Source organism: Gopherus flavomarginatus (assembly GCF_025201925.1).
Source record: "Gopherus flavomarginatus isolate rGopFla2 chromosome 13 unlocalized genomic scaffold, rGopFla2.mat.asm SUPER_13_unloc_2, whole genome shotgun sequence".
Lineage (NCBI taxonomy): Eukaryota > Metazoa > Chordata > Testudines > Testudinidae > Gopherus > Gopherus flavomarginatus.
In genome coordinates this window covers 1,300,135-1,370,340 of record NW_026114610.1, presented here as the reverse complement: position 1 = coordinate 1,370,340, position 70,206 = coordinate 1,300,135, and the positions used below count along the sequence as shown (strand labels likewise).

General features: G+C 50.4%; 1 protein-coding gene and 3 non-coding genes across 8 annotated transcripts in view; 1 reads left to right on the top strand and 3 right to left on the bottom strand.

Annotated features, from left to right (window-relative positions):
- LOC127041359 (U2 spliceosomal RNA) overlaps window positions 1-116 on the top strand; it is a 184-nt gene extending 68 nt beyond the window's left edge. The window contains exon 1 of the small nuclear RNA XR_007771643.1: window positions 1-116. This exon is cut by the window's left edge and continues 68 nt beyond it. This is a non-coding gene — a small nuclear RNA (U2 spliceosomal RNA).
- An 18,068-nt stretch (window positions 117-18,184) lies between these two features.
- On the bottom strand, window positions 18,185-18,256 carry TRNAE-UUC (transfer RNA glutamic acid (anticodon UUC)). The gene has a single exon. It is a non-coding gene; the product is annotated as a tRNA-Glu (tRNA).
- Window positions 18,257-21,588: 3,332 nt separating this feature from the next.
- Window positions 21,589-21,670, bottom strand: TRNAS-AGA (transfer RNA serine (anticodon AGA)). The gene has a single exon. It is a non-coding gene; the product is annotated as a tRNA-Ser (tRNA).
- A 13,359-nt stretch (window positions 21,671-35,029) lies between these two features.
- LOC127041336 (zinc finger protein 286A-like) lies at window positions 35,030-52,491 on the bottom strand. 5 transcript variants are annotated; one of them, XM_050935571.1, is made up of 9 exons: window positions 52,155-52,491; window positions 50,353-50,574; window positions 49,693-49,715; window positions 48,249-48,361; window positions 47,917-47,949; window positions 46,949-47,053; window positions 43,483-43,571; window positions 42,632-42,758; window positions 35,030-35,991 (listed from the first exon to the last, which is right to left on the bottom strand). In XM_050935571.1, the coding sequence occupies exons 4-9, from the start codon at window positions 48,277-48,279 to the stop codon at window positions 35,030-35,032; spliced, it is 1,347 nt and encodes a 448-aa protein (XP_050791528.1). In that variant the 5' UTR covers window positions 48,280-48,361; window positions 49,693-49,715; window positions 50,353-50,574; window positions 52,155-52,491. The 5 variants fall into 5 exon arrangements, with proteins under 5 accessions (XP_050791528.1, XP_050791526.1, XP_050791527.1 ...); XM_050935569.1 differs by lacking the exons at window positions 49,693-49,715; window positions 50,353-50,574; window positions 52,155-52,491 and adding an exon at window positions 49,415-49,479; XM_050935570.1 differs by lacking the exons at window positions 49,693-49,715; window positions 50,353-50,574; window positions 52,155-52,491 and having other exon boundaries at window positions 35,030-35,559; window positions 35,644-35,991; window positions 48,249-48,718.
- Window positions 52,492-70,206: the final 17,715 nt, after the last annotated feature.

Sequence of the window (70,206 nt, the reverse complement as noted above, 5' to 3'; positions counted from 1 at the left end):
TTTGAAGACTGTATGTTCAATTGATTTTTGAAACAAGGGGATGGAAAAGGAGCTTCTTCTACTCACCCCATGCATTGACCTGGTATTGCAGTGTCTCCAGAACCAGTACCTCTCCTCTTGCGGAGAATGGTCTGGTTAGAAAGGCAGAGTTTCACTCTGAAGGTGCTGATTTGAGAAGATTTTTTTAAAGTAGTTGAAAAATCAGGCCTCTTTAGCACTTTGGTTTCTTCATGACAACATATTGTTACAATTTCTTGGGAGTGTTTTCTAAGTTTACAGATGTGAGTTTCTTTGTCTTGCTGAAGGATTGTTTTAAAAGCTGGGATTCTTCTGTTTGCTGTGAGTCTTTTCAACAACATGAGGGACGAATGCTTTCCGGACTGAGGGTCTGTTTGGGAGATGATTGGTTGGAGGGTTTTGGGGGGTGGGACACAGATTGGTAATATTTGAGGTCACATGTATATCAATAACTGCATGAGTTACATAGACTTCTCCCCACCCAGCCTACGTTCCATGTATCTTGACTGAGCCTGCCGCCCACCATCCCAGAGCAGAAGCCTGAAGCCCAAGCCCCAGGGCAGGTGGGAAGGTGGGGAACTCCCACTGGTTGCCTGCTCCTACAGTGTTTATGACTCAGGAAGGGGGTAGGGACCAGCCCCTGCAGGCAGCCCGTGGGGAAGAGCCACTGCTTTGCTGCCCCCGACTCCCCCTCAATTATAATCCAGGAGGCTGTAGCCGCAATACAAGCCCCTGGTGGCCACATTTGAGAAATGCTGGAGCCTCACAGTAAACAAATCCCAGCAGATTTGTCACACCCTGTCCCCCACCCTTTCCCCACCCTGGGGATTTCCTGCCCTCACCCACACAGACCAACCTTCCTGGAAGTTCCCACCCCCTATGTATTTACTGACCTTTCTCCTCGCAAAGGGAAACCACCAGCAACTCCCTGAAAATCCCTACCTCAACCGGCTCCACTGCAGCCATTTCCCTTCCCTGGCCCCTGGAAGGACGGAATGATCTGGAGCAAAACATTGATGTTGCGCTGCAGCGTGTTAGGGCAAAAAGGGCAATTGGGGACATGTCAGAACAGGAAATAAGTTCACAGCACAACTCCCCCCACGATCTTTCCCTGCACACAGATGTTCTAGATGGTCCTGCATGTGACAGAAAAATTCAAATCTAGGGCTGTCAATTGATCGCAGTTAATTTACACAATTAACTTAAAACAAATCATGATTAATCTCAGTTTTAATCGCACTGTTAAACAATAGTCCAATTGAAATTTATTTTTGATGTTTTTCTACATTTTCAAATATATTGATTTCTATTACAACATAGAATACGAAGTGTACAGTGCTCACTATAAATAGTTTTATTACAAATATTTACATTGTAAAACATAAAGTACTGTAGTGCAATCTCTTTATCATTAAAGTGCAAGTTGCATATGTAGATTTTTTTTGTTGCACTATTAGAGATGTCATCTCCCTGCCCTGCCACGCTCTGCACCAGCCCCTGCTTGTCACGGGCACTGGTGCCCCCCCCCCCGGCTCCCCGTGGGGAGGGGGCGGTGGCAGCGAAGCCTCGGGGCGAGGGAACCAGCCCCCCCCCCCGCGCCGAGTCTCTGTCCCGCGCTCTCTCCGCCAATCAGGGAGCGGGGAGGGGCGCGGCGAACTGATGAGCTACGGCCCCTCCTCCAAGAGAGGCCGCGTGTGAGAGGGAGAACTACGCTTCCCAGTGTGCACCGGGGTGGGGCGCGTTGCCTGAGCAACCTTGCGTCACTTCCGCTCTGAGACGAGCCAGGAACTACAACTCCCAGCCTGCCCCGGGGCGCTTCCGTCCTCTCGAGCCCAGGTGAGGGCGGGTCCCTGGGTCAACCTGACACCTCCTCCCCCACAACTCCGCCCCCTCCCCGCCCCCCAGAGAGCCCCGCCCCCCGTGCAGTGTGTTACCTGCTCCGCGTGGGAACGTGCCGCGCCGCTTCGCCCCTTTCACCCCCGCACAAAGCAGCTGATCGGGGCGGGGGCGGGAGCGCGGGGGGCGGAGGCCGAGGACCGGGGGGGGCAGGTCAGTGCTGGGTCTGTCTCTGCCCGGTGACTCGGTACATTTGTCTGCACCGCGGGGATGTTCCCAGCGCCCCTTGTTCGCTGGGGCTGTAACCCCCCGTCTGGGTGTGAGCTGGTTTCTGGGGGTGTCCGATGGGCCCTGGAACCGGCTCCTTGTCACTCCCCGAACTCCCGCTGTGCCCGGCCACCCAGCCCCGTCCTCCTCCCTCGGGTGAGCCCGGCTTTAACCCCCCTGCAGTGCCAGTGTCACCCGCAGACAAACCTGCCCCTGAACCGAATTAATCCTCCTCATTCCCCGAGCTCCGCCCTCCCCCCAAAGCCCTGCCCCTGCCCCCTCCTCCTGGGGTCCTGCCCCCACACTGCCCCTGCCCCCTCCTCCTGGGGTCCTGCCCCCACACTGCCCCTGCCCCCTCCTCCTGGGGTCCTGCCCCTACACTGCCCCTATCCCCGACGTCCTGGGGTCCTGCCCCCACACTGCCCCTGCCCCCTCCTCCTGGGGTCCTGCCCCCACACTGCCCCTGCCCCCTCCTCCTGGGGTCCTGCCCCCACACTGCCCCTACCCCCTCCTCCTGGGGTCCTGCCCCCACACTGCCCCTGCCCCCTCCTCCTGGGGTCCTGCCCCCACACTGCCCCTGCCCCCTCCTCCTGGGGTCCTGCCCCCACCCTGCCCCTGCTCCCTCCTCCTGGGGTCCTGCCCCCACACTGCCCCTATCCCCGACGTCCTGGGGTCCTGCCCCACACTGCCCCCTACCCCCTCCTCCTGGGGTCCCGCCCCCACACTGCCCCTGCCCCCTCCTCCTGGGGTCCTGCCCCCTCCCTGCCCCTGCCCCCTCCTCCTGGGGTCCTGCCCCCTCCCTGCCCCTGCCCCCTCCTCCTGGGGTCCTGCCCCTACACTGCCCCTGCCCCCTCCTCCTGGGGTCCTGCCCCCACACTGCCCCTGCCCCCTCCTCCTGGGGTCCTGCCCTTACACTGCCCCTGCCCCCTCCCCCTGGGGTCCTGCCCCCACCCTGCCCCCGCCCCCTCCCCCTGGGGTCCTGCCCCCACACTGCCCCCGCCCCCTCCTCCTGGGGTCCTGCCCTTACACTGCCCCTACCCCCTCCTCCTGGGGTCCTGCCCCCACCCTGCCCCTGCCCCCTCCTCCTGGGGTCCTGCCCCCACACTGCCTCTGCCCCCTCCTCCTGGGGTCCTGCCCCCACCCTGCCCCTACCCCCGACGTCCTGGCCTCACATCACCTGTTCCCCTAATCCCTGCCCCATTCCTCAAAGCCCTTCCCCTGCCCCTTCCTCCAAGGCACCACCTTCGCATTGCCCCTTTTCCCCAATAACCCACCCTAACTCTGCCCCTTCCCTCAGATCCACACGCCTGCATTGCCCCTCCCCAATACACCCCTCCCCTGCACCCTTTCCCCAAGGACCCACCCCCACCCTCACATTGTCCCTACCCTTTCCCCCCGAGAGCCTGACCCTGCACTGCCCCTTCCCCCTGAGACCCCTGCCCCTACAACACCCATTCACCCGGGACCCCGCCCTCACATTGCCCTGAGACCTTGCCCCTGCACCGCCCATTCACCTGGAACCCCACTCCCACATTGCCCCAAGCAAGGGCCGGCTCTAGCAATTTCTCCGCCCCAATCACAGCAGCACGCTGCGGGGGGCCTTCTGCCGCTCACCGGTCCCGCGGCTCTGGTGGACCTCCTGCAAGCATTCCTGTGGGAGGGTCCGGTGGTCCCGCAGCTCCGGTGGACCTCCCACAGGCATGCCTGCAGATGCTCCACCAGAGCCGAGGGACCAGCAGACCCTCCGCAGTCCACTGGAGCCGCCTGCCACCCTCCTGGCAACCGGCCGAGCGCCCCCTGTGGTGTGCCGCCCAAAGCACACGCTTGGCATGCTGTGCCCTGGAGCCGGCCATGGCCCCAAGACCCTGCCCCTGCACCACCCCTTCCCCCTGAGACCCCGTCCCTACACCACCCGTTCACCCGGGACTCCGCCCTCACGTTACCCCGAGATCCCGCCCCTGCACCACCCATTCACCTGGAACCCCGTCCTCACATTGCCCCGAGACTCCGCCCCTACACCACCCCTTAACCCTGAGACCCTGCCCCTACACCACCCATTCGCCCGAGACCCTGTGCTCGCATTGCCCTGAAACCCTGCTCCTGCACCACCCCTTACCCCTGAGACCCCGCCACTACACCACCCATTCACCCGGGACCGCGCCCTCACATTGCCCCGAGACCCTGCCCCTGCACTGCCCCTTCCCCCTGAGACCCCGCCCTTACACCACACATTCACCTGGGACCCCGCCCTCACATTCCCCCGAGGACCCCCCCCTCCCACTGCTCCTTCTCCTGGGACCCCGCCCCTGCACTACCCATTCACCTGAGACCCTGCCCTCACATTGCCTCGAGACCCCCCCTGCACCACCCATTCACCTGAGACCTTGCCCTCACATTGCCCCAAGACCTCGCCCTCCCACTGCTCCTTCTCCCGAGACCCCGCCCCTGCACTGCCCCTTCCCCGAGGACCCCCCTTGCACTGCCCCTTGCCCTGAGGCCCCACCCACGCACCATCCAGTGACTCAGGAGCAGGTCAGACCTGGGAGTGGGGAGGCAGAAACATGCTTTGCTCTGCCACAGACTTCCTGGGTGTCCTTGGCCACATCACTCAGCCTCTCTGGGCCTCAGTTCTCCCATCTGGGAAATGGGGCTGGTGGCGCTTCCTACCCTTGCATGAGCCTGGGAGGAGAATTACCCTGCGAATTAGGAAGATGCTTGGATCCTGGAGTAATGGGGGAGGAGCTCAGGGGGAGCATACCTCCTGACCCTGGCTGGGCGCCCCGGTCCCTCGTAGCAGGGGGCTGTGCAGGAGGGTCTCCTTGCAACCATGAGTGAGTGTCTGGTGGGTGCTGTCATCTCTGCCAGAGACCCCCTAGAATCTCACTAGCTTGCTCTGCATGCAGGGAGGGGCTCCCAGGGCCGCCCAGAGGGGGGGGCAAGAGGGGCAATTTGCCCCAGGCCCCGGGCTCCGCAGGGGCCCCCACGAGAGTTTTTCGGGGCCCCTGGAGCGGGGTCCTTCACTCGCTCGGGGGCCCCAGAAAACTCTTGAGGGGCCGGGCCCCGGAGCTTCTTCTCCTCCCGGTCTTCGCTGGCGGGGGAGTCCTTCCACTCCAGGGCAAAAGGACCCCCCGCCATCGCATTACCGCCGAAGCGGGACCTGCCACCGAAGTGCAACCCGGTCTTTGGCGGTAATTCGTCGGCGGGGGGCCCTTCCGCAGCGGGTCCCGCTTCGGTGGTAATTCGCCGGCGGGGGGCCCCCGCCGCGGGTCTTCGGGGCACTTCCATGACGGGTCCCAGAACGGAAGGGCCCCCCGCCGCCGAACAGGGCCGGCTCTAGACATTTCGCTGCGCGGGGGGCCCCCTGCCGCTTGCCGGTCCCACGGCTCCGGTGGACCTCCCGCAGGCATGGCTGCGAAGGGTCCGCTGGTCCTGTGGCTCCATTGGACCTCCCGCAGGCGTGCCTGTGGATGCTCCACCAGAGCCGCGGGACCAGCGGACCCTCCGCAGGCACGCCTGCGGGAGGTCCACCGGAGCCGCCTGCCGCCAATGGTCCCAGGCCCCCGAAATCCTCTGGGCGGCCTTGGGGGCTCCTACTTTCTGACTTGGGGGGGAGATTCTGTGATGTCAGAGCCCGTGGGGGGAGAGGTTTGAATCACGAATCTGGAGTGGCAGGGCAACCCCCTCCCCCAGTCAGATTCCACTAGGGGGCTGGGCTGGGACCTCTAGGGAAGGAGACCCAGGAAAAAACAGCCTCCACTATGGAACCCAGGAGTCCTGGCTCCCAGTCCCCTTGCTCTCACCTCTAGACTCACCTCTGCTCCCAGAGCCAGTGATAGAGCCCAACCCCCACCTGCTCTGACCATTAGACCCCACTCCCCTTTTAGGCTCACTGCCTCTTCTATCCACGCAGCCCACCTGTCCATCCCTTTGCTGCAGGTTTCTGGGGTGTCACCCCTGCTCTGCACTCCCTCAGTGCAACCCAAGGCCTTTCCTCCCACCAACCACATTTCCTCTCCCCCTTTGTGCTGGATCATCTGCTTGCCCCCCTGCCTCTTGCGGTGCGTTGTGCGGCATGGCTGGGGATTGTGCAATGGCCCAGCACCAGGCAAGGCAGAACGTAAACCACAGGCCCTGCCCTGCCCTGCCCCGCCCCACCCCACCGGATCTGCCTTCCAGGTGCATCAGAGCCCAGCGCCCTCCAGTCCCCACCGTGCTCTGCAGAGGGGAGAAAGGTCAAGCCAACCAGCCCATTTAGGATGGGGGAATCAACACCCTTTTTTCTGCAGAGCCACTGACCATCAGCAGGATTCCTCCTTCTCCTCCCTCCTGTGCCTCAGTGTGACTAAATCTCTGCACCTAGACAGCCGGTCCATCCGCTGCACCTCAATCCCCCATGCCTGAGCCTCCCTGCCAAAATCCTGTACCTGGTTCCATAGAATTAAGTCTCACATCTCGCTGGGAACTCGACTTCTTGTGCCCAGAGAGTCTCGGCCCCCGTCAGTAGATGACCTGAGTCTGAGAAACACAGTGTCCGTCTTCTCTAAAGAAGTACTTGGAGAGATTTTTTTCTTGTGTGACCATGTGGCCTAATGGATAAGGCGTCTGCCTTTGGATCAGGTGATTGAGAGTTCAAGTCCCTTCGTGCTTGTGCAGTTTTACCGTTGTGCTGAAAGTCCTGCTCCCTTCAGGGCTGGAACCTCTTCTTGGTCGCTCAGGCCAATGCTCTGGCCTTAGCAAGAGCCCTGGGAAGGAGTTGGGGGTTGGACAGCACAAAGGCTGGGGCATGAGCCCCAGGTGCTTCCAGTCTAGCCTTTGCTGTTCCTGACTTACCAAAGAAACTGGGCAGCTGCCCGGGGTGGCGTGTAGAGCAGTTTCCCTCTTCCAAATGTGCACCTGTCCCTGAACTTGAGGGGGCTTGGTAAATAGCACCTTGGGATCCTGGGTGTTTCTCTGCTTCTCGCCAGCTGGGGAAAAGCCTTTTGGGGTAAAATCTCCTGCCCCACTGCAAAAGTGAGCACCGTGAGTGGGAACAGACAGAGGCCACACCAGGGGGCTGGCCCTGCTTTTCTACCTTCTTCTGATGTTGGCCACAGAGCATCAGCAGCCGCCTCGCATGCTGGTCTGTGGGTGGCCTTCAGTGGTTGTTTGGCATGGCAGGGAGCAGGCTGGCCAGGGGTCTTTGTCGCTGTCTGCTGGCCACACATAGGCATGGTCCTCCCCTCTCCTGAACAGCCAGAGTTAGTCTGTGCTTGAAAGCAGGGACACAGGAGACTCCAGACAAGAGGGTGAGATAGACTGCGAAAGGACCTATGAAGACAGCACTCTCTACAGGGACACTGCCTGGTTAAGGGATGTGGAGACACCAAGTTGCCCCATTTTTCCTGGTGCCCTACGCAGCTGCGTACTGCTCCAGTGGCCAGCCCGATCCCCAGGCTGTCTGAGCCAGCCAGGAAAGCTGCCCCTGCTCCGCCTCTTCCACAAAGCCCCCACCCCTGCTCTGCCCACATGCTGCCTCTTCCCACCCCTGCTCCACTCCATTCCCCCCCCTACTCCGCCCCTTCCCCTGAGCTATATCCTGGTGGACTGCAGGAGGGATCAGGCTCATCCTGCACTCACCAGGCGGCGGGAAGAGGAACGACCTGGCCCCAGCCTGCTCTGCTCCACCAGCTCCCAGCTGCGGCGCTGGTGAGTGCTGGGGGGCGTTTCCCCCCACCGCCCAAGTTCCAAGGCTGGGAGCAGAGTGCAGCAGGCTGGGGCCAGATCATTCCACTTCCCGCCACCCGGTGAGCGTGGGGTCTGGCCTGCCCTGCAATTACCAGGCGGCGGGAAGGGGAGTGACCTGGCCCCAGACTGCTCCGCTCTGCCAGCTCGGGCTGGGGGACGGGGTGCTGTGTAGGGCACCAAAATGTCTAGGGACAACCCTGAATAGATCATTTTTCCACAGGGACTGATGGCTGTTAGAATAAAGATATTCAGGCTGCTTCTACAGGCCTAGACTTTAAGAACTTAGGTGCATTTTTATCACTCAGCTAGTGACAGGGGTATAAAACAAAGAACCAAAATCCCAGTCTGCCTGTGTCTGGGCCTTCTCTCCCTAGGAGAGTCTGAGCCCTTGTTCGTAGTTGTCATAAACAGATAGTTAAGGGTTAATGTCTCTTTTACCTGTAAAGGTTTAAGAATCTCCATAAAGCTGGCTGACACCTGACCAGAGGACCAATAGGGGGACAAGATACTTTCAAATCTTGGTGGAGGGAAGTCTTTGTTTGTGCTCTTTGTTTTGGGGGTTGTTCGCTCTTGGGACTAAGAGGGACCAGACGTCCATCCAGGCTCTCCAGATCTTTCTGAATCAATTTCTCACGTTTCAAACTTCTAAGTAATTAGCCAGGCAAGGCATGTTAGTCTTATTTTTGTTTTCTCAGCTTCTAAATGATCCTTGTTTGCTGAGAGGATTTTACCTCCGCTTGCTGTAACTTTGAACCTAAGGCTAGAGGGGTTTCCTCTGGGCTATATAAATCTGAGTACCCTGTAAAGTATTTTCCATCCTTATTTTACAGAGATGATTTTTACCTTTCTTCCTTTAAATAAAAGTTTTTTCTTTCAAGAACCTGATTGATTTTTCCTTGTTTTAAGATCCAAGGGGATTGGATCTGGACTCACCAGGGACTGGTGGAGAGAAAGGAGGGAGGATGATTAATTTCTCCTTGTTTTAAGATCCAAGGGGGTTGGATCTGTGTTCACTAGGGAATTGGTGAAGCCTCTCAAGACTGCCTAGGGAGGGGAATGTTTTGGGGGGACAGGAAGTGATCCAGACACTAACTTCTGGACGGTGGCAGTGTTACCAGATCTAAGCTAGTAATTAAGCTTACAAGGGTCCATGCAGGTCCCCCACGTCTGTACCCTAAAGTTCAGAGTGGGGAAAAAACCTTGACAGTAGGCTAAGGCCTTTGGCTAAGCAGCAGGGGCAGCCATACACTGGGAAGTGAACGGTCACATCCTCACCTCCCAAACCCGTCACACTGAACTAAGGTGCGGTTGGGCTGTTAAGAAGATGATCCTGTCCCAATAGTGCCCATCACCACCAGATAAAGAAACAGATCTTAAGGGAGCATCCAGTCTGGCAAGAAATCCCTTCTCAATGGTTGTGGTTGTGAAACTGTCATTTCTGTAGGGTTTATCTTTATGGCCCCCACTTTTCTATTGGCAATCTGTCTGGTCCTCTAACTGTTTCTGTCTGCTGCAGAATTAATTTTGCTGGGTGTAAGTTAATTAGGGGAGTGGGATGTAATTGGTTAGAGAATTCTGTTACAATGGGTTAGAAGTGGTTAATTACATTTCAGTAAAATGATTGGTTAAGGTCTCGCTGAGAATATTACTGTATAAACTGGGGTCAAACAGACAGTTGGCGGGGAAATTGAAATCATGCTTGCTAATGGGGGGGATGGGAATAGGGAACGGGGAACAGGGACACAGGCAAGGCTCTGCAGTGTCGGAGCTGGGAAGGGGGAAGTGGGATAAACACTCTGCAGTGTCAGAGCTCATAGACTCATAGACTTTAAGGTCAGAAGGGACCATTATGATCGTCTAGTCCAACCTCCTGCACAACGCAGGCCACAGACTCTCACCCACCCACTAGTGTAACAAACCATTGAACTATGTCTGAGCTATTGAAGTCCTCAACTCGTTGCTTAAAGACTTCAAGGTGCAGAGAATCCTCCAGCAAGTGACCTGTGCCCTACGCTGCAGAGAAAGGTGAAACCCGCACAGGGTCTCTGCCAATCTGCCCTGGAGGAAAATTCCTTCCTGACCCCAAATATGGTGATCTGCTAAACCTTGAGCATGTGGGCAAGACTCACCAGCCAGCACCCAGGAAAAAATTGTCTGTAGGGATGTGGGGTAAACGCTCTCTGGTGTCAGAGCTGGGAAGGGAACACTGGGGAACAGACTCTGTCAATGTATAGAGATAAGCCTGACTGGTGTGAAGGGCTTTGGAATCTGCTTGCTTGGAAACTAACCCCAGTAAACATCCCTTTGTCTGCACTTCGGACTTACGGTCTTTTGCTGCTTGCTGTCTGTGTGACGAGAGCCAGGGAAGGGGAAAGCCCTCTAACAATGGCTCCTTGCTCCTCTCCCTCCAGGCTCAGGGGTCAAGGATGGGCAGGACTCCAGGCTCTGCTTGAGGGATCCTGGCACAGGGGCTGGTGGGGGAGAAAGGATTGTAGATTCTGACCTGCACTCTGGAGAGGAGGTAATAAGTGAAGCAGGGCCGGTGCAACCATTTAGACGGACTAGGCGGTTGCCTAGGGTGCTGAGATTTGGGGGTGCCAAAAAGCGCTCCTAATTTTTTTTAAATGGTTGAGCAGCCGCTGCTGCTGGGACAGAGAGGGAGTCTGAGCTGCCGGCGGCAGCCAGAAACCCAGGGTGTTCCCTGGGTCAGGGCGCCGCCACGGCAGCCCGCAGTCCAGGGGGTCTCCTGGGTCAGGGTGTTCTGATGGGGCGGCAGGCAGCTCCCGTGGAGCTGCCGCAGTGGTGCCTGCGGGCGGTCCGGTGGTCTGCGGCTTGGGTGGAGCTGCCGGTTGCGCCTGCGGACAGTCAGCTACTCGCGCGGCTCTGGTGGACCGCCCACAGGCACAACTGCGGCAGCTCCACCAGAGCCGCGGGATGGCGAAGTTGCCGTCCGCCTAAGGTGCTCAAAATCCAAGCGCCAGTCCTGAAGTGAAGGGGGAATTTTTGATTCTACCCTGCTTCAATGTCCCCAGAGCTGGAATTCTACATTCCACAGGGCCAAATAAGGGGGTGAAGCCATTTGCCTAATGAAAACCAGTGCTTTAGGTGAGGCTTGAACTCATAACCTCAGCATAGCTCCTCTCAGCACTGCCCTATAAGTACTGCGCACTAACCAACTGTGCCACTGGAGCACCTGTTAATTGTTAGTTTCTCAGTCCCCTAGGTTGATAAAGGCAAGGAGTGACCCCAAAACATTCTCAGTGGGGTTGAGAGCAGGTGGCGACAAGCGTTGTACTTGATGGGGTGGATTCTTCTTAAGGCTTCCAGGCACCATTTGACCCTTTTGTTCTTCCCTGTGTAATAACAGAGCTGACTGAGACTCACTGTAGAGTCTTGCTGCAGACCAACAGATCTGAAATCACTGATCACCAGGTCTGAGCATTAGTCCTGCTTTGGGACAGTGTCTCTCATAAAAGAAACTGCCGAGTCTGCGCTAGCAGTGAGGCTCCCTCACTAACAGCTGAAATCAGGGAGAGCTGTGTGAAGTGCAGGGACCTAGGGGTGCCTGAACAGGGGGGGAACAACACCCCAGGACTTTTAAAAATGGGAGGGCTCTGCCCTACCACTTTGTAATGACCGTAAGGGTGAGTGAGGGTGGGGAGGAGGCCGAGAGCAGTGAGCGGGAGGAGGGGTCTTGGGGGAAGAGGCAGTGTAGGAGTGGAGGTGAGCTGGGGCAGGGGGCTGGGGGGTGCAGGGAGAGGGCTGCCCGCAGCAAGTAACTGGGGTGGGGGCATGCAGGGGAACTGCTCCCTGTCACAGCTCACCTCTGCTCTGTCTTCTCCCCTGAGCACGCTGCCCCCGCTCTAATTCTCCTCCCCTCCCAGGCTTGCGGCACTAAACAGCTGATTAGCACAGCAAGTCTGGGAGGCGGGAGAAGTGGAGCGGTGCCAGCATGCTCACGGGAGAAGGCAGAGTGGAGATGAGCTGAGGTGGGGAGCTGCTGCAGGGGGGGCTGCTTGGCTCTTTGCCATGGCCCCCACCCCTGCTCCACCCTAGCCCTGCCCCCCCGCCCCTGCACTCACTGCATGGTCCACTTCTCTGGCTCCCAGCCACGCTGCTGGCAAGTGCTGTGGGGCAGTTCCCCCCTCCCCACAAACTTGGGAGCCAGGGGAGCAGAGCAGGCTGAGGCCCCAGGCCTGTGTGGGGGGAAGCAGGGGGGCCTGGTCCCAGGCCTGTGTGGGGGACAGGGGGCTGGCTACTTCCTGCAGAAAGTAGAGTGACCCGGCCCCAGCCTGCTATTGCCCCACAGGAAGTGGAAGGCCATGGTGTTCAGTCTCAGCAGCACTCATGGAGCAGGGGGAAACACATGACTGAGGAAATTCCCCACAGCCAAAAGATAGGTCTTGAGCATCACAACTTTGTAGGCTAATGACAAGGTCCACTTATGCCACTGGCTGAGCCTTTCCTCACAGGCCAGCAACCGCTTCTCCCAGTTCGCATTCCCCACATCGTCCCCACCCGAATGGTAGAAGGCCCAGCTCATCAGCCTGCCCACTCTTGCAGCCCTCCTCTTCCACCCTGACTGATAGGGAGGAGTATTGAGCCTCCCTCCCTTAGGCCCTTCAGCATTCCTGGGGACACCAACACTGCACAAGTGACTTTGGGCCAGTAGGTGAACCAATAGGGCTGCCTCCTAGGCCAGGCTGCAGCCCAGCTTCAGGACTCAGAGGAAATGCAGCTCGCATCCCTACCTACAGGACTCCAGGCACAGCCAGACTTCTGGATCAAACATCCCCTCTTGTGCTCAAGTCACAACAGCTAGTGTGCAAAAGACAGACTTTCATGGCCTTTGAGAAGGCAAGACAGAGCCTTGGAAGACCCAGTAGGGTTAGGTGCCACAGGAATTGCTCTCAGATCCCACTGAGACTTCAACTCAGATAGCAGGATTCAAAATCCTGAGTGCTGGACCTTACACCATGGGACCAATACGGAACACCCAGACCTCTGCTGAGTTCTGATGAGGATGACCCTGTGTGGGCAACCCTGCATTTGCTCACCAAGTTGTCATGCAGCAGTTTGCTGCAGCTCCCAGAGGCCTTTCTTAATCCAGACTGAGAGGCCAGTGGGCATGTGATGAAGTTCCCCCTTCAGTCCTAGGCAATACATGGCCCTTCCTAGGAAAGGCCAAGTCCTGAAAAGGAGAAGCTGAAGTCAAGGAGCATCCTCGAGAGATGCCTTCTGAAGATCTTGGAAGATATTACAGGGAGAACTGTCTTTTTCACTGACCTGAACCGTAGACCCTCAGATTAAAAGCCTGATACTCTACCAACTGAACTAGCCAGGCTCACATGTACAAATGGCAAATTTCATGCAGAAGAGAAATTAGTCATGAAAATGAGGGCAGGAAAGAATATAGAAAACTTGCTACTCTTGCTTTCTTAGCAGTCCTAGCCCCAGCCTGCTCCTCCATCTGGCGCCCTGAGGCCTTATTCTTTCTTTAGTTAAATATCAAATCCAGGAGAAAACATATTTAAACAGAAATGTCATTGGAAATACAAAAATTAAAAAGGAAAATGCAATTCCCATCACTGTAGCGTATCTGGGCCATTCCTGTATCGAGAGCACCCACTAAGGTCCCTGTGTGCTTACAAGAAACCTGGAGCAACTCATACCACAGCCTGAACATGAAACTCAACTGCTCCCAGGTGCTGCAGTAAAACCTTTTCCCAGCTGTGAAGTTGCACTCCATAGGATTTTATGAAAATATGCTAATGAGTGTGAATATAAAGCAACTGAAATATGCTTCATGCAAAAGGTCTCTTGTAAGGTATCATTACAAAGCTTATAATCTACTGTGTGTGTTCATCCTATTTGTACGAACTGATAATTCCTGTATCTGAAACTAGAAATATGAAATATAACTCTGAGGTCCTCTTGTAATGATGCAAAGTGTGGGCCATTAATAGTGGTTTGGACTCTTGATGGCTCCCATTAACCAGGACAATTGACTGGAGGTGGCTCTGTCCTGCACCATCTGTGAGTAAGGCCAGGAAGAATGAAGGCTTGGGGTCTCCCAGGACATGTGACCATGTCACCTGGTACAGGAATCCATCTTAAACCTGGGGCTTTTCCCCAGGAGAGAGACAAAAGTTTCCTGCCTTGTAGCAAAGCTATATAAGGGATGGAACAGAAGAAAGGTGGGTGCAGTCATGAGAAATCCCCTAGCTACCTTGAGCTGGAACAAAGACTATACCTGGTGAAAAGATTGTGACCAGACAAGAAATAAGTCTAGTTTGCGAAAGAAGAGTATTGGAAGATCTCTGAGGGTGAGTCTTGATCTGTATTGAGTTTCATACTGTATTAGGCTTGGACTTGCCTGTTTTTGTTTTATTTTGCTCTATGGAGAATACAAATGGCACAGAGAAGGAAAAGATAATGCCATAGAAAAGTCTGTGTGCGTGTTAGATGGGTGGGAGGGTGTCTAGAAACCACTCGCCTCTAGTTTCTTTTCTATGATTTCCTTTGGAAAAACTGAAGCAGGGAACAGAAGCCATTGCTACTACCTGTGAGGCTTGAACTCATGACTTTTAGATTATGAGACTGACATGCTGTCAACTGCACTAAGAAGACTTGAAAAAGCTTTAGGCTCCGTGCATATAGGACCCTCCTACGTCGGTGACAGGGCAGGGAAGGAGCCAGGGGTGTGCTGGAAGAAGCAGGGAGCTCTGGTGCCCACAGACCTGTCCTGGCAGCTTTCTCAGCAGCAGAGAAATCAATTTGCCCTGCCAGTGAACAGCCTACTGGAACTAAAGGCAGCACAGGGGGGATGTTTCCAAGCTGTGCACCTACTGCCACATTTTGGAACTTACTCTCCTTTTCCCATTAGGGCACTTTCCATGGGAATTAGGCAAAGCAAACTACACAGGTAAGAGGAACAAGCTGGGGAAGGTACATGGGGAACAGAATCCAGGGCTCCAGATAAGGCCTGAATTTATAATCCCAGCAGCTTGCCCTTCTGCACTAACCAATTGCACCACTGCAGATGCTGTTTAAATGGATTTGGGAAGCAGGCAGTTCCCAGTCTCTGTGGTTCACACCTTTGACTATTAATTGAAAAGCAGCTGGTTCAAACCTAATTCAAGATGCGGCTTTTCAGTGATGAGACTCCAGTACGTTTTAACAGGAAGAAAATCTCCTCTATTCTGGTTTAGCCCCATTTGACTCCTTCTGCCCATCTTCTCCGCGCCCCCCAGTCTCTTTCCTTCCCACTGGGGCCATGCAGAGAGGAGCCGCAGTCAGTCTCTGTCACAGAGAGTCTGTATCCTACAAACGGAGGGAGGGGTCACTCTAAAACATTAGTAACGGGGAGGGGAGGAGTGTGCGTGGTTAGGGGGAGAAAGGATGGAGACCTAACAGTAGGGCCCAGAGAGATTCCTCCAAACAGGGGAGATCCCCTGCTGCCCCCCATCTGCGGGAAGAACAACTGTGTGTGGGGGGTCTCCACATGCTGTTCCCGCCCCAAGAGCCAACTGTGGCAATGGGAGCTGCAAGGCCGGAGTCTGTGGGCAGCAGTGCTCAGAGATGCCCCCAGCCCTCCTGCTTAGGGGCTGCTGCCAGAGGGGGGTGCAGGTTTCTTTCGAGAGCTGCCCGAGGTAAATGCTGCACCCTTCATCCTCTCCTGTACTCTCAACCCCCTGCCCCAACGCAGACCCCACACCTGCACCCAAACTCCTTCCAGGACCCTGCTCCTTGCACACTCTCCTGCACCTCAACCCCCTGACTGAGCCCAGACTCTGAACCCAAACTCTCTCCCAGATCCCAGCCCCTCTCCCTCCCACACCCAAACTCCCTCCCAGAGCCTTAGGCAAGTGTGGGGAGGTGGGGCAGGACTTGGTCCCATTCTGGGCACCACCAAAAATTATACAAACCTGCCGCCTCTGTCCAGCCCAACCTTCTGCTGATACACCTCAGCCCACACCCGTGCAGGGTTTGAAGCTTCCATTGCTTAAATTCCAGGACACTGAGGGATTTCAGCTCCACTTTGCCCAGAAGGAATCTTCACCCCACTAACAACCAGGTTCTTGTCCATGGGATCACTGTTAGGGGGACTGGGTCCCTCGGTGTCTTTTCTCTCTCTATGACAGGCCAGGGTGCAATAACCGGGGCATCAGAGCACCCAGGACCTTCTGTGGGGCTGCCATTCCCCTTCCCCTTCTGTGGTCTCATCTGTCATTGACTCCAGCCTTTTCTCTATCCATCGTCAGCACCTCCCAAGCAAGCTGCACTCACCTCAAAAAGACATAAAGTCCTGTGGCACCTTATAGACTAACAGACGTATTGGAGCATAAGCTTTCGCAGGTGAATACCTGCTTCGTCAGATGAACGTGGCGGAAATTTGCAGGAGCAGCTATAAATATGCAGGTAAGAATCAGTCTAGAGATAAGGAGGTTAGTTCAATCAGGGAGGATGAGGCCCTCTTCTAGCAGCTGAGGTGTGAACGCCAAGGGAGGAGAAATTGCTTTTGTAGTTGGCTCGCCAGGCACAGAATTCCCACTACATTCATCCGATGAAGTGGGGATTCACCCCTCAAAGCTTATGCTCCTGTACATCTGTTAGTCTATAAGGTGCCACAGGACTCCCGCTTTTTAAAAATCCTGGTTAACGCAGCTACCCCTGTGATACTCAAAAAGACAGTGTCCCCTGTTGGGTGTACATAACTGACCTCTCTCCTTTCAAAGCACTGACTGCCCCTCTGTTTCCTTGCCTCTCAGTCTGAGCAGATGGGACCTTTCCCTCCAGTGCTGGAGGATTCGCCCTTCTCATCTACCCTTGTCCCAAGCAGCACAGTGAGAGGGAATCTTAAATGTACCAAGGTGACTTTGGAGCAGAAACCCCCCAGACCTTCCATGCAATTGGCACTTGCCCCTCACTGAGCAGGACTGAAACTGGTGGGCCACATCCCCTCTGGGCATGAGCAAAGCATCAAGGTGAAAAAATGAACCTGGATATGCTGGGGAGTGAACCCAGGGTCTCATACATGCAAAGCATGTGCTCTACCACTAAGCTACATCCCCAGATGGGCTGTGTTTGCTATGGGTTATACTCAAAGCCTTCCTGTCCTCACTGCATCCAGTGACCTATAAGCTTCACAAGAAGCCCATTCCCCTCTCTGAGGACCTGGCCTGCTCTCCTGGAGGTTACTTGTTCATAGGAGTCACTTTGCAGCAGGGCAAGATTCTATGTGTGGGGCAGAGAGAGTTTGTGCCCTGGACTCAGGGGGCAGAGATACAGTCAGCCCTCTCCCCTGCATTGGGTGGTGGGGGTGCTGCAATCCCCTGCTGTAAGATCATTGTGGGGTATGCTGTGAGCAGCTCAACACCTCACCCTGGTGGCAGAAGTGGGGTGGGGAGTTCTAGGTGTTTCCACCTGCCTGTGAAGTCCAGCTTTCCCCAGCACATTCACTGCGGTGCAATTGGGTCACTGTTTCCATGGCTGAACAGCAAAGAATCACTCCCAGTTTCCCTTCTAGCCGCAGCAGGATTAGCCTGTGTCAGTGGTTAATGAGGTGGATCTGGTTGTAGATTGTTATTCATTCCTCACCTTGACAATTCACATAGTCCCTTTCCTAATCAAATCCCCAGCACCTCAGTGATCCTGGTAGCAGGGGTTGGGTCCTGAGACTTTGAGGATCCTTTTTTCCCTTCACCTGGAGTGAACTCAGCTTTTCCCCCATCCCAGACAATCCATTAAATAACAACAGGGGCATAAAGAAAGAGGGGAGGGAACATCTCACTGCCAGGGCTGGATGTGCCCAGGGCCCCAACTCATCCATTGTCTCCATGGAATTTGGCCCCCTGCTTTGCACAAGGGACAGAGAAAGATCTTGCTGTTCCTGTGGCTGTGCAAGGAAAATTGTGCTTCTGTATGAAAGAGAGGAGGGAAATGGCCCCATGATGGGATAATATCCTCAGGATTAAGACCTAAGGACTCAGGCTGAGAACTGATAGAACTCCACTCATCTGGGATTTAACAAATTGTCTTCCATGGAGCAGGGCCAGATCCAGCATTTTTGCCACCCCAGGAGAAAAAAAAAATAAAAAAGCTGGAATCAGCAGCAGCTCTACCTCTTCCACTTTTGGCAGTGAGTCTTTCCCTCCAAGGGGGACTGAGAGGACCCAATAGCCACAGAAGCCTCCCCATTCCATTGGTCATCTCTAGGTGCCTGGAGCCAGCCCTGCCATGGAGACACTGGGAAGATGGAGAAATCAGGAAACAGCCACAGATTTATTTACATTGCAAGTGAAAAATAACTGAAGCGTTTTTTTAATTGAAGTCACTTTTCCCTGACTGGGAATTGAACCCACGCCTTGGCAGTGAAAGTGCCAAATCCTAACCACTAGACCACCAGGGAGCTGATAATGTTGCTTTTTTTCTCACTTATGCTACACTTTCTTAGGCTACTTTCTATCCACTTTCTGACAGTACTCCATTGTCCACTCCCTGAGGGGTTAAGAACAGAGAGTACAGGAACCCCTGTACTCAGGGTCACAACCTCAGCCCAACACAAGCCACTGAAATAAACTCTAAGGATGCTTCCTCCAGCAGGATCACAGAGCCACGCAAAAAAAAACCCAGGAGGAACAATCCTCCTCTGTCTTCATTTACCCCATCGCAACCCTCTCAGGAGCCGACTCTTGCAGGAAGGACACTCAGATGATAGGTGCTCTGGCATAGAGACCAAGGGAGGGGTGTTGCTTCCTCTCACTGTGAGCTGATCGCAGTCTGACTCCGTGCAACAGGGCTCTGAACTTTGTCATCTTGTGTGTTCTGAGAGCAGAGATCCCTGGACCCTTCTGCTGAGAGCATGGTGATTGCACAACAGCTGCAAGGCCTTTTTCCCTCTCCTTGTCCTCCTTGGCTTCCCCAGACTTTCCTCACAAATGGTTCTATAAGGTGCTGAAGGGATCTAAGGACCTGCAGGTTTCCCTCACCCATCTCTTAAAGCAAACAGTGATTCCCTTCTCTGACACTCCTGGGTCTGGGCTTCTTTTGAGTTTTTCCCAAGGGGGGGCCTGATTCCCTGTGAAAATGTGTGTGTGGCACCAGCTTGTCTGCCCCCTCTCTGGGAACCAAGAAACTTTTTCAGACTCTCCCCCACTAGATGAGTCCAACAGCACCTCCCTTGGTGGGAGAATCCTAAATTCTGACCTCCAGCCCTGGTTGCTCTGACCAGCTGATGGCGGCAGCATGTTAAATCAACCCCAGCTCACTGGGCTAGAAAGCAGCATCTAACCAGCCTAGTGACAGCTTTGGTTTGCTCGCTGGAGACATAACAAACCAGGAAAGAAGGCAAATGTCAGGCTACGTCTACTCTACAGGATAAATTCGAATTAGCTTAAACTGATTTTATAAAACAGATATTATAAAGTGGATTGTGCGCGTCCACACTAGGAACATTAATTCAGTGGTGTGCATCCATGGTCCGAGGCTAGCGTCGATTTCTGGAGCAGTGCACTGTGGGTAGTTACTGTAAAATAATGACGCCAATAACGTCGATTTGCGTCCACACTAACCCTAATCCGATATAGTAATATCGATTTTAGCGTTACTCCTCTCGTTTTGTAGGAGTACAGAAATTGATTTAAAGAGCCCTTTAAATCAATTTAAAGAGCCCTTTAAATCGATATAAAGAGCAGTGTAGTGTGGACGGGTGCAGCGTTAAATCGATTTAACGCTGTTAAAATCGGTTTAACAGCATATTGTAGACCAGGCCTCAGACAGGGAACCTCAGTTCACAAATAAACACCTTCAGGGCACCTTCTACACTGCGACTGGGCAGTTGACTGACTTTAAATCTAGTTAGCTCTGTTGGTAGAGCATGATACTCTTAATCCCACCGTCATAAATTCAAGCCCCATGGTGGGTGGTCGCAACAAACCTTAGGTGTCACTCTTCTGCTAATACTCACAGATCAAAATGAAACAAACTCTCTGTTCTCTTCGGCAGGTCATGTTTCTTCCTCTCTCTTAGCTTCAGTAAAACATGAAGAGAGACCAAACTGACATTTGCATCCTATGTTAAGAGAGTATTTTCTCCTCTTCCATTGTACCCTAGGCAAGAAGAGAGGATAGTAACCATATAACGGATGATTGCAGAGGGAAAAGTTTGGTCTTTATAAATAGGACAATGATCAATTGGTCTCTATGTCCACTGATGGTAGGACAAGAAGTAATGGGCTTAATCTGCAGCCAGGGAGATTCACGTTAGATGTTAGGAACAGTTTTCTAACTCTGAGGGTAGTTAAGCTCTGGAATAGGCTCACAAGGGTGTCTGTGGAGTCTCTGTCCTCGGAGGTTTTTAAGAACAGGTTGAACAAACCTCTGTCAAGGATACTCTGCATATACTTGGTCCCATAGACAACCTGCTCTGGCTCTGGTTCCCTCCTTCTGCTCCCTGCCTGGGCCGACTGCTGTGGGCACTTGACCCCACATGGCCCCAATGCATCGTCTCTGCTTGGCTCTGCTTCAGCAGAGAGGGCTGGATTTCATGACCTCTCCAGGGCCCTTGCAGCCGTGCAGCTCTATAATTCGATGCCATCGCAATACAATACAAACAACAACAAAAGTGGAAACACCCCAATCTAACATCTAACAATTCAGCGTGAACTGACATTCCACAGCACAAAGTGACAACACGTAGGAGTGCAAAGCCCGACAATTCAGCACCATGAAAATGAACATCCCCATGGGGCAAAATGACGCACTGCAAAAGAGCTCAGCTCAAACCCATTCAACACAAGCCAGTGCAAAAACCATACAACACGAAACAATGCATCAGAGTGCAAAGTGACACTGTGCAAAACAGCTCAGCGTGGAACAACGACACAGCACAAACCCACACAACAGAATCACATAGAAAGGTAGGGCAGGGAGGGACCCTGAGAGTCAGGACCAAGTCTCCCTAGGCCACCCCGACAGGTGTTTGAAGAACAGGGAAACAAAGGGCACCACACACTTATGTTTTTTGGATGAGTCAAGAAAAGGGAGCAGCATTGTCCCCCTCGGGTAGCCCCTGTTCAATTCCAGATCAGAAAACAAAACTCTTCTGCAAGAATATCCAAAAAATGTTGTGTTTCACTTCACTTCATAAGTACAGTTGTGTGGCAATTAAATGATGACTCTAAAGTTTCATAGAAGTGTGGGAAATACGGATGTATCAGAAAATGGCTTGGAATGAAGGAAGACAAAAACTGATGGGTCGAGAGAACAGGCCCTGTTTCCCCCTGGTTTGGAGCTTCTCTCACAGCTACTGGAATAGAAAAGCTAAGCAAATGGTGTTCTATTGTTGCAAAGGAGATTGAAGTGAGGCCATTTTCTCCGGATAGAATTAATGGTAATATCAGGAGTGGGATGTGAAATCACATCTCTATGCACAGACCAGAACAGCCAAGGGATTGGAAAAAAAATTTTTTATAACTAGCACTTTAGACCAGTCCATCATCCTTATACCATAGTTATACTATAGTTATCTAACCATAGTTAGATAGTGCTAAATGAAAGGAAAGATTGTTTTGTCAATGTCGCTATTACAGGGATGGAAAACCCATCCAGTCACTGTAGCAACTGTCTAATCTGTAGTGCTAGAGCAGTGTCACAGCAGCATTTTAAGTACAGACAGCCTCAGAGTGAGACCAGATCTGGCTCCAGCATTAAAACAACAGTACTGACAACCCACTAATGCCACCATAGTTAGCAGGATTCAAACCTGCGTGGGAAGACCCCAATTGATTTCTAGTCCATCACCTTAACCACTCGGCTACAACTACTTGATGTACAGCTACTGCACTACACAATGATTCTGTTCTCACAGACTTGTCGCTTCAAATGGCTCAGACCAGCTTCCCCAGCACACTCACGGCTGTGCATTAGTGTAAGTGTGTCCATGGTGAACAGCAAGAGTTCCTGCCCATTTCCCTTCCAGCTGGAACATGATTAGTGTGTTTGTGGCTAACGACATTGCTATAGATTGTTGTTCATTCCCCACACTGACAATTCAGACAGTCCCTTTCCTATTCAAATCTCCACCATATCATTCCAATAGCCGGGGGCAGGATTTCTCTGGGGCACTGAAATGTTTCAGGGGTTGGTGTGTGAGCTCAGCCTTGCATTCCATCCCTGATGTTTCATGGACTAACAACAGCAGCAGAAAGAAAGAGCCGAGCCAATATCTCCCTGGCAGGGATGCAGGTGACCATGTCCCCTCTGTCTGACCATTGCCATTGCAGGAGAGAAGGGTTCACTGGAATTGAATGCCCTGGCTCAGACAAGAGACACAGGGAGGTTTTACTGTTATTGGATCTGTGCAAAGGAAATTGTGCCTCTGTGTGAAATTGAGGAGGGACATGAAACGTCCACATGGTGGCCCAGTGCCTTAAGGAATTTGGGCGATGGACTCTGCCTGAGAAATGATTTAACAGGAATTTGTATCAATGTATTGCCCTGATTAAAAGCTATGGCTGTACGGTGCCACTGTTGTTAGTACTTGAACCTGCGTGGAGACACCCGAGTGGGTGTCAAGTCCATTATCTTAATGAGGGCTAGTTGATTGTTTTGTCAAGATCCAAATTTCTTGGTCAAGATCTAGTCAATTTCTAGATGACAGAGAAAATAATACACTGATGATAATAAGAAGAATTTAGAAATATTTACAGTTGCTATGGGCATAACTATGATGATTGTTTCATGTTTCACTCTTTATATCTGACACCACCATCACCTTTCCCTTTTGCCTTGTAGTTTACCAAGGGTAAAACTAAACATCTCTTCAGATACAAGGGAGTGTTTGTGTTCATTCCTGCTAGCTACACAGCGGTTTGATGTAGCTGCTTTCAGTCCTCCGGCTCTGCCCTGATAAGTAACATTTCAGGGTGTCAGTGAACTGAAGGAGGGAAATCATTTTTTGACACATTACGCCTCCTCTTAAAGGTGTTTGTCTGGCTGGCAGCCCTGGTTCCCAGGTCTCTCCTGAGGGAAGAAAGTTTCTGTGCAAAATACTAAAACTTTTAACAGAGAGGAGGGAAAGGCGACGACCACATGATGGGGCCAGTATGTACCACAACATGGTTCTTTTATGTGGGATGACTCTGAACATTGACTGATCTCCACTCCCTTGGATTTGAAGAGATGTTTAGTTGTGCACTTAGGAACCTATAAGGCTGAAGCAATTTTATGGGTGGTGACACTACGATTGAAGGGTTTTTTAATGTTGTAGAAATTGTTAAAAACACTAAGCTTAAACTGGAACTGCCTGTTATTAAAGGCTGGTTTCCCCACGTCAGTTCCATAAGCTCTCCTAGAAACACCCTGGGTTCTCTCCTGCCTCGGTGGGAACTAGAGGGAATCGTCCCCGGCTGCCCTTGGCTCTAGGCTGATTTTTCTGGGGAGGGGACGTGGAATTGATTTGTTCGCTGTTGAGAAGGGAGCCGGGCCAGTTCTCAGGGAACCAGAACTCCCAGCATCTTCCCAGCCCAACCCAGGCTGCTGCCCCGTCCCAGTCTCTGTTCCTCTGGGAGCCCTCCATGTTTGACTCTAGAGCAGGCTGGGAGCAGCAGCTGAGGCAGAGGACAGCCTGGGCCAGGCAGATAAGGAGTTTAGCAAGCAAAAAATGTAAAACGGCAGTGGATTATTACCTTGGACTTGATGGCATTTCTCCATTGGTCTGTCTGCCTTGGGGCAGGGACAATAACACGTCCTGCTGCATTCGTTATTTCAAGAGGCAGTTTAGGATTTTCATTCTCACACAGTGCACAAAGCAGGACTCAACCTTTGGCATAAACTAAACAAGCTGCTCACAGATTCTGACAGCCACAATGAGCATTCAGGTGAGAGCTCAGACCTGCCCCTGTCCCAGAGGGAGAGTGTCATCTGTGTGGGGACTGGAGCACCGACCTACCCGCTGCTAACTCCCAAACTTTCAGTAACTCTATTATCAGTGCCTGTGAGTGTTATTTAAACCATAAGAAAAACCACACTGGGCTAGACCAAAGGCCCATCTAGCTCTGAATCCTCTCTTCTGACAGTAGCCAATAGCAGGTGCCCCAACAACCAGTCAGCAAGGCATCACCAGGAGTTGAACCTAGGATCTCCTGTTTACAAAACAGATGCTTTAGGCAGCTAACCCATGGGTGGCTAAAACACAGTGCTTGCCCACACCTGACTCCCTGCCATCACCACTGGGGCCTGACAAGCTTTGCTTGTATTTGAATTCTGCAAAGCAGAGGAGCAGGTGATGTTTTCCTTACAAGTTGTTTGTGAGTGAATCTTTGGCCAGGTCTGCACTACAAAGTTGTTTCAGCAGAATTATGTTGCTCAGGTGTGTGAAAAACACACAACACTACCTCAGTCGGCAGCTTGTGGCTGGTGCACACACTGCAATGCCACATCTGGCGACAAAACTGCCCTGTTTTGCTGACAAAATAAAACAACTTCGATGAAAGGTCTAGAGCTTTTTGAAGCAAACTTGAAGTGACAGAGTAGACGCTGCTGTTCATTATATCACCATAACTGGCCTCCTCCAGTATCCCACAATGCCCGCCGTGAACTCGCCTGTCCTGCATTCCTGCTACAGAGCCATGGGCCCCGCCCCATTCATTGCTCTGGGAAGTTCTGACAGCTGAGCCTGCTGCTCTGCTCTGGCAGCCAGGAGCAAATCACTGCCGTGGAATGCTGCTCTCTCCCGCACCGCGAACACAGAGCAGGGTGGCGGGAACTTCGTTACAGTGTGGGGGGCCACTGGCATCCAAACTGTGACACGCCCAGGACACCCCTTCCCTCGAGGAGGCTCTTACCTTCTAAACAGGGATGGCTGTTTTCTAGTAAAATCAGGAAAAGGGAAGGAGAAAACTCGAAAGAAGTTCCTCCTGGCACTCACATACGTGAACCCGAATACTTTCTCAGTCCTCAAAGAGAGACCTCGAGAAGGAGACTTGCTGAAGCAAAGCCACAGGGGTCTCTGAGGTTTCCTTGGCTCCTCGGCCCTGTCCTGCCCGGCTGATGTCAGCATCTCTCTGTGAGGTCATCACCTCCCCACCACCTCTGACTAATAGTCTGAGGTCCTGCAAAAGGCCTTTGTGATGTCACTGCCACACCCCTCCCTTGCTGTGCTAATGTCCTGCCCCTGCCCAGGCACTTTAGAGGTTTGAGCTACTCCCTAGGCAGGGTGATGACACTGGGTGATCGGCTGTTTGGGAAAACAAGAGTCTGTCTTTTTGCCAGGGAAAGGAGAAACTTGGCCAGCAGCAGGGGGTGCAGAACATCACCCTAGCGTGGGGGTGACAGCGCCTCTGGGATCCTGAAATCCCAGCACTTTACACACCTTCATGGAGCCTCCCAACCCCCCTGGGCTGTTGGAACTGCGACCCCAACCCTACTGATGAGAAACAGGCCTGGGGTGGGGAAGCTACTGGCTCAGGATCACACCAAGTGTCAGAAGGATGGATGGGACCCAGCAGTCCTTCTTTCCAGGCCCCTTTGCTAACCACTGCTGCACACTCCCTCTCACAGCTGGCAATTACAAGCAGGCCCTCATGGCCGCTCCCCCTGCCTTTGAGAGGGAGTGTGCTATGCTGGAGTTAATGGAGCGGTGAGTTTCATTGATGGGGATTTCATACTTTCTCGCTATTGGAAATTTCTGGGAGAATCCCCCAGCCAAAGCTGCTCTGACAGTGCTAAGCAACATCTGACCATTCAAGGGCGAGCGCACTGTCCAGGAAGAGGAGTGTTTGGCTCTGGGGTTTCACTTTATCCCAGTCTAGAGAGAGGGGCCCAGCTATGGAGTTTGGCTCAAGAAGACCAATTCTCCAATTTGTTAAAGGCATTTTGAATTCCAGTCCTGTGCTCCAAAGTGCTTGGTGTCATTTGCAAATTTTAGAAGCATGCTCTCCACTCCATTTTCCAAATCAGTAATGAAAATATTGAATAGTACCAGACCCCGGACTGATCCCTGCCGGACCCACTAGGTACACCCTCTCTGTTGGACAGCCAGACATGGAGAAGGGCTCTTGGAATCTAGGCTTTCAACAGCTCTGCACCCACATCACACTGATTGCATCTAGACCACATTTCCCTCGTTTACTTGTGAGAATGTCCTACGGGACTCTGTCAAAAGCCTTAATAACACCGAGCTAGATCCCATCTACTGTTTACCGGCCTCCACTAGGCCCGGAGCCCTGCCAAAGAAGGAAAGAGGATTGGTTTGGAATGATTTGTTCTTGACAAATCCACGCTCACTAATCCTAAGAACCAAAGTATCCTGTAGATGCTACTGACAAACTGATTGTTTAAGAATGTATTCCAGTATCTCTCAAGCTATGGAAGTAAGGCTAGCTAGTCTGTAAGTCTCAGGGGTCTCTTTGTTCCCCTTTCTAAGATAGGTCCTGTCCCGTTCATGGATGGGAAGATGTTCTTTTTCAGGTATCTCAGAGGAGACCTGGGGCACAACACCTGGTTTGTTTAGGCCACAAAAACAGAGGCAGGAACCTCTTCTGTCCTGCTGGCAAGGAACCCCAGGTACCTAAGAGACAGGGACTCACATCCCTGAATGGACTTAAAAAAGGTAGTGGTTAAAAAGTTTGGTCCCGACCATTTCTTGTTTCCACAGACTAGACATTTTAGCAAACTTCAGAATTCCTTGGTGCTAAACACCGTGAAACTCCCCTTTCTCCTTCACAGAGGGTTTTAACGCCCCTTATCTCACTCAAGCTCATGACTGCCCAGAGTTTGAGAATTGTCCCTGTTCCCATTGGACAGATGGGGAGGAGCCTGAGATACAGAGAAGGGAAGTGACCTACCCAAGGGCCTACACAGCAAGGCGGTGGCAGAGCCAGAAAGAGAAGCCACCAGTCCTGACTCCTGTTCTAACAAACAGCAAACCCCCCCAGAGGCAGGGATAGAGCCCAGGAATCGAGATGGTGGGGAAATTTCATTGAAACCATTTTTGTCAGAAAATCCCCTTCAGACTAAACCAGTTTGTTTCTCGAAATCAAAACAAGTGGGATGAAAGTTCTTTGCAAAAATATTTTGTTGCAAAACAAAAGCATCTCCTGTTTGTCAGAGTGTGTTAAATTGTCTCGTCGCACACAAAGAGGAGACACTTAGATCACAAACATTAGCTAAGATGCTTCGATCTGAGCTAAGTAGTTGATGCTCTTAATAATTTCAAAATAAAAAAATACAAATATAATAGACTATTTCAGCTAGTCTATTATGTCATAATCTGCTCTGAGTAAATGTGATACGATACCTCATATTATGCACTAGAAGGTGCTAGGACAGCAGGAATTAAAAAGTTGAGGACAATGCCTTATCACCCACAAGGTGGACCTCAACCCGAAAGGTTCAACCAAATCCTATTAGATATGTTAGGGACTTTGCGGCCAGAGCAGAAGGCAACCGGAAGACAACATGTCGCATTTCTGGTGCACGCCTACAACGCCACAAAGAACGATGCTATGGGAGTCACCCCATATCTCTTGATGTTTGGGCGAGAAGCAAGATTACCCATATACCTGTGCTTTGGTGTATCAGAGGATGGCGACAGCTATGAAACTCATCAGCAATATGTATCCCGACTACGAGAAAAGCTGTGGGATGCTTATCACTTAGCTATATCTGCAGCCTGGAAGAACAGAGACTGCAACAAACATCAACATGATGCTAGGGTGTGTCTGCAAGATGGAAGGCAATACCTTACTTGCTGATGGAAAAGCTAGACCTGCCGGTCTACAAGATCAAACCTGAAGAGGGTCCAGAGCAGACAAAGACCGTTCATAGAAACCTTTTGCTCCCTGTGGGGGAATTGGTAGGCACCCCTTATGAGATGGGCCACAAGAGGGCAACTGGGCAGAACGAAGGTGCTGTACCAAAGCCGCCTTCCAATGTGACAGATGGCCACCTGCAGCTAACCTACACCTACTCAGCACATCTGAGAGTGAGTCTGAGGAGGAAGACACAACAGTGGTGTAACCTGGGATGAAGACAAGATTTCAGTCTCGATAAGCTGAATCAAAAGAGAGCACCTCCTCTTTCACCCTAAACCCCATGGCAGAAGTATTTAGGCCCATTCCTGACACTCCTGAGCCACTGGTGGGACCCCCGTGTGATGACATACACAGGTTATTGGACAGTGGCGACATACAGATGGAGCATGTCCTGAGCACCTTTGACCCTCCACTGTTAGAACTAGAAATGCAGGGGCCTATGTCAGTATCTGAGGGGACCTCACGGGAAACCTCTCCATCCGTCACTCAAGAGGGTGTCCCCCCTATCACATCAACAGGGATTCTCAATAGGCGAGACAGGGTAATAAGACCAGTGAAACGGTTAACTTACGATGCACCTGGGGTGACTAGTGAAGAGCCAATACATTTAGCACACAGGTTTGTGAAAGCTAAAGTGGGCTATCTGAGGCCCTTTGGAGGGGACCAGTGAGTTGGTATATTAGGGAATGTGATTTGTCGGGACGACAAATTCTCGACTGGGGGGAGGAAGTGAGCAGAGTCAGGATGAGATCTACCCTGACATCTGGTGGTGAACTATGGGGAGTGTGGAAAGGAATTTCAGGGGTTTGCATTGGCACACCCACCCTGCCTAGCATAGCCCATGGCAGCCTGAGATGGTTATTTTGACAGCTCTAAGATCCCCAATTTCTTCATTACTGGGGCAGGAGGAATAAAGTGCTGTCACCCTGATTACGTGAATGAGGAACTATGAGACTGCTTTATGACAGAAAGTCTCAACATCAATTAAGTAGCACTCGCTAGACAAGGGACATGGATGCCAAAACCCAGTGAATTGAGAGAGGTTGGGGATAGGTATGTGTACCTGATGGTATGGGGCACCTTTGAGTGCCTGGCATACCAATTGCACCTCCTTTCTGGAACCTAGCTAGAGGCTGCTGAGCTGAATTCACTTTGCACCAGCACTGGGGCTCCACTACTACAAGCTGAAATCAGTAAGAGCTGAGATCACTGAGTGCTGTGTTAACTAGTGGGGGAACTTAAGAGATATATTGCTAAGTGGCTGGCAGAGCAGTTTGCAGGATGGTTGGAGTGGCCTAGTGCAGCAGAGAAGAACTGAGCAATGTGTAGGGCCAGCTGGAGTAGTTCATGGGACGGCTGGTGGAGCGTAGCATATGGTGGAGCGGAGTAGTGTGTGGAACGGTTGGAGCGGCTTGTTGAACAGCAAGTGGAGCAGAGCAGTTTGCAGGATGGTTGGAGTGGCCTAGTGCAGCAGAGAAGAACTGAGCAATGTGTAGGGCCAGCTGGAGTAGTTCATGGGACGGCTGGTGGAGTGGAGCATATGGTGGAGCAGCTTGTGGAACAGCAAGTGGAGCAGAGCAGTTTGCGGGGATGGCTGGAGGAGCAGAGCAGAGCTGATCGTGGTGAAGGCTGCAGCAGATCTCCACGGAGAGGCGGGGCAGTCGGCCTCGGCCCACGTAAGGTGCCCCTTTTACACCCTGTGTGCCCCCCCCATTTCCACCCAGGCTGGGGGTGGGGCAGAACCCTGCAGATGAACTTTTGAACTCTGAGGTGATATGGATTTTAGACACTGCCAAATGTACTTCGAGGTGGGGTTTTTTGCTCATGGTTTGTGTTATCCTGTTTGTGGTGTTTCTCCAATGGGATGTTGCATTGTTTCTCTCCTTTATTAAAAGGATTTTGCTACACTCGGACTCCGTGCTTGCGAGTGGGGAAGTATTGCCTCCTAGAGGAACCCAGGGGGGGTGGTATGTAATTGTCCCAGGTCACTGGGTGGGGGCTCGAGCCGGTTATTCATTGTGTTATTGAAACTGAACCCCTGGATACTGAACCCGGCCCTTGTTGCTGCCAACTCAGAGGGGCAGAAGGGTTACACTAGTGACACTCTCCAATGGATCCCCGCATTTCACCCACCGTGAGGTAGGTAGGAGCGGATCATTATTATCCCTACTTGAAAGAGGGAGAAGCTAAGGCTGAGAAAGGAGAATTGACTTGTCTTAGATCACACAGCCAGTCACTGGCAGAGTTAGGAATAGGACCCAAGAGGGACTAGGACCCCTGATTCACAAACAAACCATCGGATCTTGAATTTCAGACATTGAACAACCTGAATAAAGTGTTCTCGAATGAGCTGCATACCAACAACAGTGCATACTAATTATTCAGCAAGTATTTTAGGAGAACTGCAATGTTAGAGAGAATCATGAACTGCTCAGAGACCATTAATGCAGAGAAGCAGCAAAATTCATCAAACATATAAGTGGTTATGACTTATTTACTTGGTCTTAAAAGAGAACAACAAGGACTTGAGTCTCCTCCCTGTCAATAACCCCCTGCTCAGCCAGTCAGGGTAGAGACTGAGGACGGGAGGCCGAGGGTTCTCACCAGAGAGCCCAAAGGATGGCCCAGGTCACCGGTGGGGATCACTGCCCGAGCACTATTTCAGCCCCCACATTTTTGGGTGGACGTCCCACAGTGGGAGCTGCAGAGCACTCCCCCGCAACACACAAACACACACACACACCCCTCACTCTTGGTGTTGGGAGGGGAACAGGTGAAAGGACACTAGAAGCAAGAGACAAAGAGAAAGGAGGAAGGCATGGATGGAGAAAAAGGTGAAACAAAAAGGACAAACCCTAATGTCCCCAGTGATTCTGAGGGACAAAATCCCAGGTACAGAATAAAATTCTGCCTCCTTAAGCTCGTGTTTTCCATGCCTAGAATTCAACTGTCACCTAATGGATCAGACTGAACAGGTTTCAAACCTTGAGGAAGCTCTTACCTTCTAAACAGGGACGGTTGTTTTCTAGTAAAATCACTAAAAGGTGTCATAAACAGATAGTTAAGGGTTAATAGAACAGGAGTACTTCATGTCTCTTTTGCCTGTAAAGGGTTAACAAGCTCAGTGAGCCTGGCTGTCACCTGACCAGAAGACCAATCAGGGGACAGGACACTTTCAAATCTTGATGGAGGGAAGTCTTTGTATGTGCTGTTAGTGTTTGGTTGTTGTTCACTCTGAGGGCTCAGAGGGACCAGACGTGCAACCAGGTTTCTCTCCAATCTCTCTGATACAGGCTCTTCTGGTCAATTTAGTAAGTACCAGTTAGAAAGACGGTTTAGTATTTTGTTTTCTTTATTTGCAAATGTGTATTTTGCTGAAAGGATTGTATCTCTGTTTGCTGCAACTTGTATTTGTGCTGGGGGAAGGGTTCTCTCTGGTGTCTATAAGCTGAGAGACCCTGTAACATTTTCCATCTTGATTTTACAGAGATAAGTTTTACTTTTTTTCTTTCTTTAATTAAAAGTTTTTCCCTTTTTAAGAACCTGATTGTTTTTTCTATTCTTGTGTGAGACCCCAGAGGACGGGGTCTGGACTCACCAGGGAATTGGTGGGAGAAAGGAGAGAAGGTGGGAGGAAAAGCCTGATTTCTCTCTGTGTTAGGATCGCTGTCTCTCTCTCAGGGAGAGTCTGGGAGGGGGAGAGAAGGGGGGGAAGGTGAATTTCCTCTCTGTTTTTGGATTCAAGGAGTTTGAATCACAGTGATCTCCCAGTGTAACCCAGGGAGGGGTGAATCTGGGAAGAAGAAAGGAGGGAATTGGTTTATTTCCCTTTGTTTTGAGATCCAAGGGGTTTGGGGTCTTGGGGTCCCCAGGGAAGGGTTTGGGGGCCAGAAAGTGTCCCAAAACACTATATTTTTGGGGGTGGCAGCTCTACCATTTCTAAGCTAGTAATTAAGCTTATGGTGGTTTATGCAGGTACCCCATCTTTTGGACGCTAAGGTTCAGAGTGGGGAATCATACCTTGACAAAAGGGAAGGAGAAAATTTAAAAGAGGTTCCTCCTGGCGCTCACATCCGTGGACCCGAATACTCTCTCAGTCCTCAAAGAGAGACCTGGAGAAGGAGACTTGCTGAAGCAAAGCCACAGGGGTCTCTGAGGTTTCCCTGGCCCCTTGCCTCTGTCCTGCCTGGCTGATATCAGCAGCTCTCTGTGAGGCCACCACCTCCCCACCACCTTTGACCAATAGTCTGAGGTCTTGCAAAAGGCCTTTGTGATGTCACTGCCACACCCCTCCCTTGCTATGCTAATGTCCTGCCCCTGGCCAGGCACTTTGGAGGTTTGAGCTACTCCCTGTGGATCACCCCACTCAAGGAGCATTCGTTCTAGGAAGCAAGCTGGCTAGACAGGAAAACATCAGACGCTGCTCTCAATGCTACACTCAGTTTTCTCAGACATTAGTCAACTTTATGGCCAGAAGAGACCATTACAGTATCTAATCTGACCCCCTGCATATCACAGGCCTCCTGTATGACACAAGAGCTACTTTGGGGGCAAACACATTCCAGAAGGCATCTAGTCTTCATTAAATGACATCAGGAGATGGCAAATCCACCGCTTTCCTTGGTAGCTTGTTCCTGTGGTCAATCATCCTCGCTGTTGACTATTTATGCCTTATTTGTAATATGAACCCTTGCTCTGGCTCCCAGCCCCTCTACAAGGGTTGCAGCTGTCTGGAAGTGCTGCCTTCCTTGCCTTTCTCATTCACACCTCATTCATTCAACAGGGCAACTGATTACCAAGTGGAGGGAAGATCTTATTCTACTTCTAGCAAAAAGACATTTTTCTTTCACCTTAATTATACTACCTTAGGGGCTCGCTATAACATACTACCAAGGTTCAATACAAAGTGATATACAAGTTATACAAAAATGGATAATGCAGAGATTTATCTACAACTGCACTGACTGCTGTGTGCAGTAATATAGTGATCCCTGGGTCTTTGAATGAGGCTTTATACTTCGAGGGGGGGGGCGCATTGGGGAGAGCAGTGAGTTGGAGGCAGGCGAGTGGGCAAAGAGGCGAGCAGTGAGGCAGCAGGGATTCTAGGGTGGGCATGGGGGTTTCTGGCAGCAGAGAGAGGAATTGAAAAGAGGTGAGTGGGGCACTGACTAGGAGGGATGCAGCAAGCCAGCGAGGGGTTAGGGAGTGAAGAGGGGTGTGATGGTGGGGTTGAGAGGGGAGGGGATGGGTTCTATTTTACTGCTGTGATCTGGTCACCCTATGCGCGCTGTTTCTTTCCCCCTCTACAGGTTTCCACACACTGTCAGTGCCTTGCTAGTGGGCCATGCACCGTGAGAGATCTCTTCTCTTTGTGTGTGACTATGAGTGTTTCCCTTGTGCATGAATTTATTCAATAAAATCTTGAGCTTCATAATGGCTACCATGAGTGAAAAGAAAAAGAGAATCAGAGCACAGCGTCTTCAACACTGAATGGACGAAGAAATACGTACATACTGAGAATGATACAGTTACTAAAGTAAGCTTTCAAATGTCTAAGGAAATTGCTGCTGTTGGGAAATGCTTCACAGAAGGTGAGTTTTTAAAAAAGTGTATCTTGATTGCTGTATCTGAGTTATGTCCAGAAAAGAGGGAAATATTTGAGAATGTCAGTCTAGCACGCATGACGGTACAGAGAAGAATAGCTGACATTTCTACCAATCTAAGTGATCAGTTAAAGCAGAGAGTCAGTGAATTCTGCTTTTACTCCCTAGCTAGGGATGAAAGCACCGATTTAAAAGACACCGCCCAACTTCTTATTTTTATTAGAGGTATTGATAATAACTTTGAAATTACTGAAGAACTTGCTGGCATGTGCTCCATGACAGGTCACACAACCGGAAAAGAAATCTCCAGTGAAGTGATAAAGTGCATGAATGATAAGTCAGGATTAGATTTCACAAACTTGATGGCCATTTGTACTGATAGTGCTCCAGTTATGTGTGGAAAAAATGTCGGAGAAGTTACTCTTCTTGAAGAATTTATTGGGAGACAAATAACCAAACATCACTGCATTTACATCAGCAGGTTTTGTGTAGAAAGTCTTAAAATCTGAGCATGTAATGTCAATGATAGTTTCCATTGTAAACTACATCCGTTATAGAGGACTAAAACATAGGACATTTTGAGCCCTTCTTGAAGAGGTAAACACTGAGTGCAGTCATACGGAAGTGAGGTGGTTGAGTCGAGGAAAAGTGCTCCGCTGTTTCATTCCTTTGAAAGAGGAGGTAGCAAAATTCGTAGAAAATGGGCCAATAAAATTCCCAGAGCTTGAAAATGAGTCCTGGAATCAAGATCTCTTTTTCTTTTGTGATATTACAGCACACCTGAATGATCTCAACATTCAACTTCAGAGGGAAAAAATCAACTTATATTTCAAATGTGTGCAGCAGTGAAAGCTTTCAAAATGAAATTGAAACTTTTCAGAAGTCGGCTGTCAAAAGGTGAAATGTGTCACTTTCCCACTTGTGCACAGTGTATCCCTCAGCACAAACACGCTGAGTTAGGAGAAAAATATGCAAAGCACATCAATCTTTTGATTGAAGAATTTGACAGAAGACTTACTTTGTCTAAAGACGACGATGTCCAGTTGAAGCTGATTGAAGATCCCTTTTCTGTGGATCCAGAGGAAGTGCCAGTAGATTTGCATTTGGAAGTTACTGAACTTCAATGTTCGGCAGTTTACCGATATAAGTACAGAGAAAGCAGCCTGTGGGACTTCTACAAAAGTCTGGATGATGAAAAATACAAGAATCTTATTGAAGTTGCACTGAAAACATTCAGCATTTTCGGAAGCACCTACATATGTGAAAAATCATTTTCCACCACGAACATGAATAAAAACAAGCAATGTTCTTCTCTGACTGACGACCATTTGGAAGACATAATGAAAATATCCACTTCAGATATGACCCCTGAATACAACAAGCTTGTTGCCCAAAAGAGATGCAATATTTCTCATTAAATTTGCAAGGTAATTATGAAAAGTACAAAGTTTTCTTTCAACAAAACAGGTGTTTTTCATTTTTCCCTGATTCATAAAAAAATAATAATTTAAAAAATAGTTTGCTTTAATTGAAAAATTCTTAATAAAGTATCCCCCCCAATCTTCCTTTTTGGCCCACAGCTGTTTCAGCGGGGTGGCACTGGGGAAGGAGGGTTTGTTTCCACAGTGCAGGCAGCACTGAGTGTGTGTGTGTTTTGGTGGGGGTGGTGTTCTGTCGGTGCTGGGCGGGGAGGGGAGTTCAGCCTTCAGATGTTTTCTTTGGAGTAATATGGCCCTCACTGCTTTACGAGTTGTGCAGCCCTGCCCTAGAGATTTTTATGGTGTTGAGCTCCCTGGCAGATTCTCTGATGACTAACATGGGCTGAGTGCCAAGCGAAGGTTTTCCCACACTCACTGCATTCATAGGGTCGCTCTCCTGTGTGGATTCTCTGATGAGTAATAAGGTTTGAGCTCCGATTGAAAGTTTTCCCACACTCACAGCATTCATACGGCCTCTCCCCTGTGTGGATTCTCTGATGTTCAGAAAGGCCTGATCTGTGAGTGAAGTTTTTCCCACACTCACTACATTCATAGGGCCTCTGCCTTGTGTGGATTCTCTGATGTTTAGAAAGAGTTGAGGTGTTAATGAAGCATTTTCCACACTCATGGCATTTAAAGGGCCTTTCCCCCATGTGGATTCTCTGATGATTAATAAAGCTGAATCTGTGAGTGAAATTTTTCCCACACTCATTGCATTCATAGGGCCGCTCCCCTGTGTGGATTCTCTGATGGGTAATAAGGTGTGAGCTGCGGCTGAAGGTTTTCCCACACTCACTGCATCCATGGGGCTTCTCCCCTGTGTGGATTCTCTGATGGGTAATAAGATGTGAACTGCGCTTGAAGCTTTTCCCACACACACTGCATTCATAGGGTTTCTCACTTGTGTGGATTCTATGATGCTCTTTACGGGCTGAATAGTCACGTAAGTTTTTCCCACACACAGTGCATGTATTTTTGCTCTTTCCCATAAGGATTTCCTGCTGTGTTGTGGTTTCCTTGAGGTCCTTCCGAGTTCCTTCTCGTGAAATTAATTTACCCACTTTCTCCCCTGGCTGGTTTCCCTGCTCTCTTTCTGGTCTGTGCTGACTCTCACAGGAGTTTCCCTGATCATGACTCCTGGACACATTCCTTTTCGATCGTTGCGATAATTCTCTGTGTTTATCCACTTGCTCAACATTTTCCTGCAGAGAATTCTGCTCCTCTTTCTCACGTACCATTGCATCACCTGCTGTGATAGAGACAGAAACCTCAGTCAGGGATGGAAAGGGGAAGGCCAAACCAAAGCAAGTGCTGGAGAGAGGTCAAATAAAAATCAAGAACTGAACTCCCCCAAACTCTTCCCCCAAATGTTGTAGTAGGATTTTATGTTTGTATTTTATATAATTTGGAATGAAGGATAACTAATAATTATGTAGCGTGCACTAAGTGTATTGGTGTATGATCTGAGCACATCCTGCCAGCCACCCTTTTTGAGTAACAGAAAGGAATGGCTAATGGGCCAGTGGGTAGAGATACATCAGCCAGAATCTGTGTCTGGACTGATTTCAAGGCAGTAATAGACCTTTGAGGGTCACCAATTTGTTGTAGGTTTAGCATTTTAAAATAAGTAAAAGAATGCCATGGTTGTTTTCTTTTGCATGGCAATTTGATGTTCCTGTGTAAAATGTTCTGTGTAAATTAATTCTGTTTTATGTTTGAATAAGGAATGTACATGTTAAGAGATAAGTGTGATGGTCATCGCTGAACCATATGTATGAGGGAAGAACTGAAGAAAGACGCAAGGACACCAGGAGGCTGCAACACGCTCCTATCGAAATGTCAGAGGAGGGCAGACTGGTGATTCTAAAGATGAGACAGGCACCTATCAGTGGGGATAAGATAGCTGTGATCAAAACCAGCCTGGGAGAACTCCCTGAGGGACTTAATGAAAGAATAAGATAAAGGATGAGAAGGACAATTTAAGATAACAAGCACCGTCAAACAATTGAATACAGCATGACGGTGCAAAACTCATTGGCCCCAATGAAGGAAAATCACTATATAAACAAGGTGCCTTGCCATGAAACTTTGGGTTCATCCTGCCAAGACTTCCCCGGAGCATCGTGTCATGACCAACGGAACCCAGCTCCTCCTAACCATGATCAACCTAGCTGGCCACTAGGTTGATCTAGACTCTGGACTGGTAACTGTAACACTGACTGGCGGGACAGTGTGTGTGTGTTTGTGTGTGTGATGTGTGACTGAACACTTATGCGAATTGTTCTATTTCCAATAAATGCGGCGTATTGCCTTTTCCCCTGAAAAAGATGCTGTATGCTTCTTATAAGCATAACAGGGTAATGCCCACAAGGCAGCTAGCTAGCACATCTTGGAGGGACTTTCAAATTAAGTGGTTCATCAAGACACACTTGGTTGACAGCGGATCATGGGAGAAGCTCATCTACACTGAGTGGACCGTCATGGAAATGTGCTGTCTGGAATCTAGGTAATGGCCTCCTGCAATGACTGAGGGAAACTGGGCATGAACATGTGACTTGCCCATGTGACTCCAAACTCCATCCTGTTGTTCTAATTTTCCACAGTGAGAACCATGGGATGCCCTCCGCATGGCAAAAGCTATAAAAGGTCCTGGAAACACCTCCATTTTGTCTTCAATCCTGCTTCTTACCTCTGGAAGAACTTTGCTACAGATTGAAGCTCTGAGCAAAGGACTGAATGACCCATCGCAGCTGTGCATGTACTCCAGAGACTTAACTTAAGCCAACAATTTATTCCACCACTGCTATAACCCTGAACCAAGAACTTTGCCATTACTGGATGTAATTGATTCCCTTAGCCAATTCTAACTCTCACCTTTCTTTCTTTTTATGAATAAACCTTTAGATATTACATACTAAAGGATTGGCACCAGCATGATTTTTGGGTGAGTTTTAAGTTGTATATTGACCTGGGAGTGGCTGGCCCTTTGGGATCAGAAGAAACTATCATTTAATGACACTGGTTGTAAAGAACCACTCATCTCTGAATCCAGTGTGTTTGGTGGTGTTATAAGAACCAGAATGCCTGAGAAAACTGCCTTTATGTTTTCTTGTTAGCCAGTGTGGTGAAACAGAAGTTACTTTTGTGGTTGGTTTGATCTATCTTATAAAAGGAGTACTTGTGGCACCTTAGAGACTAAGAAATTTATTTGAGCATAAGCTTTCATAGGCTACAGCCCACTTTATCGGATGCATGCTTATGCTCAAATAAATGTTAGTTTCTTATGTGCCAGAAGTACTCCTGTTCTTTTTGTGGATACAGACTAACACGGCTGCTACTCTGAAACTTATAAAAGAATAACCACTAGTTTTGGGTTGTGTTTGCCCTATTTCTCAGCAGTTCGTCCTGAATTTGGCATCCTCAGTTGTGACTCGCTAAAGCTCGGTGACAGGGTGCCAAGGGAGGGGGCTGGGTCATGGATTTACAGGGTTAGGTGACCCAACGTTCATACAGTCTCCCTTGGGACCGCCCTCTTTAGGATACGTCTAAGGTGCATCAGGGAGTCGGCCACCTTCCGGGCTGAGTCTCACGCTAGTGCATTAAAAATGGCTGTGGAGACATTGCTTTGATGTTAGCGCTCTGCTTGGAGTTCAGACCATCCAGCCCACCCACCCCCCTCAACCTCTGGCTTTAGAACCCAAGCTACAACCCAACCAACAGCGCCTACATCGTTATTTGTAGTGAGTCAGCATGGACTCTGGCTGGGAGGCAGCTTCCAGACGCAGTGCAGACATACCCTTAATGAGTGACACGCTCGCTTTAGCTTTTTCCAACAGTGAACCCCGGTTCCCCTTAGAACCATAGAGTTAAAAGGGACCGCAAAGGTCATCTAGTCTAACCCCTGCCAAGGTGCAGGATTTGCTGTGGCTAAACCAGACTCCTTTTGAAAGCCTCCAGTGAATAACTTTCCACCACCGCCCTAGGCGTCTGTTCCATAGTCCTACTGTTCTTCCAGTTAGGAAGTTGTTCCTGAGATTTAATCTAAATCTGCTGTGCTGTAGTTTGAACCCCCTGCTTCTTCTCCTGCCCTCTGTGACAAGAAAGAAGAACTGTTCTCCATCCTCTGTATGGCAGCCTGTAGCGGGGAAGACCAGCAGGGACCACAACCTGCCTGTTGGGCTACAGAGCCAGGAAAGCCACCTCTACCCCTCTGGAAGATGAGGACAGGAAGCAGAAGTACAAGAGGGGGCCGTGCAGCTCAGTTGGGCTGGAACTGCCGAAGGAGACAGATGTTTATCATCCGCTGCCAGAGTGGGACACTGAGGACCCACTAGGGCTGCCACCAGAGGACTGGCCAAAGCTCCCAGGATCACCAGCCAGTCGAGGTGCCAATGAGCTGATGGGACTGCCACAGACCACCAATCCCTGGGGAAATGGAGGCCAGAGGTACCAAACCTTGGGGATTGTAGGAAGTAGCCCAGGGAAATTAGACCATCGTCTGGCTGAGTGTTGGCCTGACACTAAGTAAGGGTGTTGTGGTGGACCCTTCCTGATCCAGTGGCAGATTACACTGCCACTGTTTGGACCAGGGGCTGAGACCCAGTGGAGTCAGGTGGGCCAGGGTCCCCCTACCTCCTGCCACCCCGCCTTTGGCCAGGAGGCCTGTGTTGGTCGACTGGCCGCCAAGCAAGGATGCTAGACTGTTCGGTGCTTGACCTGGGCAACGCCCCTAATTGTTTGCTACCCCACCCTGTCTGAGGGCCTGGGCTTGGAGACTTTGCAGCTCTGTCCTGAGACAGACCAGGAGGAACGGCCACACATGCTCACACAGCCTTTTGAGTATTTGAAGATCGCTGATTAACTCATTTCCAAACTAAACACATCCAATTCCATCAGCCTTTGCTCACTGGTTTGTGTTCCATCCCTTTGATCATCTTTGTCATTTGCCTCTGGATTCTTTCCAGTTTCTCTACATCCTGTCAAGTCACTGGTGACCAAAACTGGATGCAGGACTCCCCCTGAGGCCTAACCAGTGCTGAGTAGAGCAGTACTATCACCACCTGTGATTTGCATGCTATGTTTCTCTTAATGCATTTGCTTCTTTTTGCATTACCATCACGCTGTTGACTTCATGTTGAGGCTGTGATCCACCACAACTTCCAGATCCTTCTCAGCGGTGCTGCTGCCATGCCAGTTATCTCCCAGTCAGGATTTGTGCACTGGGTTTTTCTTCCCGAAGTGTAGCACCTTACACTTGTCTTTGTTGAATGTCATTGACGTCTGTAGCCCAGATCACCAATTTATCACAATCTCTTTCAAGTTTTGCTCTATCCTCCAAAGTGTTGACAACCGCCCACCCAGCTTAGTGTCATCTGCAAATTTGATCAGTATGCTCTCTATTCCTACATCCAGGTCATTAATGAAGATGTTAAATAGCAACAGACACAAAACAGATCCCTGTGAAACCTCATTTGAGAAATCCCTGCAATGTGACATCATTCCAATAATAGTTATTCTTTGTTTGGGGTTGTGTAACCAATTATATATCCACTTAATGGGAGTTCTGTGGAGCCTGCATTTCTCCAGCTTACTCATGGGACTGTGTCAAAAGCCTTTCTGAAGTCCAGGTCCATTTTAGCCACCAAACCAGTTGCCCTATCAAAGAAGGATATCAGGCTGGTTTGTCATGCTATGTTCCTAGTAAATCCATGCTGGCTGCTATCGGTTACCCCTTCATCCTCTGGGTATTCGCAAATTGAATGTTTTATACATTGCTCTAGTAGCTTCCCTGGTACTGAGGTCAGGCTGACTAGGCTCCAGCTTCAACTTTTTCCCCTTTGTAAAGATGGGCACTATGTTAACCCTTCTCCAGTCTTCTGGGACCCCTTCTGTCATCTGAGTTTGCAAATATTGCCAGAGGCTCTGAGATTTCATCAGCTAATTCTAGGCTGAACAGCAAGAAAGGAGATGGAGGGCTGGCTTGGGGGATTAAGAGCTCTGTTATCAACATTTGATGAGCTGTTGAGCTTGAGTTGATGGCTAGCCATCCATGAGGAGTCATCAGAGAGAGGCGGAGATTTCAGTTTGGACAGAGGAAGACAGGTTTGGAGTAGAGCGGTAGATCTGTGATTCATCAGCATACGGATAGTAGCTGAATTTGTATTTGGGGGTGAGATTTCCCAGAGATAAAGTACGGAGGAAGTGACCAAGGACTGAGCCCTGTAGAACCCCCACAGAAAAATGGAGTGGGGATGAGGACGATCTTCCTAAGGACACGCTGAAGTAGTGGTCACAGAGGTAGGAGGAGAACCAGGAAGCAGACAAGATGTCAAGACGACGACCATGGTCAGTGGTATTAAAGGTGGCTGACGGGTCAAGAAGAATAAGGGTGGAGCATTGGTTCTGAGCTTTGCTTAGGGAGAGGTCATTAGAGACTATGGCAAAAGCATTCTCAGTGGAAGGCCCCAAATCTCTGCCTCCCTGACACCTTCCCTTCCCATTGCCACCAGATCCTTCCTGCTCCTTGGACCAAACACTCCCCATCCTCTTCCCACTATCCTCAGTCTTTTCCACTTCCAAGTATCCCACATCTCCTACCCAATACGCCCCACTCCAACAGCACCACTGCTGGGACCTCCATCACCTTTCTCCATTCCCAGGCTCCCACTCCCCCAAACTACCACACTCCCTGTTCCCAGGAGATTCTGTCTCTGATTCCTCACCTCTGCTTCCTTCCATGGTACCCATCCCTCCCTGATTCCCTGTAGTCTTCCACATACCTATCCCTTTCCTCCCACTACACTCAGCCTTCCCTACCTTGTGGCACCCCACAAGCACTAGCTCCCATCATCTTTTCCACTCCCACTGCTCCCTGCTCTCCTTTCCCCTACCCGCCAAGAACTCCTGAATAGGAACCTCACACTGCTCTCATAGTCATTGGTTGGTTGGGTCAAGAGGACATGCTGTGGCCACTGCCTCTGAGCTACACCCATTCATCTGAGTCGGAGCTGTACCACTGTTTACTTTCAGACTAGGTGTATTGTGCATTTTGTTTGCATTCTGAAGGAGTTCCTCTTAGACGTTTCCCCTGATTAAAATATTGCTCTCAGCCCTGAAATTTTGGAAAGTGTTTTAAAATCCACTCTGGCCTCTTCTGAGCTGCAAAGTTTTGTCAGCATAGCTCTGTTTGTTAGGGATGCAAAAGAACACATCCTTAATTGATATAATTATGCTGGAAAACTCTCTCATGCAGACCATACACATCACCCCTAAAATGCAACCTTAACTCTGCCCCTGGCCCTGCAGCTGGTACTAGCCACTAGGAATGGCTCAGTAAGTCTGGTGCAAAGGTTAACAAACTAACAAAGGAAGTGGAGGTTTCTCCATTTCTTGAAGTCTTCAAGTCGCAGTGGATGCCTTTCTGGGGGCGGATTGAGTCCAACACAAGGTATTCAGCTCAGTACAGCAGTAACTAGATGAAATTCTATGACCTGGTTTTACAGGAGGTCAGATTAGATGACTTAATAGTCCTTTCTGGCCATAAAATCTATGATTCCAATATAGCTATGAAGGACTAAGAACGTGCCATTGTTTGTGTTGTGTTCACAGATGGGAATCCCAGCATTTCTCCACATCCTCCAGCCGTGTGCACTGGGTCAGCCGTAGCTGTAACTGGATGGTGAAGGGAGGAGTTGGAGCAGCTTGGCAGAGGTGTGACTGTGATATGAAGGGAGGTGCATAGGAACCTTGAGAGACCTAGTCTGCCCCATTTCAATGCACTCTGTGAGCTGTTGCTGAGACAGGGCAGAGCAGAGGAGGCATTGTGGGGGTGGCGTGAACCTTAACTCTTCATTTCCCCTTCTAAAAACGGAGGGGACGGGAATCCTTACCCAGCGAGGTCACATTCTCATAGTTCTCCTGCATGACGTCTCTGCAGAGGGCTCTTTGACGGGGGTCCAGCAGAGCCCACTCTTCCCTGGTGAAATACACAGCCACCTCCTCGAAGGTCACCAGCCCCTGAAAGAGCAAGAGCCCTCCACTCACAACCTGCTGCCTCACTCACAGCCCCACTATTCATGGGGGAGAGGAGCCAATCAAATGGAAGCTCTGAGAGAGAGACAGTCAGCAGGGTCCCACCCCCACCCTGCTCAGAGCAGCCAGGAGGCAAAACAGGAGGGGAGATAGAGATCCCCTTACCCCCGCAGCAGACAGAGGGGGAAGGGTCTTCTCATCCATCACACACCTACAAGCCAGAGGCTGATGCGGGGGATGGGGCCCCCAGCAGGCTCCAGGGTCAGCTCCCCAGTAGGAATCCCAACAGATTTCCCATTGCCGGCAGCTGGAAGGAAGGGGAGGGGTTATCTACTCTAAGCCACACTGGTGGGTCACCTCCCACCCCTCCTTCCAATCTCCTAGCAGCCTCTGGCCAGTAGGTTCATGTTCTTGCACTGGGAATCTGATACGTTTTCCCCAGTGCTGTCCAGGGTTCCCCCACCAGCCCCATTCCACAAATAGGGTAATTTCCTCCCCCAAACCCCATGGGTCTGTTCCTAGAATCCAGGACTTGGGTTAAACAATTCCCAGCAAGTTTGTCACTTGTCCCCCTCCCTTTCTCCACCTTGAGTATTTTCTGCCCCCATCCCACCTCCACACTGAGCTTCCCCAAAGATCCCAGCCCTCAGTATTTCCTGCCCCTCCCCCTCCAGCAGGAACCCACTAGCCACCCCGCAATAATCCATACCTGGACTGGCTCCACTACAGCCAGGTCCCTTCCCTGTCCCGTGGGAGGCTGGGACAATCTGGAGCCAAAAGTGGGCGTTACTCTGCTGCCTGTCAGGGTGACAGAGAAGATTTCAGAAGGACCTTTAGTTCTTGTCACATCATGATCTTCCCTGGCCCTTTCCCTGCACAAGATGTTTCTGACTCACATGCTGGGAAAACATTCCATCACTTTATCACAGCCCAGACCCGGCCCTTCCCACCAGTGCTAAACCCACTGCGCTAGTTTTAAAACCTTGAGGGCAACTCCCCCAACGGTGGGGAGCAGGCGGAGGCAGGGACAGGACAAAGTCTGCCCAGTGTAGGTGCAGTAAATTAAATGAAGTTTGCTGGTGATAGCTGGAAGGCTTGGTCAGTAGAGACAAATAGTGGACCATGAAGTGGGGCTCACTTCCATTTTATGTATTATGTTCCTCACCCTCATGCTTCAGAGTTTCACCCATAACTGCTAGGGGTCATGAAGGGATGTTTCCCCCCTATCTATTTTTGGAGGGTTCTTTTATCGCTTTCCTCTGAAGCTTCAGGAACAGCCAGAGAAGAAGACAGGATATTGGGCAGGGTGAATCTCTCTCTCTCTCTCTCTCTCTCTCTCTCTTTGTGCTCCCATGCTCAGAGTCTAACTGATCATTATAGGTGGGATAGGGAAGAAATTTTCCCCTTGGGTCAGGTTGTAGGTGATCTGGGGGTTTTTCCATCTTCCTCTACAGCGTGGGGTGTGGGGCACTCACTAGGATCACCCAGAAATCTCTCACTTAATCATTTCCATGCCACTGCAGGGGTCTGGGGCACTGGGGCACCTCGGTCCCTCCTATTCTCTGCCTGGGGCATATAACAGTCTAGTCTCCTGTGGGCTGCAAGACTTTGGTCTCACTCCAGCTGGTGAGTTTAGTGGGCGGGTACTGGGGGGTGTTGGCAGCCAGTGCTAGACAGGAGGTCAGACCAGATGATCCAGTGGTCCCTTCTTGCCTTAGACTTTATGACTCTGTCATAAACAGATAGTTAAGGGTTAACAGAACAGGAGTACTTCATGTCTCTTTTGCCTGTAAAGGGTTAACAAGTTCAGTGAGCCTGGCTGTCACCAGACCAGAGGACCAATCAGGGGACAGGATACTTTCAAATCTTGAGGGAGGGAAGTTTGTGTGTGTGCTGTTAGTCTTTGGTTGTTGTTCTCTCTGGGTTCTGAGAGTGACCAGACGAGCAACCAAGTTTCTCTCCAATCTCCCTGATACAGTCTCTCATATGTGCTCAGAATAGTAAGTACTAGGTAGACAAGGCGAGTTAGGCTTATGTTTGTTTTCTTTATTTGCAAATGTGTATTTGGCTGGAAGGAGTTCAAATTTGTATTTTGCTGAACGGATTTTAATTTGTACTTGTATACCTAGGCTGGGAGGGTATTCCCAGTGTCTATAGCTGAAAGACCCTGTAACATATTCCATCTTAAATTTACAAAAATAATTTTTACTGTTTTTCTTTCTTTAATTAAAAGCTTTTCTTGTTGAAGAACCTGATTGTTTTTTTATTCTGGTGGGAGACCCCAGGGGACGGGGTCTGGATTCACCAGGGAATTGGTTGGGAGAAAGGAGGGAAGTGGGAGAGAAAGGTTAATTTCTCTCTGTGTTAGGATTTCTTTCTCTCTTAGGGAGAGTCTGGGAGGGGGAGAGAGAAGGAGGGGGCAAGGTGAATTTTCCTCTCTGTTTTAAGATTCAAGGAGTTTGAATCACAGTGATCTTCCAGGGTAATCCAGGGAGGGGAAGCCTGGGAAAGGCAACGGTGAGGGAAAGGGTTTACTTTCCTTGTGTTAAGATCCAGAGGGTCTGGGTCTTGGGGGTCCCCAGGCAAGGTTTTGGGGGGACCAGAGTGTACCAGGCACTGGAATTCCTGGTTGGTGGCAGCGCTACAAGTACTAAGCTGGTAATTGAGCTTAGAGGAATTCATGCTGGTACCCCATCTTTTGGATGCTAAGCTTCAGAGTAGGGATTTATACAATGACAGACTCTATGACTGGATGTGTGCAGGTTTGGGAGCTTGTGAACTTCCAACCTCCCACTTATTTCTCCTTCATTTTCTGTCTTCTCTTTCCCCCACTCCCCTCCCTCTGCCTGGGAGACTTAGTGACCAACGATCCCTGGGTTCCTTTGCTCTCCTGCGATCGCTGACCGCACTCACTGCCGGTTTGCATCAAAACTTTCTGCTTCGTCCCCATTTCTACTGACCACCGCAGGGCTTTCAGTCTTGCTGGCTGGGATACAGGCAATGAAAGGGTTACTGTGCACAGCTGCAAACTGCCTCATTTCACAGCTGAGATAAGTAAGCAAGCACCACTTATTGGAAGCCAAATCTTTTCTGACCCCTGAACATTTACTATAAAAGTAAGAATACAACATGTATCCGTGCTGAGTCTATATATAACTTGTATATATCAAGAGACTGACAGAGAACACTGGTCACAATGAACAGGGGAGTGCAGGAGTGGGGGAGTGAGATTTTCTTTGCTTTAGATCATAATGAAATACTCAACATCTCACAGCCTCCTGACTGCCTTTCCTGAGCCCCCGGGGGGTCACAAACCACCAGCTGAGAAACACAAGCCTAGAGCATTCTTTTGTATTGGCATTGACTACGCATGGGAAGAGAGTGCTACATGGTACCCGGACAAAGCGTGAATGAGCCCAGTGCAATGGCATACATGGACCAACCCTGGGAACTGTTAATTCCAGTAACACCCACGTTTTGAACTCTCTGCCTTACTTCACTGTAAAAAGACGACAAAAGTTCATAAGATCTTACAATACCCTATAGCAACAAGTTGATGAAAAGTAGGTTAAATTCTTTTCAGCCATTAATGCCATGCACAGGTGCAAGACGACCAACTACAGAAAATTAAATTAGTCCAAACAAAAGGGGGCTAATGATGTAGTTCAGGGCCAGTACTAAGCCCTCTGCTTGGTAAACAAGAAAATGTGGCAACAAAGTTACCTAGGCCAAATTTGGCCTTAGGGACATGGATTTAATTAGTAAACAAAATAATAAAAAATGAACTATGCCACCTACTTTTATTCCTTTTGGGACTTTTAAAAAGCGATGGGGTGGGGAGAGAAAATCATCTCCCACCTCACCCCTGACATGGCAACACTGCTACTAAACTGATAACAGTTCCTTTCTGAGAGGCTTTGTTTTCATTATATTTTAATTTGTGTTCCCTTCTCTTTCTCCTCATGATGCACGTTCATTAATTTGCACTTCATTTTGACCATAGTTCTATCCTGTTTCTCAGAAAGGCTCTAAGGGCTTGTCAGTTAAAATATGTTCCAAAGGGACCCATTGCTCTCGTGATTAGTGACTTTCTTAAAGTCTCTCAGTGCTTGTAAGTTAAACTAGTTTTCTAAAAAGAGCCTCTTTTTAAGAGCAGGATTAGTAATGAAACTTACCCTCTTTCCCACAAGCCACTACCTCTGTGCCTTCACTGTCTGGTACAACACCTTCAAATAATTCTGCTGAGGATGTTTCCCAGAAATTAATTATCATCGGGATGGCTAGAAATGTATTGGGAGAAAAAAAATTAAGATTCTATCTTAAATAAATAAAATCATTCCAAGAAATATAAATTAATATAACGCATAATGTAAGCATAAAAAAAAAGGTTAGAGCAAAAAGTTAATTAAAAGAACCAAACAAACGTTGCATTCTTAAAGTAGTGCAGGTTATGCCAATATTTATATATATATTGAATTGCTGTTTTAACCAAATTAGATGCTAATAGCTGTTTTATTTATTTAAAGTGTAAAAATCAGCTACAACCTGTCTCACAAGAGGTAAATAGTGCACTAAAATAATTATAGGTTAAAAATGTGAATACATTACCAATTTAGAGTCACAACAAAAAAAGTCTGTATTTTTTTTAAAAACTCTAACTATACTAACAAACTTTCAAATAAATATGTTTAAAAAAACCTCAGCCTTTGTATTTTTTTTCAAAAAGTGTCAAGCAACCACTCAAACACAGGAAAAGTTGTCAAAGACCTTAGTGGTCTTTAAAAAAAAGCTTTAAAATCAGACTATGTAAACTTAATTAAAAACACTATTAATATTACTGCAATTAAAACTGCAAAATAAAATTCTTAAATTTAATGTAGTGTTAAAAATGCAATAATTAAAGAAAGCAAAGGCAAAAAAATGAGTACTAAAAAAAACTGAAAAACACTTTAAATGCTTATGTGATATTGTTGAGCTAAAATATTTAAGAGACAAGTCAGTTGAAAATATAGTGGTGCAAGAAGAAAGTAACATCCTTTCCCATTGTTACACAGCTTCCAGGTGCTGGAGGCTGTGATTCCCTGTCGTTAATATGGTTATTGGTCTGAAATCTCCCCATGGCCAGTCAGAGACAGACACGTACCTGTGTCGCTCCCCAGCCCCCGTCGCAGCGTCTCTAGGGGAAGGAGAAGATGGGAGAGGTGAGAATTCAGGCCCTCGCATTCATGGAGAAACCCCATTGCTTATTAATGGAACTGCTGTTAACTACGAGATGGTGACAGAGATCAGAGGCCAATAACGCAGCCGCTGCAGACAGAGCCAGTCCCTCAGGGCTGCTCCATGGGGAAGGGTGACTCGCTGAGCTGGGCTGTGAGATGGAGCCGAGGATCAGTGACATCACTAGAGTCCCCAACTCCTCCAAAGGGCCAGGGTCGCTCTAACCAGAGGAGACGCCACCCCCAGACTCCAATTCACCTTTGAATCTCAGCACCACCTCCTGCAGCATGGCACTTTTCAGAGAAAAATCGCTGAGTCTCTTCTCCAGCTCTGCAAACGACGGCTCTAGCTTCCGAAATGTCCTGTCCTCCCTGCTGGGGAAAGGAGGGGTGAGAAATAGGCCTGAGCCCCAGATCCTGAGCCCAGCAACCCCCAAACTCCAGGAAACCTGGATCTGAGCTTTGTAGCCTGAGATGGTCGTTGTCATGGCGAGTCACCTCAGCCCTGTGCTCCCCAGAGAGACGGGAAGTGGGGAGACACTAGAGCAAGGAACGGAGACATTGTTCAGGAGCTTTCTTAGGGATGCTCTGGTTCTGTGGGGGGCAGAGCCACCCCCTATGCTAGTTTACTGCAGGAACAAGGACCACCAGCACTGGGATTACGTGGAAAGGGAGGAGACACAGACCAAAGAGTGGGCAGGTCCTACATGCTGACAGTGGCCACAGACAGAGCTCAGGGTTCCAACAGAGAATGAACATGGGCCCTTAAACACCAAAACCCTCAAGCCCTTCAGCTGAAGCAGTAACCCTGGGCTGTCCAGCTCATTTCGCAGAGAGGGCCAGATTGCCCTGTCCGTTACGGCCAGTGGCCAGGGCATCAGGTTAGGACTCTGTGCCCTGCTCCATTCACAGCAGAACACCCACTGCTCTCCATGGGACACCCATATACAAGGAACAAGGGGAGAATCTGCCCTTCGTATCAGAAAAAAATTTTACTTCTTAGTATTTTGCCAAGTCTCTCTCTGTCACACTCAGTGTCACTCGGGAGGAAAACAGCCCCTTCCCGGACACCCTGTAGGGCCCTGCTGGTTCTTCCCTTCCTTTCCCACCCTCCTTTCTCCATTTCTCTCTTGCTTCCTTGTCATTGTGTCTCTCCTCTGTTCTTCCCTCCCTACAGCAACCCCCTATTCCCACCCTGCAAAGGTTTCACTCCCGTCCTCTCCCTGATCCACCTGCTCAGGTGATCACCAGGGAACATTCAATGTTGACATCAAAGTGTCATCATTTCAGTTGACACCCCGATGACATTAACAGGAGACTGGAGAGTTCACGCTCTCAGAGCTACGGTTTCAGGCTGCTGGCAACCCCAGCAAGGCAACGCTGTCTCTGTTTACACTAGGGAGGTGCTGAGGGCCAGCAACTCACTTTAACAAATGTGAAAGCTGAGATTCTGCACCCTTGGAATACATGACGTGGCCACATCAGTCCAGGAGACGGGCCTGATCTGTCCTATCGGCCCTGTGTCTAGCAGCCCTGCTGTGACCTCATTAGCGATCGGACAGTAAACGGCTCTTCTCCTACCTGAGTCAGCCACTAGGGGAGACAGAATCACACGCTCCAAGGGCAGGGGGCAGCTTCCTATTCAGTGCAGTTATCAAACCTAACGGCCCATGAGGGGGAGCGAAATGGAGCCCAGGACTTACCTGCCCCCAGTGCTCCCAACACCCTAAAGAGGGAGAGAAAGAGGAGGCTGTCAGTGGGGGGTTCCTGGGTGGGGAAGCCTCCTGCTCTGCAGGCGTCACCATTGAGGCCTCGGGCAGTAGGGGAATTTCAAGTTTACATTCCTAGAGCAGCTGCCCCCCTCACCAGGGACTTTCCCCTACGCAGCCCCAGCAATCCCTGTGGGCTGGTCACCACTGCAAGAATCTTCTCCCCAGGCACTTTACAGGCAGAAGATATTTCTCTGCATTGAGAATCAAATTTCACCCAGTGCTGAGAGATCCAGAAGACCCCTGGCCCCACTAAACCCATTAACCTGCAGTGCGAGGGGCCTTGGGCCTGGCTTGGGACCTCAGCATGGTGGTGGAGGGGATTTCACCCTCCAAGTGCCAATGCAGAGAGTAATTTCCAGGAGAGAAGGTTTTGGGGCTGCAGCATCCAGGACGCCCAGGACCCATCCATGGCGCCGCTGCCAGATTCACCGTGTGACGTTGGGCAGGGCTCTGCCCCTCCCTCTGCCTCACTTTCCCCATTTGTCTCATAGGGATAATGCCCCTGACCCCACTCTGTAAAGTGCTTTGGGGTCTAGAGCTCAGAAGCACCCACAGAAATGCTGCGTATGATCACTGCAATGACAGCCAGACCTGCAGGGGTTGGCTCAGTGGCTGCTGTCCCTTCTCTCCTCCCCTCTCGCTGAGCAGGGAAATCTCCCACGACAGGCTGCAGACGCCCTCATCCCTTCTCTGGACAATGGCTCTCTCTAGCTCTTCCAGCCGGGCCAGCAGACGCTGTTCCTGCTCCTCCAGATACCCTCGCAGCTCCTGCCACTCCCAGACGATCTTCTGCCTCTCGGCTGCCGTCTGTTTCTGAAACAGGAAGAGGGCAGCTCACTAATAGGGGAACATAGAACATAAGAATAGCCAGACTGAGTCAGACCAAAGGTCCATCTAGCCCATTACCCTGTCTTCTGACAGTGCCAATGCCAGGTGCCCCAGAGGGAATGAACAGAGCAGGGAATCATGACATGATCCACTCCTTGCCGCCTATTCCCAGCTTCTGGCAAACAGAGGTTAGGGACACCATCCCTGCTCATCCTGGCTAATAGCCACTAATGGACCTATCTTCCATGCACTTCTCCAGTTCTTTTTAGAACCCTGTTAGTGTCTTGGCTTCACAACATCCTCTGGCAAGGAGTTCCACAGGTTGACTGTGCGTTATGTGAAGAAATACTTCCTTTTGTTTGTTTTAAATCTGCTGCCTATTCATTTCACTGGGTGACCCCTAGTTCTTGTGTTATGAGGCAGAAACAACACTTCCTTATTTACTTTCGCCACACAAGTCATGATTTTATAGACCTCTACCATATTCCCCTCCCCCCAATAGTAGTCTCTTTTCCAAGCTGAACAGTCTCAGGCTTTGTCTACACTGGCACATCTCTCCTGCTGACAAACAGCAGCTACGCTGCGTGCCTGTTAGCAGCACGGCTGTAGCAGCACAGACGTGTCGCTAAAAGCTGCGGTGTGTAGCCATAGCCTCAGTCTTATTAATCTCTCCTCATACGGAAGCTGTTCTGGACCCTTCATCATTTTGTTGGCCTTCTCTGAGCCTTTTCCAATTCCAATGTATTTTTTTGAAATGAGGTGACCAGATCTGCACACAGTATTCAAGATGTAGAGGTACCATGGATTTATATAAAGGCAATAGGATATTTTCTGTTTTATTGTCTATCCCTTTCCTAATGATTCCCCACATTCTGTTTACTTTTTTGACTGGCGCTGCACATTGAGTGGATGTTTCCAGAGAACTATCCACAGCGACTCCAAAATCTCTTTTTTGAGTGGTAACAGCTAATTTAGACCCCATCATTTTATGTCCATTTGATATTATCTTTTCCTATGTGCATTACTTTGCATTTATCAACACCGAAATTCATCTGCTCGGTAAATGGGGAACATCATAAATGCGCCTCGAGGCGGGTGGCAGAGTTATTTACCAGAACACAAGATCTCTTGCAGTGAGTGATGGGAAGTTCATTTATCCCAGGAAGGGAGGAGGGATCAGGGTCGGGGTGAGCTGCACATCACCAACAGGAGGGACACTTCTCCCCAAAACCTCATCAACTTGCACTGAGCCAAATCCTCCATCTCTGCAGCCCACATTTCATCTCCTTCCTCCCCAACCCCCCAGGAGCTAGAAAGGATCCCTGGTCACTGTGACATCCAGACAGTCCGTGGGCAGGGGCTCTGGCTAACACAGACTGACCCTCTCCTGCCCAGCAGCCTCCTGCATCCTAAGGGCATCATGATATCCCCATGTCTGACCCTGCAGGTTCCCTGGACTCCAGTGGGGATGGGTCCCTGGCTGAGGCTGGCAGGGTGGGCCCTGCATTCACCAGATCATTCTTATGCCAGGCAAACCTCAGTGGCTGGGGTCTCTGGGCACCTACCAGCAGCTCCTCACTTTGTCGCTCCTCCTCGGCTTTAGCTGCTTCTCCCTCTTTTCCCACAGGGGCCAGATACTTTTGTGGTGCCTCCTGGAAGAAGCAGGGGAGGGAGGGTTAGAAACTGCTGCAAACCTCCCAGCTGCCAGATTTCAGGGCCCCTCCTGCCCTGCAGATGCCTGTGCAGGGTCCCTGGGACTCAGACTGAGAGGAGATGGTGAAACAGGGAGAAGCTTTTCCAGAGAAAACACAGGGCCCCAGGCTGCAGTGACAGGGCTGCAGCCCAACCCCCTGCTCCCCAGGGCCTCACCCACATCCCAAGCAGCCAACTTCAGACAGTCCCCCACTTTACCCAGCTCCAGCCCCCAAAGCTCCCGCAGAGCCATATCTGAACATGGAGCCCCCCTACATCCCCATCCCCTAGTCCTGACCCCCCAATACACCCCAAAGCTTCCGCAGAGCCATATCTGAACATGGAGCCCCCCAACATCCCCAACCCCTAGTCCTGACCCCTCAATACATCCCAAAGCTCCCGCAGAGCCATATCTGAACATGGAGCCCCCCAACATCCCCATCCCCTAGTCCTGACCCCCCCCAATACACCCCAAAGCTCCCGCAGAGCCATATCTGAACATGGAGCCCCCCAACATCCCCATCCCCTAGTTCTGACCCCCCAATACACCCCAAAGCTCCCGCAGAGCCATATCTGAACATGGAGCCCCCAACATCCCCATCCCCTAGTCCTGACCCCCCAATACACCCCAAAGCTTCCGCAGAGCCATATCTGAACATGGAGCCCCCCAACATCCCCAACCCCTAGTCCTGACCCCTCAATACATCCCAAAGCTCCCGCAGAGCCATATCTGAACATGGAGCCCCCCAACATCCCCAACCCCTAGTCCTGACCCCCCAATACACCCCAAAGCTCCCACAGAGCCATATCTGAACATGGAGCCCCCCAACATCCCCATCCCCTAGTTCTGACCCCCCAATACACCCCAAAGCTCCCGCAGAGCCATATCTGAACATGGAGCCCCCCAACATCCCCAACCTCTAGTCCTGACCCCCCAATACACCCCAAAGCTCCCGCAGAGCCATATCTGAACATGGAGCCCCCCAACATCCCCAACCCCTAGTCCTGACCCCCTAATACACCCCAAAGCTCCCGCAGAGCCATATCTGAACATGGAGCCCCCCAACATCCCCATCCCCTAGTCCTGACCCCCTAATACACCCCAAATCTCCCGCAGAGCCATATCTGAACATGGAGCCCCCAACATCCCCAACCCCTAGTCCTGACCCCCCAATACACCCCAAAGCTCCCGCAGAGCCATATCTGAACATGGAGCCCCCCAACATCCCCATCCCCTAGTCCTGACCCCCCAATACACTCCAAGCTCCCCCACCGTCACCCCCCAGCCCAGCTCCGACACCCCAGATCCGCCCCCCGGCTCCCTCTCCCCCTCCCGGGCCCAGCCTGGGCTCCGAGCTCTGCAGCCGAGCCGCGCTCCGGGCCCCTCCTGCAGCTCCCGGCCCAGCCGCTCCCGGGCTCCGTCTCCCCGGCCCCGCAGCAGGGGCCGCTCCGCTCCGCCCGGGCCACTCGCCCCCCGCAGCCCCAGGCAGCCCCGCTCCGGCCGCGGGGAGCTCGGGGCGGCCCCTCCCGGCAGGGGCAGGAGCGTGTCCACCCCACGCGTGTCCCCGCCCCCTGCCCACCCCGCGCTGCCCGGGGCCCCACCGCGCTGCCCCGCGGGCTGCAGGGCTGGAGCAGCTTCCGCGCTGCGCTCCCTGCCCCGGCCATGGCCCCGTAGCCGGCACACAGGGGCGAGGCAGGGCGGGGGCAGGAAGGGGCGGCTCCTCCCCGGGCCGGGCCCTGCCCCCGGGCCCCTCGCAGGGGGGTTGGGACAGGCGGGGAAGCGGGGACCCGCCTCAGCTTGGAAGGGGGCAGGAGAGGGGCTGGGGCTCCCCAGGGGAAAAGCAGGGGCAGGGGCTGGTGCTGCTGAACCATCAGCCCAAGGAGCCCCCGGCTGAGAATGCAGCGAGCACGTGTCAGTTCAGCGCTGGAGATCGGACCCAGCACGTGTCAATCACCTGCCTCTAAAGCCTCTAAATCCCCTGGGAGATGGGACCCAGCACATGTCAATCACCTGCCTCGAAAGCATCTAAATCCCCTGGGCACAGCTCACCAGGGCACAGCTTGGGAGCTACACTGGGAATAGATCCTGCAGGAAGCCCCTGTCCCAACAGCAGAGTGGTGCAGGGGGAGCATGCTGGGCCCATAATCCAGAGATCGATGGATCAAAATTGTCCTTTGCTAGCTTGGGCTTTATTTACAGCCCTGGCAATAATCTAGTTGCCTGCAGTCTGCTCTGGGGAGAAAAGAACAAATTATCTCCCTGTTCACCCTTCCACAGTGATTAAAGGAAGGAATAAAGCCCCTGCCACACACAGTCCCCTCCTGGAAGGTGAGAAAGTGCAGTGACTGGGGCACCAGTTCAGGGTTGCTAGGTTTATGTAACGTTTGGTGATGCCCAGAATGGGTCCAAGTCCTGCCCCTCCCCCTTCCCGTCCCTCAACCTCTGCCTAAGGTGCTGGGAGGGAGTTTGGGTACATGAGGTGCAGGTTCTGGGATGGGCCGGGGAGGCGGTGGCAGGTTCTGGGAGGGAGTTTGGGTGCAGGATCTGGGCTGGGGCAGAGTGTTGGGGTGTGGCACCTATCTTGGGCAGCTCCTGAAAGTGACCTGCATCCACATCTGGCAGCAACTTCTACGTGGAGGGGGGCCGGGGGGGCATCTCCTGGGACCACCACCCACAGGCACCACCCCTGCAGCTCCCATTGCTGCAGTTCCAATGGCAGAGTTGGCGCTTGGGACAGGGGCAGCGTGTGAGAGACACACCGCGCAGGGACGTGCCAGATGCTTCTGGGAGTGGTGCGCCTTGCAGAGCGAGGGTGGGCAGGAATCCGTTTTAGCCCCACTGTGCTGCTGGTAGTAGTGGCAGGAGCCCCCAAGGCCAGCTGATCTGACTTTCTGACAGGGAAGCCACAGGAGTGGTCATGCACTCCTCATGAGCAGCTTTGGAGAGTCTTTTTGGGGCTCCTGGAGTAGGTGGCAGAGAGGTGCAGCCTCACCACAGAGTCTGTTTCCCTGGAAGAGAGAGGGGACTGTAGAGTGATCTGTCACCTCTGTGCAGCCAGGAGCCTCTGCTCCCCTCTACCATGCTGGAGCCTCCACATTTATTTATTGGCATATTAAATTTGCAGAATTTTAAAATATTGTGCACAGAATTTTTATTTTTTTGGTGTAGAACCTCCTCAGGAGTGAAACTGACTCAGGGAACCTCCTTGGATTGTCACTGCTTGGTTAAGCACTCAGCCACCACACCAATGCACAGAGAGTGCTACTGCTATGTGGGGGTGGGGGCTGGGGTCGGGTCATACACATTCAGACTGTACGCTCTCCCTGCTGCTGATTTCCCATTTAGGATATTAGCCGTTACTGACAAGGTTTGTCCGCGTTCTTTTCTTTAGCTCATGCTGCTAGTTAGAAGGATCAGTATTGATTTTTTTTTTCAAAAATACACAACCCCCTAAACCTGCTTTTAGCAATCAGAATAATTTAGTGTCACCTTATTTTTGTCTGCCCCAGTACAAAAGAAGAGGCTTTTGTGGGTTTCCTGACTCAGAGGATGAAAATGAATGTGTGTCGGGCCACACTGCTGTGGATCGTTGTCGAGCGGAACCCATTGTTGGTACTGGTAGTGTAGACACAGCCTCAGACTCGGTGCTGGGGAGGGGAAGTATTGCCTCTAGAGTCACCCAAGGGTGGTGTGGGCTCGAGCGGGTTCTGTGTTGTGTTGTTAAAAAGGATCCCCAAGATATTGAACCCTGGGCCATGTTGCTGCTGACTCCAGTTGGCAGAAGGGTCACAGAAAGAAGCAGGGGGAGGGGAGGAGCACCAATTAATTTATGCAATTATTCAGTGAGGCAGAGGCCTGGCAGGAAGGAACTACCTGTGCAAGCCCCCTTGGCAGAGAGGGGGATCTGTGATGTCCTCGGCACTGGGGATACAGCCCAGGGATGGGGCAATAAATGGAGCGGGGAAGATTTGTGAGCTGGGAACTCCTCTCCCCGGATAGTTCCCCTGCAGGCCTGTTTCAGTGTCTCTCTTTGCTCTTTCCCTGTGTAACCCAGTGGTTCTCAAACTTTTTGAACTGGTGACCCCTTGCACAAAGCAAGGTGCTGAGTGCGACCCCCCTCATCAATTCAAAACACATTTTTTCATATTTAATATTATTTTAAATGCTTAATTTATAACCCAATTGTTTAAAATGAATTTAACTTTTCTCACCACTTTTAAATTAAGCCTAGAACACACTTTGATTGAATTATTGTTATAAGCAGAAAAGGGTTTTTAAAATAGTTACTGTTCAGTACTGGGGGTGTGAAGACATTTGTCAATATCACTTTTCACAGCAGACTTTGCTCCATTGCCACCCTCATTTCTGCTGCCTGCAGAGCTGGGCGGTTTGTGACCCCCACATAATAACCTCACCTCCCCCACGAGGGGCTGTAATCCCCAGTCTGAGAACTCCTGGGCTGCCCTCTTCCCGCTGTGGCTGGGACACTTGACCCCTGTCCCATTCCCAGGGTGCTCGTGCTCTCCTGGAGCTGGATCGGCTGCTCCTGAGTGGAGCCAGAGCCAAGGGGGATGTCAGTGGGGCCAGCAGCGCTGGGAGCCACAGACACGGTGGGCAGAGATGAGCTGAGGAAGGGCCGCTTGTGGAGAGTCACTTCTCTGCCCGCCCCCAGTGCTCCCCCCTGCTCCCCCCTTCCCCGGTGCCTGCCTTAATTCAGACAGTCCCTTTCCCATCATATCCCCAGCACATCAGTGATTGCGATAGCAGGGGGCAGGTTTTCTCTGAGGCACTGAGCTTTGCCAGGGGGTTGGTGGCTCCTTTCTTTCCTCACCCTGGAGTAAACTCAGCTTTTTATTCCATCCTTGATGTGTTATAGAATAACAACAGCAGCATGAAGAAAGAGGTGGGCACCGCTGGTCTCAGGGGAAGGGCAGAGAGGTGCAAGCAGTGGGCTGGGCTGGGCTGGGCTGGGCTGGGCAGGGGAGGTGCAGAGAGCTGTGGGTGGTGGGCAGTGCAGGTCAGGGGAGGGGAAGAGAGCTGCGAGTAGTAGGCAGAGCAGGTCTCAGGTGAGGGGCAGAGAGGCGTGGGTGGCAGGCAGGATGGGTGCACAGGAGGGGCAGAGAGGTGTGGGTGGTGAGCAGGACAGGGGACAAAGAGGTGTGGGTGGTGGGCAGAGCAAGTGTCAGCGGAGGGGCAGAGAGGCGTGAGTGGCAGGCAGGATGGGTGTCACAGGAGGGGCAGAGAAGTGTGGGTGGTGGACAGGACAGGGGACAAAGAGGTGTGGATGGTGGGTGGAGCAGGTGTCAGGGGAGGGGCAGAGAGGTGTGGGTGGCAGGCAGGACGGGTGACATGGGAGGGGCACAGAGGTGCGAGTAGTGGACAGTGCAGGTCTCAGGTGCGGGGCAGAGAGGTGTGAGTGGCAGGCAGGATGGGTGTCACAGGAGGGGCAGAGAAGTGTGGGTGGTGGACAGGACAGAGGACAAAGAGGTGTGGATGGTGAGTGGAGCAGGTCTCAGGGGAGGGGCAGAGAGGTGTGGGTGGTGAGTAGGACAGAGGACAAAGAGGTGTGTGTGGTGGGCAGAGCAGGTCTCAGGGGAGGGGCAGAGAGGCGTGGGTGGCAGGCAGGATGGGTGTCACAGGAGGGACAGAGAGGTGTGGGTGGTGGGCAGGACAGGGGACAAAGAGGTGCGGGTGGTGGGCAGACCTTGGGGCAGAGAGTGTAGAGGCATGAGCAGCAGGCAAGGAGGCCTCAGGGGAGGAGAGGAGCAAGCAAGAGGCGGACTAGCTTCTAGGGAGCTTCCAGCACTCACGTCCAGCCTCCCCACATGCAAGAGTCATGGGCCACCTGTTCTCTGGGTCTTCACTAACCAAGCCCCTCCCCAAGCTGTGTTGCTGGGAGAAGCCCTCCTGTTCACACAGCGCTATCTGCATCAGGATTAAGTTGATATAACTGCATTGCTCGGGGGGGGGGTGAATTTTTTACACCCCTGTGTAATGTAGTGACACCCACCAAATTTTGTAGCATAGACCTGTCCAAAGAATCACTCACACAAACCTTGGGAGTAAAACGTCACCTGCTCCTCTGCTTTACAGAATCCAAACACAAGAAAAGCTTGTTTGGCCCCTATGGGGGTTGGCAGACAGTCAGGTGTGGGCAGATAGGCTGCTTTAAATAACAGCAGGCACTGTGGCTTAGCTGGTTAAAGCACCTGCTCAGTAAACAGGAGATCCTGAGTTCAACTCACAGTGGTGCCTTGTTGACTGGTTGCTGGGGCACCTGGTATTGGCTACTGTCAGAAGACAAGATTCAGAGCTAGATGGGCCTTTGGTCTAGCCCAGTGTGGTTTTTCTTATTGTTTAAATAACACTCACAGGCACTGGTAATAGAGTTACTGAAAGTTTGGGAGTTAGGAGCGGATAGGTCAGTGGTCCAGTCCCCACACAGATGACCCTCTCCCTCTGGGACAGGGGCAGGTCTGAGCTCTCACCCAAATGCTCATTGTGGCTGCCAGAATCTGTGAGCAGCTTGTTTAGTTTACGCCAAAGGTTGAGTCCTGCTTTGTGCATCGTGTGTGAGAATGAAAATCCTAAATTGCCTTTTGAAATAACAAATGCAGCAGGACGTGTTATTGTCCCTGCCCCAAAGCAAACAGACCAATGGAGAAATGCCGTCAAGTCCAAGGTAATACTCCACTGCCATTTTACCTTTTTTGCTTGTTAAACTCCTTCTTATGTGCCCCGCCCAGGCTGTCCTCTGCCTCAGCTGCTGCTCCAGGCCTGCTCTAGAGTCAAACATGCAGGGCACTCAGGGCAACAGAGGCTGGGACAGGGCAGCAGCCTGAGTTGGTCTGGGAAGATGCTGGGAGTTCTGGTTCTCTGAGAACTGGTCCGGCTCCCTTCTCAACAGCAAACAAATCAATTCCACGTCCCCTCCCCAGAAAAATCAGCCTAGAGCTAAGGGCAGCAGGGGACGATTCCCTCTAGTTCCCACCGAGGCAGGAGAGAACCCAGGGTGTTTCTAGGAGAGCTTATGGAACTGACGTGGGGAAACCAGCCTTTAATAACAGGCAGTTCCAGTTTAAGCTTAGTGTTTTTAACAATTTCTACAACATTAAAAAACCCTTCAAACGTAGTGTCACCATCCATAAAATTGCTTCAGCCTTACAGGTTCCCAAGTGCACAACTAAACATCTCTTCAAATCCAAAGGAGTGGAGATCAGTCAATATTCAGAGTCATCCCACAAAAAAGAACCCTGTTGTGGTACATACTGGCCCCATCATGTGGCCATCGCTTTTCCCTCCTCTCTGTTAAAAGTTTTAGTATTTTGCACAGAAACTTTCTTCCCTCAGGAGAGACCTGGGAACCAGGGCTGCCAGCCAGCCAAACACATTTAAGAGGAGGCGTAATCTGTCAAAAAGTGATCTCCCTCCTTCAGTTCAGTGACACCCTGAAATGTTACTTATCCGGGCAGAACCGGAGGATTGAAAGCAGCTACAACAAACGCCTGTATAGCTAACAAGAATGAACACAAACACTCCCTTGTATCTGAAGAGATGTTTAGTTTTACCCTTGGTAAACTACAAGACTAAAGGGTGATAAAGAAAATGCACCCCGTGCCCAAAGCCGGGTCTTGATCAAGCTGCTAATGACTACATCAAGACCATAGGCCCCAATCGTACTAATATATAAAAGATAGGAAAATGATCATTACTAACAAGCCTGAGGCTAACTCTCTGATTTTATGATACATATGACAATGTTGCTTAAGAAAGGGAAATAACCAGTCCATTACTGACAAGATGTGCTAACAGCTTTTAGTTCATTATAGTTCATTAAATTACTTGTGCAAGCATAACTAACTCACAATGACTTAACAAAAAGTACCAACAATATGTATTTTTGAACACAGGCTTAAGCAATATGTAACAGCTAAAACCGCAAGTAGGGGGAAAATCAGGTGTTAAAGTCCTGACAATTAGGAAAACCATTTTATAAGGAAGTGAAAAGAAACAGGCTTGCAATATTAGCTGATGTATAATGTATTAATAGCAATTGTTTTCGACAAATGTTTTAGCAGATGTCATGTATTAGCCAAATAAGGCAATGACGGATGTATAAGCTCATATGATAATTTGCGGTTTTAAACTTTAAAAACCCAGGTATTACTGCTGAAAGGCAGAGCGGCTTGCCCCTTGCTAGGGGACCTGCCGTCTCTCCGTGTGTACACATGTATTCTCTGATTAATCAATAAAGGAGCCTCAGGCTGTCTGATCAACTCAACACGGTGGTGGTCATTTTCCACGACAAGGGAAAGGCGGTGGTGGTGCCAGATATAAAGAGTGAAACATGAGACAATCATCATAATTATGCCCATAGTGACTGCAAATTATTTCTAAATTCTTATTATCATCGGTGTATTATTTTCTCTGGAGTCTAGTCATTGACTATATCTTGACCAAGAAATTTGGGTCTTGATAAAATAATCAACTACCCCGGTTAAGGCAATGGACTTGATAACCACTCAGTTCAAGTACTAACAACAGTGGCTGCCTTTTAGCCATAGTTTTTAAACAGGGTAATAAATTGATACGAACTCCTGTAAAATCATTTCCCAGCTTAGTCCTTCACCCACATTCCTTAGGGCATTGGGCCACCATGTGAACATTTCATTTCCCTCCTCAGTTTCACACAGAGACACAATTTCCTTTGCACAGGTCCATGAACAGCAAAGCCTCCCTGTGTCTCTTGTCTGAGCCAGGGCATTCAATTCCAGTGAACCCTTCTCTCCTGCAATGGCAATGGTGAGACAGAGGGGACTTGGCCACCTTCACCTCTGACAGTGAGATATTGGCTCAGCTTTTTCTTTACACTGCTGTTGTCAGTCCATGAAACATCAGGGATGGAATGCAAGGCTTAATTCGTGCATCAACCCCCTGAAACATTTCAGTGCCCCAGAGAAATCCTGCCCCCAGCTATTGGAATGATATGGTGGAGATTCGAATAGGAAAGGGACTGTATGAATTGTCAGTGTGGGGAATGAACAACTGTCATGGTAGAAACCCCCACTCTGAACCTTAGCATCCAAAAGATGGGGTACCAGCATGAATTCCTCTAAGCTTAATTCCCAGCTTAGAACTTGTAGCGCTGCCACCAACCATGAATTCCAGTGCCTGGTACACTCTGGTCCCCCCAAAACCTTGCCCGGGGACCCCCAAGACCTAGACCCTCTGGATCTTAACACAAGGAAAGTAAACCCTTTCCTTCACCGTTGCCTCTCCCAGGCTTCCCCTCCCTGGGTTACCCTGGAAGATCACTGTGTGATTCAAACTCCTTGAATCTTAAAACAGAGGAGGAAAATGCACATTCCCCCCTCCTTCTCTCTCCCCCTCCCAGACTCTCCCTGAGAGAGAAAGTAATCCTAACACAGAGAGAAAGTTAACTTTTCTCTCCCCCTTCCTTCCTTTCTCCCCACCAATTCCCTGGTGGATCCAGACCCCGTCCCCTGGGGTCTCACACCAGAATAAAAAAAACCAATCAGGTTCTTAAACAAGAAAAGCTTTTAATTAAAGAAAGAAAACAGTAAAAATTATCTTTGTAAATTTAAGATGGAATATGTTACAGGATCTTTCAGCTATAGACACTGGGAATACTCTCCCAGCCTAAGTATAAAAGTACAAATTAAAATCCTTTCAGCAAAATACAAATTTGAACTCCTTGCAGTCAAATACACATTTGCAAATAAAGAAAACAAACATAAGCCTAAATCGCCTTATCTACCTAGTACTCACTAGTCTGAACTTATAAGAGCCTGTATCAGAGAGATTGGAGTGAAACCTGGTTGCACATCTGATCCCTCTGGGTCCCCAGAGTGAACAAGAAGCAAACACTAACAGCACACACACAAACTTCCCTCCCTCAAGATTTGAAAGTATCCTGCCCCCTAACTGGTCCTCTGGTCAGGTGACAGCCAGGCTCACTGTTCTTGTTAACCCTTTCCAGGCAAAAGAGATATGAATCACTTTTGTTCTATTAACTCTTACATCATCATATCTGGCAGGTGTGTCTGGACGGAGGCCTGAGGCTGGGCACTTTAAGGGAACTGCATGGTTTGGACTTCTAAGTAACCAGTGAGGTACTATAGAAGCTGTTTTGTGCTGGCTTGGTAAATCTAAGTATTGGAATAACCACCAGCGTTTGGGGTTTGTCTGCCCCATTTTGTTTGCAGTTCACCCTGATTGAGTGACCTCAGCTGGCTCCCACGGGCAGCACCGTCACAGTGGCGTAGTCGTGCAAGGATCCACAGACCCAGGTCAATTAGGCTTTGGGTGAGAACCCCACGCTATCCAAATTTGAAAATTGGGGGATTGAGAGTTTGGTTGGTTAAAGATCAGTGACCGTGAGCCAAAAAGCATCTGCAAAAGCAATGAAACTGCAAGCCCTGATGGATGGCCTGCGGTTTGAATATGAGCAAAAACTTGCAGAAATTCAATTGGAAGAGAAGCAAGCCTTGGCCCAGCTGGAGGAAGAAGCTGCTGAAAGAAAGGAGGAGGCTGATGAGAGAGAAGAAAAAGCTCGTAAGGGGCATCTGGAATTACTGGCTGCCGAGGAGAAAGCTCGACAGAGGCAACAAGACCTAGAACAGGAGACTCACAAGATGCAAAAAGAAACTGCCAGACTTCAGCTCCAAGTCAAAGAAGCAAGGAAAGAACAGCAGAAACTGTATCCTCTTGAAAATCCAGCTTATAACTATGTTGATATGTGGTATTACTCGGAGCAGTTTTCTGTGTTTAACCAGTTTTGCTATGGCTGGGGAGAGGGGGAGTCTAACCTGGTTGGTAATAGCTGTTTGTCTGTTCAAGAAAGCAGTGTCTGGTAATGGAGTTTCTGAATGTCTGTCTGATGTCTCAGAAGTGAATCTGGAGTTAAATCAAGAGCAAAAAGGTCTCATCGGGGAGGGAGACGTTTCTCAGGAGCAGATTCAAGTAAATGGTCAGATGGAAACTCTAACTGAGGAAGGAAAGGGTAGATGTGTAATGGGTAATGGATTGGTGGCTAGTGCAGCTTGTAAAAGTGAACCTGAAATGGGTAACTGTGATTTGCTGGAAGTAGCTCAGTGTAGTGAAAAAAGCAGCAGCTTATCTGTTGGAAGTGGCAATGTGCCTGGTAGAGAAGGTTTGGAGGAGCCTAGGCAGCCTTGTGAGCGGATGGCTTTATCTGGTCAGCAGTTTGGGAAGGCAGAAATAGTGGAAAATGAGTGTCCCTATCCCTTACCTGTTTCCTGTGTGGAAAAATGTGACAGTGAAGGAAATGTGCCTGTGTCTGTCAGGGATATTGACTTGCCTGTGGAGGAAGCTACCTCAGTCTCCAAGCAGTTGTCTGTAAACAGCCTTGTGTGCTGGGACAAGGGAAATGAAATCCCAAGCTGTGTGTCTGGTGAAGGAGAATGTGTCTCTGGCTCTTCTGTGTCTGTGGAGCAGACAGAAGGTGCCTTTCAGCCTGTGATGGTTGAGGGTCATTCAGTTGTCTCGGAGTTGGTTGTAAATACAGCTAAAGCCCAGGAAGGGAATGATCCTAAGTTTGTGTCTGCTGGGGAGAATGGCCCTGTAACTAGGTTGCATCCAGTTAGTGTCTTAGCAAAATCCCAGAGATCAGACAATTCTGGTGCTTGTAGTTTGCCAGTTGCTAATGTGTGGTTGGAAAAGGGTGTAGCAACTCTGTCTGCTCAGGGTGATCCCCTAGCCAGGGCACAAGGAGAGCAGAAAGGTGGTTTAATTGTGTTACCTACTGACGGTTTAATGACTGTTCATGGCCAAGGAAAGAAGAAGGCTTCTAACCTGTTATCTAGAATGTCTATAGGTTTGCCTGGAAGGGGATTGTGTAGGAATCTGCCTGATGGGCCAGAGGTGATTCTGGATGTAAGTGAGACCCAGAAAGAGTCTGTGGGGGCTCAGGAAAGTGTCCGTTAGAGCAAGCCCTAGGTGAAAAGGGTAAGGGCAGAAGTTCTGAGAGGAGTGAATTGCTGCTTAGACAAGCTCCTAGGGAAAGGAACCCCCGTGGTAACCTGTGTAAGCAGTTTACTGCAACTGAAGGGTGTAAAAGTGATTTGATCAAGAAAGTTTCAGTTCCTAACAGCCAGAAATTTTCTGTTAAAGGATCCACTGACTTTCCCTTTGAAAGATCCAGTGTGGGTAACTTTAAAAAGGTCTCAGATGAAGTAAAAGCTATTAAGAAAGTTGAGCAGCCCTATAACCGCGTGGCTGTGTGTGGCCAGCTTATTGGGAAGACAATGGTGTTGGGACAGGAATGTCTCCATGCTGATTCTGTCAGTGAGCAGTCTGTGCTTCAGGGTCTGAGAACAGATTGGGTTACTGGTGTTTCAGAGCTAAACGGCTTTATGCCTAAGCGCTTGAGGATGCAGGGAAGAGCAGGCAAACTCTCACCCTCAGACCCTTTGGATTTGTGTGGTATCTTTGTAAGACAAAGTCCAGCCTTGGAACTGGTAGCAGCTAAGAAGTTAAAAGCTAGTGTCTGTGTTGATGCAAATTACCTGGCTGGCAGGGAGAAGAAAGACTTGCTAATAGCTGTTAGCACAGAGAGCCCACCCCATCAGCCAGTGAATTTGGTTAAGCAGGAGAAATCAGGGTTTGGTCCTGCAGGACAAGGGGAAAAGAGAAAACTGAATTTTGCAAAGGGAAGCCAGAGGTTAACCCTGAAATGCCCAAACTCCAATGGCATTAATCCAAGGGTGTGGCATGACAAACATGATTGTAGATGGACACTTGCAATTAATTTGTTGTAATTGCCAATGGTGATTTTTGTAAATAATGTGTTGCTATTACCAAGAACTGTAAGAATGTACAATGTGCCCAATGTTTTGGAAAATCCCTTGAACATGTTGAAAGCAGTACATGAGAACACACTTTATGTTAAAAGGCCTTGCTATACTAATGTTTCACAGTTAATTTCTGTAAACAGTATTGAAACTTTTCACAGGGGAAAAGACATTCCAGGCCTGATGTGCAGTAGAAAAGGGGAAACTGAGGCACACTACCATATGGCTTTCATGGCTAAATGCCAGAATTCCTGGACTATGAACAACGTTTATATCTACATTGGTTTAATGTTAATTGGGTTTCAAACATTTGCCAGAGCGTGTATGGATAAAGTAGCTCTGTTCTTTAGCTCTTGGCAAGATTACATGAAACATACAGGAACTATGCTGCAAAAGCTAACCAAGCTATACCTTGACTTTGTAAAGAGATTCAATCATGTAATTAAACATGACTTTGATAAACCATTTCTGTTATACACTGGTACGGCCTCTAGCCCAACACTAGCTGTAGTGAGACAGACCCAGGGATGGGGAGCTCTTGGGATGCAGTCAGTGATGCTTGTGTCATCCCTTCCTGCATCAATTTTGAGTTGTGGGGGTGACGTTACTGATATAAACTGCGACCATATAGAACATGGTTTGCAACTAAGGTCCTGTAGTGGCACCAAGTCTTATGTAAAGGGGGTCATATAAGGTGTCTAAGACCAGGTTCTGGGTTACTGGTTATAATTATGCTGTCTGTATGTCCATATCATTTTGTAGTTGAAGTTATAGGTATTGGCTGTATACTGTCTGTATTTCAAATTGGTGCTGTAGTTCTGGGTGACACCCCAGACAAGCTGGTGTTAGCTCTGCCTAGCCTGCTTGATGGCCCATTAAGGACCATCAGCTACACAATTGACCCATTGAGAGGAGGCAGATATGCCTTGTAACTCAGCAAAGTATGCATGGACTTGAACATGTGACTCCAGACTCCATTTTGCTGTAACTTTCCACAGTAAGAACAAAAAAGTGTTCTTACACCTGGAAGAGCCTATATAAGGCTGATGCCTCATCTCCATCTGGTCTTCAATCCTGCTTCTTACCTCTGGAGGGACTTTGCTACAAACTGAAGCTCTACACAAGGGACTGATGACCCATCCCAGTGGGGGATGTTCTCCAGAGACTTGATTTGAACCTGCAGTTTACTCCATCACTGCTGCAAGCCTGAACTAAGAACTTTGCCATTACTGTATGTAATTGATTCCATTTAACCAATTCTAGCTCTCATCTCTATCTTTTTCCCTTTATGAATAAACCTTTAGATTTTAGATTCTAAAGGATTCGCAACAGCGTGATTTGTGGGTAAGATCTGATGTGTATATTGACCTGGGTCTGGGGCATGGTCCTTTGGGATCGAGAGAACCTTTTTCTTTTACTAAGGTGTTAGTTTTCATAACCATTCATCCCCAGGACAAGTGGCACTGGTGGTGATACTGGGAGACTGGAGTGTCTAAGGAAATTGCTTGTGTGACTTGTGGTTAGCCAGTGGGGTGAAACTGAAGTCACTTTTGTCTGGCTGGTTTGGTTTGCCTTAGAGGTGGAAAAACCTCAGCCTAGGGCTATAACAGCCCTGTTTGAGCAATTGGTCCTGAATTGGCACTCTCAGTTGGGTCCCGCCAGAACCGCATCGTCACAGGTGGGGCGCTGCCTTCCCTCCTCAGCTCTGCGAGGAGACATGAGAGCGGCCGTTCATGCGGGGGCGGGGCACTGGGTTCCCTTCCCAGCTCAGCGAGAGGACTGGGCAGCGGCCATTCCAGCAGGGGTGGGGTGCTGCCTTCCCTCCTCAGCTCTGCGAGGGCTCTGGGGAGCTGCTGTTCCAGCGTGGGAAGGGCACTGGTTCCCTCCCCAGCTCTGCGAGGGCTCTGGGGAGCTGCTGTTCCAGCGTGGGCGGGGCACTGGTTCCCTCTCCAGCTCTGCCAGGGGACCGGGGAGCATCCGTTCCTGCGGGAGTGGGGCGCTGGGTTTCCTCCCCAGCTCTGCAAGTGGAATTGGCAGCAGCCATTCCTGCGGGGGTGGGGCTCTACCTTCCCTCCTGCGGTGGCCGGGTGTCGGGTTCCCTCCCTGGCTCTGCGAGGGGACTGGGCAGCGGCGTAGCCGCGGGGACGGGGCGCTGCCTTCCCTCCCTGGCACTGCGAGGGGACTGGGGTCGGCCGTTCCTTTGGGGGCGGGGCGCTGGGTTCCCTCCCCAGCTCTGCAAGGGGACTGGTGAGCAGCCGTTCCAGCGGGGGTGGGGTGCTGCCTTCCCCCTCCGGCTCTGTGTGGGGACAGGGGAGCGGCCGTTTAACGGTGCTGCCTGTGGGAGCCAGGTGAGGTCTCTCAATCAGGGTGAACTGCTTACAAAACAGGGCAGACAAATCCCAAATGCTGGTGGTTATTCCGATACTTAGATTTACCAACCAGCACACAACAGCTTCTATAGTACCTCACTGGTTACTTAAAAGTTTATATCACATACTTCCCTTAAAGTGTCCAGCCTCAGGCCTCCGTCCAGACACACCTGTGGGATATGATGATGATTCCTGAAAATCTGACTTCATCATATAAAAGAAAAGGTTCTTCTGATTCCAAAGGATCAGCCAGATACCCAGGTTCAATTATAACTTAGATCTTACTCAAAATACACGCCACAGCCAATTCTCATTAACTAAGCTAAAATTTATTAAAAAATAAGAAAGTGTTGTTTAAAAGATCCATATACAGACAGACTTGAATTTAATTCTTGAGTTTCAGATGTATAGCAGAGGTGAGCTTGTAGTTGCCAAGAGTCCTTTTAGAAATTGTCTATAGGTTATAACCCAATTTCCATATTCATGGTGGCTCCCCCTCTTGAAACCCAAAGCAGATCTGAGATGAGAAGGATTGTGTCCCAGGCTTCTTATACATTTCCAGCAGCCTTTCGGCCTGAGAAAACAATAGGCTTAACTCCTTCTCCCAAACATCCTGGCAATTAGCACAGAGTCATTTATCCATTAAACAGTTCAGATACAGGTTACCACAACCGTCAAAGAGACATATAGACAATAATACTATTTTACTTGAGTATTATCATAGATGCTAATATTCCTTTTTTGATCCTTCAATTAAAACTATAGCAATAGACAAGACTCGTTTGCTTACATCACAAGACCTGACCAAACACCTCTCCTTCTACCTGCAACAATGCAGACTTGCATTTCAAAGCTCTGTTCATTTACAGATCTTCCTAACCAGTCCGTAATGTTCACCCGTGGGTCAGGTCAGTCGGTGAGGTGAGTTAATTAACTCTTTCTGGCCCTGTCACCTTTCACTGAGATTTTATAGTACACTCATTACGTCACAGCCCTGCCCCCGCTGGAACCGCCACTCCCCTCCCAGAGCTGGAAAGAGAAGGCAGCGCCCCACCCCCGCTGGAACCGCCACTCCCTGGGCCCCTCCCATAGCTGGGGAGGGAAGGCAGTGCCCCACCCCCGCTGGAACCACCACCCCCGAGGCCCCTCCCAGAGCTGTGGAGGGAAGCCAGTGCCCTGCCCCTCTTGAACCGCTACTCCCCAGGCCCCTCCCATAGCTGGGGAGGGAAGGCAGTGCCCCACCCCCGCTGGAACCGCCACTCCCTGGGCCCCTCCCAGAGGTGGGGAGGGAAGCTAGCGCCTCTCCCCCACTCTAACCACCGCTCCCCACTGGCCTCCCAGAGCTGGCGAGAGAACCAATCCTCCCGCCCCCGCTCCATGCGACCCTCCCCAGAACTCTCAGAGCCGGAGAGGGAAGCCAGCGCCCCCCCCCACTCGATCTGCCACTTCCCAGGCCCCTCCCAGAGCTGAGGATGGAAACAAGAGCCCCTCCCCCGCTGGAGTTGCCAGTCCCAAGGCCCCTCCCACAGCTGGGGAGGGAAGACAGCGCCCCGCCCCTGATGGAACCGCTACTGCCCAGGCCCATCCCAGAGCTGGGGAGGGAACCCAGCCCCCGCCCCCGCTCGAACCGCCACTCCCCACGCCCCTCCCAACCATTGGGGTGATCTCTGGTTAGCAGGCATATAGGTTCTTTTATTGTTTAATATGTTCTCTCTGTAACGCCTTTACCTTGAGAATCACTGTTTGCTGGCCATGGGCTGTATCGTACCTTAACTAGGGGCAGTTCTGCTGCTCCTAGCCTCTGAGGAAGAAAGGCCAAGCAGGCCTGCTGAGGGAGAGGATCTGCCTTAGTGGGGAATTCACACTGTAGGCAGGGAGCAGTACAGCCTGGAGATACTACAGCTAGGAGGCAGAGAGATGTGGGTTTCTACCCAAGAGAGGTGCCAGCTGGACAGTCTGAGAATGGGTGCCCTTGCTGGACCACAGAGGGGGAATATAGGTGCAATGGCCCTGAATAAGGACAGAGAGAGCACAAGGAAACAATAAGACATCATCTGTCATCCTGATAGTGATCTCAGCACACAACCTGCCTAACCATTGGCATGTCTTTCTAGGCTTCATAGAACAAGGGAGTTGTACAGAGGGATGGGAAGGAGGATAACCAGGTAGGCCAGGGGATGTTTATGAGGAGTTCTTCCAAAGAGCAAGGGACAAAGCCCAGAACCACAGAAATGTCAGGGTGGAAGGGAGCTCAAGAAGTAATCAGCTCCAGCCCTCGGCCTATGACAGTGTTGCTTCGGATTTGAGGGGTGCGTGTACCCTAGAACAAGAGCAACCCAACTACAAACATATTATGTACATTCAGCCACCCTGAAGTAATGAAATAGACCACCACACAGTTAAGGGTTATTTTCGAGACAGGAGCAAGGTCATACCTAGCTACCTCATAGCTCATTCAGCCCCTGCTTCTGCTTAGTATTTAAAAACTCCATATTGTCCCTATCACTGCTGGCCTAGATTTCTCCTCCTGTCCCATTCTTCACAGGTCAGATGATGTAGCTGAGAAGTTAAAGTGATGGACTGTTAATCCACTGTACTCTGCACGCATAGGTTCAAATCCCATCCTTATGGGATGCTTTTAGTCTTCACCCCTCCTTTATAGACAACCATCTCCCCTTTGGTACAATGACAGATCAAACAATAATGCTTCTTGCAAACAAAA

Coding starts and splice junctions, on each gene's coding strand:
- LOC127041336 (XM_050935567.1), bottom strand. CDS start 48,477: ATGACAACGACCATCTCAGGCTACAAAGCTCAGATCCAGGTTTCCTGG. Junction 43,572..46,948: donor AGTGGCTTGTGGGAAAGAGG/GTAAGTTTCATT, acceptor TCACCCTGACAG/GCAGCAGAGTAACGCCCACT. Junction 35,992..42,631: donor TGAGAATGTGACCTCGCTGG/GTAAGGATTCCC, acceptor TCTCTATCACAG/CAGGTGATGCAATGGTACGT.